The sequence below is a fragment of the Mustela nigripes genome, chromosome 12 (genome assembly GCF_022355385.1).
Source record: "Mustela nigripes isolate SB6536 chromosome 12, MUSNIG.SB6536, whole genome shotgun sequence".
Classification (NCBI taxonomy): domain Eukaryota; kingdom Metazoa; phylum Chordata; class Mammalia; order Carnivora; family Mustelidae; genus Mustela; species Mustela nigripes.
Window position 1 is genome coordinate 63705407 of NC_081568.1, and position 56915 is coordinate 63762321.

Consider the following 56915-nt stretch of genomic DNA (forward strand, 5'->3'; position numbering starts at 1 on the left):
CCTTGGGGCACCTGGGTGGCTCAGTGGGTTAAGCCGCTGCCTTCGGCTCGGGTCATGATCTCAGGGTCCTGGGATCGAGTCCCACATCGGGCTCTCTGCTTGGCGGGGAGCCTGCTTCCCTTCCTCTCTCTCTCTGCCTGCCTCTCTGTCTACTTGTGATCTCTCTCTGTCAAATAAATCAATAAAAATCTTTAAAAAAATAAAAAAAAAATAAAAATCCTATGAAAGGATGTGATTGGCCTGGTTTAGGTCACATGCTCCCCTATGATCCCATCACTGTGGCCAAGGAGAGGGCACAACTGCCTGCCAGACATGGACCCCACCTTGGACAGCAGCAGGTGCTGGGGTGTGTAGACAAAATAACAGGAAACCTCCATCATATCTATAAGGCAGAGTTGTTGCAAGAAAATACCTAAAGTTTCCTTTTTTCCTTTGGCATCCAATGTGTCTTCAGTTCCTTTTTTTTCCCCCCAAGCCATTCCCACCCTCACCCAGCCCTCCAGCTCCAAATCTGCCAAGCTGAAGAGCAGGTCCTAGGAAAACAAAACAAAACAAAACAAAAAACCCACAGGTGAGTTCTAAGCAGGCTCTGGCTCCCCTGTGCATATCTCTCTTGTTTGAAAAAAGTAAATCAAAGCAGAAGGCGCTTGAGTGAGCCACCATGTCCCTGAGACTTGGATTCATCAGTTATCAGGTAGAGTCAGTAACCACCCCTAACTCAGAAAGTCCTTGTGATATGAACTGAACTGACACATGTGAAATGGGCTCAGAACATACAGTAGCTACTTAGTAAGTGTCCATCTATAGTTTTAAAAGCCCAGTCAAAAGGCAATCTCACTAAAAATAATTGTCCAAGAACATGTAAAACCTCCCCAAGAGCCAAGAAAAGACCACATCACCCTCTTTCCAGGGAGCACCTGTCCCTTGGTATCACCCTCTAGTACCCTCACCTGCAATTCTGCACACCCAGGCTGAGTCCCCTCCACCCCAGTTTCTGAGAGTTCAGATCTGCACATTCCCCTCCCAAACCACCCTCCCCACCCTCCAGTCATCTATGCTGCCCAGCCCGGCAAGCTGTCTGTCTCTCTAACACCTCACCTTCCTTATTATTTTATTTCCCCACTTTCCTCACTCAGAGAAGGGTGGGAGCAGGAAGAATCACACAAGGCAGGAGACCCTGAGACCAGATGGACGCAGCCCCTGCCCCCTGGTGCCATGCCCCTACCCACAGCTCCCACTAGCTCACCTCTGGCCTTCCAGTGTCCCCTTTGCTCCCCATGCCCTCCCATCACTCCCACACTGAGCAGCCGGTGCTTTCCAGTCCCCACTACTTTCCCCTCCCCCTCTGCCCAAGAAGGCTCACAAAGCCAGGCCAATTTCTAGACCTGCAGGTCCACAGCTCTGGCAAAAAGCCCAATTCTCCTGCCTGGCAGGAGTCGTTAGCTAGAAGATACTCTGAAGTGGGTTGAGGGGCAGTGTAGTAGGAAGACCACTCACTGAGATTCCTGACCCTCTGCAAGTTTCAGGCTCACTAGCTCTGTGACCTTGAAATTATGCTCTCTGAGCCCACCTATTTAGCTTCTCCCAATACATACTTCTTTTTTTTTTTTTTAAAGATTTTATTTATTTATTTGACAGAGAGAGATCACAAGTAGGCAGAGAGGCAGGCAGAGAGAGAGGAGGAAGCAGGCTCCCCGCTGAGCAGAGAGCCCGATGTGGGACTCGATCCCAGGATCCTGAGATCATGACCTGAGCCGAAGGCAGCGGCTTAACCCACCGAGCCACCCAGGCGCCCTCCCAATACATACTTCTAAAAATACAATAACACCAACCCTTACTTCATGTGACTCTGTTTCCCCTCCTGGGAACTATGAGTGCAGCACAGTGAGTGGGGATGAGACTTAACCCTTCTTAGACTGTGTGATGTTGGACAAGTCCCTTTGCCTTTCTGTGGCTAGGTGCCTTCATCTGTCAAATGGAATGATCTGACACCCGCCTCACAGGCTTGCTCTGAGAAGCAAGACAATCACAGGAAAATAGGAACGTACTTTGTCAAGCTGTTGGTTGTCACAGAGGAAGGTTTCTTCGAAGATGGATTTTGAAAACAAAATAATGGAATAAAAAGGTAATGAACATTTCTGCTTCCAGCAAGTTGGAATAATGGAACAGATTTAACCTCCCATCTGACAGCAACAACAACAAAACAGTGAAAATATGAAACAACCATTTTCAAGACAGTGGATATAAAGCAACAAAGGATAATGACCCTTGTGGGAGCAAATGAATGAAGTGAGCCCTCCAGTTGCCTTACCTCACTGCCTGGAGGGCGAGTCTAGGCTGTGACTCAGGGAGCAGGGAGACACCGGTTGGCAGATAACTGCACTGAGGAGACAAAGCTGAGAGCTGGGAGACACTTGGGGTCCACAGGATGAAGCACAGATGCCAGAGAGGAGTGAGCCCATGAGGAAAACTCTGGAAGCCCCTGGAGCCTGTGGCAGAGCACTGAGCCATGCATGTGAGTGTGTGAGGAGACCTGCTGAGGCCGGAAAGCACTGGCTCTCTGACAGCGCTAGAGGGACAGCTGTGGGTCCTTGCACAGGCTGGGAACAGTGCCTGCTCCTACCATCCGGTCTGTAAAGCCTCAAGCTTCAGAGTCTGGGTAGAACACTCTCAGTCCTGCCTTCATAACGAGGAACGATTAGCCCTTCACTAACATGCACTCTGGTCCTGTGTAGTAATCTTGAAAGATACAAACAATAAACTGTTTTCAAGTAATTAAACTGCTTTCCAAAGTAAAGCTCGAGACTTTTGGTAAAAATATTAAAATAGCCAGCAACCAACAAAGTAAAATTCACAATGTTTGACATCCAATAAAAGATTTATAGGCATGGAAAGAAGCAGGAAAATATGACCCACAATGAGAAAAATCAATCAAAATCAATCTAGAACTGACACAATGTTAGAATAAGCAAATAAGGACATTTAAAAAATAACTATATTTTAATATATATTATATATATTACATTAGTACTTTATAATAGTCAGTATTATGTTAAAATATATATGATTTATACTTATGTATTTATATGTAATATAATAAACACAAAATATAACATAATGTATTTGATATAGTATATTTATTTTCTTAATATTCCATATTTTTACAAAGTTAACTAGGGACATGGAAAACATATTTTTTAAATATATTTTTAAAAGGCCCTAATTTTTAAAAATGGAAACTATAATATCTAATGAAAAATACACTGTATGAGATTAAGAGAAAATCAGTCATTACAGAAGCAAATATTAGTGAACTTAAGGATACAGAAATAGAAACTATCCAAAAATAAAACATACAAAGAAAAAATAATATTTTGAAAGATTTTGATTTTAAGTAATCTCTACACCCAACATGAGGCTTGAACTCACAACATCAAGATCTGGAGTCACATGCTTCTCTGATTGAGCCAGCCAGGTACCCCAAAAAACTAATTTTAAATAATGAAATAGTGTCAGTGAACTATGGAACAATTTTAAATTATGATATATACACACGTATATGCATATGTACATATTTATATGTGCAACTGGAATTCCTAAAGAAGACAGGGATGGACAGGAAACTATTTGAAGAAACAACAACCAAAATATTCTAAATTTGAAGAAAACACACAGATTCAAGAAGCTCAACAAACTCCCAAGAACAAGAAACATCAAGAAAACTATACCAGGACACATCATAATAAAACTGCTCAAAATCAGTAAGTGAGAAAATCTGAACACAGAGAAAAAAAGCACATAACCTATAGGAAACCAAAGATAAGAACAGACTTCTCATCAGAAACAATGCAATCAAGAAGACAGACAATGGACAACATATTTAAAGTACTAAAGGAAAAACTGTAAACCTAGGGATATATCACCGTGTTACTGGGTTGGACTACTCAATATTATTAACGGTCAATTCTCCCCAAATGGATGCATATAGTCAACACAGTCCAAATCAAAATATCAGGAAGATTTTATATAAATTGACAAACTAATTCCAAAATTCATACAGAATTGCAAAGGAGCTAGAATTCTCACACACACATGCACGTACACACACAACTCTGAAAAAGAAAGTTGAAGGGCTAAGACCACCTGATTTCAAAAATTATTGCATTATTCAAGACAGCATGGTATTGGCATCAAAGTAGCCACAAAGATGAGTAGAACAGAAAAGAGTCAAGAAATACACCCACACATACACGGGTTTTTGACAAAGGTGCAAAGGGAATACAATAAAGATAGCCTTCTTGACAAATGATCCTGGAACAACCGGATATTCATATGCAAAAAAAAATTGTCGATCCATACTTGTTATCATCTACAAAAATAACTCATAAATGGATTACACAGAGAAAAACAAATACTATATGATCTTCCTTGTATGTGCAATCTAAAAAAACAAAAACAAAAACAAAAAAACTGAGCCTGGGGGACTCAGTCAGTTGAGCATCTGCCTTCAGCTCAGGTCATGATCCCGAAGTCCTGGGATCGAGCCCCACATCAGGCTCCTTGCTCAGCGGGCAGTCTGTTTCTCCTTCTCCCTCTACCCCTCCCCCGAGTGTGCATGCTCTCTCTCTCCCTCATAATTAAAATCTAAAAAAAAATTTAAAATACACAGACACACAAGCTCATAGATACAGAGAAAAGATTGGTAGCGGCCAGAGACAGGGTAGGGTGGACTAAGAGGGCAAATGGAGTCAAAAGATACAAACTTCCAGTTATACGATACCTACGTCATTGGAATGTAACGTACAGCATGGTGACCAGAGTTAATAATTTTATATTGCATATGTGAAAGTTGCTAAGAGAGTAAATCTTAAAAGTTTTCAACACACACACAAAAATGTTGTTGTAACTATGGTGAGGGATGTTAACCAGACTTACTGTAGTGAACATGTCATAACACATACGGATATCAAGTCATTATGTTGCACACATGGGGCCAATGTAATCTTGTATGTCAGTTATATCTCAGTTTTTATTTTTATTTTTTTTTAAAGATTTTATTTATTTATTTGACAGAGAGATCACAAGTAGGAAGAGAGGCAGGCAGAGAGAGAAAGGAGGAAGCAGGCTCCCCGCTGAGCAGAGACCCCCCAACGCGGGACTCAATCCCAGAACCCTGAGATCATGAGCCGAAGGCAGCGGCTTAACCCACTGAGCCACCAGGCACCCTATATCTCAGTTTTTTTTTTTTAATATTTTATTTATTTATTTGACAGAGAGAGATCACAAGTAGGCAGAGAGGCAGGCAGAGTGAGAGGGAGGAAGCAGGCTCCCCGCCAAGCAGAGAGCCCGATGTGGGACTCGATCCCAGGACCCTGAGACCTTGACCTGAGCTGAAGGCAGAGGCTTAACCCACTGAGCCACCCAGGTGCCCCCCTATATCTCAGTTTTTAAAAAATGGGTCATAGATCTAAAGGTAAAACCCAAAACTACACAGCATCTAGAAGAAAACATAGGAAAAAGTCTTCATGGCCCTGGGTAGCACAGCATATCAAAGAGTTCTTAGATCTAACACCAGAAGCGTGACCATGAAGATCAAATACATAAATTGGACTCCATCAAAATTAAGCACTTCTGTTCTTTGAAAGACTCTTTTAAGAAAATAAAACAAGCTACACACCGGGAGAAAATACTTGTGAAGCATATGTCTGTTATCCAGAATAAATAAAGAACGCTCAAAACTCAGCAGTAAGAAAACAAACAACCCAATCTTTAAAAATATGAGCAAAACATTTGAACAGACCCTTAACGAAAGAAGATATACAGATGGCAAATAAGTACTTGAAGAGATGCTCTACATCATTAGTCATTACAGAAATGCTAATTATAATCACAGTGAGATATTATTACATGTCCATTAGAATGGCTTAAATTAAAAAGACTGACCACAGCAAGTGTTGGTGGAGAGGTGGAAGAACCAGAACTCTCATGCTGGTGAAATTAAACATAAACTGATCATATGATCCAGTCATTCCATTCTTAAGTATTTACCCAAGAGAAAAGGAAATAAATATCCATACAAAGAGTTATGCACATATATTCATAGCAGCTTTGCTTGTAATAGCCAAAAACTGGAAACAAAGCAAATGACCATCAATAAGTGAATGGATAAACAAAGTGTGCTACATCTATCCAACGGACTACTATTTAGCAACAAAAAGGAATGTTGTTTATACAAAGATCACCATGGCTCAATCTCAAAATACCTATGCTGTTTGAATGAAGCAAAACAAGAGCTACATAATGCTATTTACCTACAACTTTAGAAAATTCAAACTGTTGGGCACCTGGGTGGCTCAGTCAGTTCAATGTCTGACTTCAGCTCGGGTCATGATCCCAGGGTCCTGGGATAGAGTGCAGTATCAGGCTCCCTGGGAGTCTGCTCCTCACTCTTCTGCCCCTCCTCACTGCTGGTGTGCTCATTCTCTTTCTCTCTCTCTGTTTCTCTCTCTCAAATAAATAAAAATCTTTAAAAAAAAAAAAAAAGGGAAGGAAGGAAAGAAAGAGAAGAAAAGAGGGACGCCTGGGTGGCTCAGTCGATTAAGCATCTGCCTTCGGCTAAGGTCATGATCCCACGGTCCTGGGATCAAGCCCCAAATCAAGCTCCCTGCTCAGTGGGAAGCCTGCTCTCCCTTTCCCACTCCCCCTGCTTGTGTTCCCTCTCTCACTGTTTCTCTCTCTGTCAAATAAATAAAATCTTTAAAAAAGAAAAGAAAAGAAAAGGCAAACTAATCTGTAATGCCACAAAGTTGATCAGTGGTTATGTGGTAGAAAGTTGGAGAATAGAGATAAAGAGACATGAGGAACTGTTTGTAGGTGAGGAGTATGTTCACTACTTTAATTGTGGTGATGGGTTTCATGAGAGAATGCATATGCCAAAACTTAGCAAACTATACACTTCAAATATGTGTAGCTTATTGTATGGCAATATGTACATCAAAAAGCTGTAAGAAAAAAAAAGATAATGCATATATAAAGGATTACTGCTACATCCAGTACAATTCACTTCAGGTCTTTTTTAATTTTTATTTTTAAATAATTTTACACTTCCAGAAGAGTTGCAAAGATGGTACAGATCGTTTCCAAATATCATTCACCCAGCCCCCTGATGTTAACAACTTACATAAGCATGGTACAGTTATCAAAATGCACACAATTTCACCACTCTGTCTTCCTCTCTGGGGAGCCTGCTGCAGTCCAACAGACCAGTCCTCCCAGTTAGAAGGTCTAGGCCTTGGCCTCCAGCTTTATGCTGCTCTGTAGGCAATCAACACTCCACACATTCCGGACAGCTCACCATGTCCTCCCCCAGCCCCATCTCTCATTAGCTCCAGATCCTACAGCTAACTGTATCCACCATGTCTCCCCAGCTATCTCACAGATGCCTCAAAAGCAGCATGACTAAAAATGGATGCATAATTGTCCCTGCACCCCCTAAAAATCTTGTTCCTACGGTCTTGAACTTAGCAAAGGTATGGTCAAAACCCATCACACATCAGACATCTCAGAGTCTTCTTGGACTCCTCTCTCTCTTAAGGTCCACCAAAGTAAGAGACTAATCAAATTCTGCTAACTCTTTTCCTCCTGTCATACAAACCCCACCCCTTGGGCCCCATCTCAACTGCCACATTTTCACTCAGGCCCTGATGTCAATTCTCTTAGGGCTGTCAGAACAGGCCTTAAACATTCCTGTACTTCGAGTCTCTCCTCCTGACCCTATTGCCTAAGATGATCTTTCTAAACTGCCCAGTGCCCTAAGTTACTTCCTTCTTCCTAAAAACTACAGTGATTCCCAAATACCCACAGGGTAACACCGTGGCTTCAGGTAGGATATTCAAGGTCCTTTTGAAGCAGGCTTCAACATCCTGGCTCAGCCAGTTCACTCCTCGAAGAAGCCGTGATGTTAAATGGAAGTCCTCCCCAACCGAAGCCCACCAGGTATCCCTCACGCTTTTGCCCTGTTGTTCCCTCAGCCTAGAAGGTTTTTTCCTATCTTCCCCACTAGGAAACTCCTACCCAAGGTGCAGCTCTATTTTCACCCTCAGAATGAGCCTTCTCTGAAGTTACAGGAAGAACTGCAAGTCCCCTTTCGTATATAACCAGAACCCATCACACATACTTCAGAGGCAGCTTCCTGTGTCCTCCTCCACAATATGTGAAACCCCACAGAATTTTATTTATCTGATTTCTACTTATCTTGATCCCTAGCACCAGCACAGGACTGGGGACCATACAGACACACTGATGGCCACACAACTGGATAAAGAGATAAGCAGATGTATTATTCATGGATAGGTGGACAGAAAAGGAGACTGACAGAAAGATGAACAGATAACGTATGGCTGGACAGATGGACAGATGAGATCATAAGCACTTCAAGGGCAGAGATTGCTTCTTTTGTGTGTGTGTGTGTGTGTGTTAATTTAATTTTTTTTATAAACATATAATGTATTTTTATCCCCAGGGGTACAGGTCTGTGAATTGCCAGGTTTACACACTTCACAGCACTCACCATAGCACATACCCTCCCCACTGTCCATAACCCCACCCCGCTCTCCCGACCCCCTCCCCCCAGCAACCCTCAGTTTGTTTTGTGAGATTAAGAGTCACTTATGGTTTATCTCCCTCCCAATCCCATCTTGTTTCATTTATTCTTTTCTTACCCCCCAAACCCCCCATGTTGCACAGAGATTGCTTCTTACTCAACTCATCTGCAGTGCCTAGAATAGGGCCAGATGTTCAACTTATGTTGCTGAAGGACGGAGTGAATGATTGAAGCACTAGGTTATTGTGGTAAAGTTTTGGACTAAGAGTCAGAAGATCTGATATCTGTCTGTAGTCTCTAGTTGTCTATGTAAACACAAGCAACTTAACTAAACACCTTCAATCTACTCTTCTGTAAAATGGGTAGACTGGGTTAAATAATTTCCAGGGTCTTTTCCAAACACTCTGTGTTCCCTGACTTGAAGCTGCCCAAATCAAAACCAGGCTATGGGATAGGAGGAGGAGCTTCAGTTAAGCAAACGTGTTTATTTACAACTTGTCCTGATGCAGAGCCGTTCCAGATCCCTGCCAACAATGAAGGAGAAAAGTTAACACACTCCAGATTAGATTCTGTGCAAACTGTCTGGCTCAGAGCCTTGTGGGGGAAACGAAAGACAGGCTGAGTGTAGAGCCTGAGGGGTAATTAACAGGGAAACGTGAACCTCTCTGGGGAGGGGTGTACCCTCCCCGTTGAAAGGAAGGACTGAAGGGCCAGGCCTCACCACGCCTCCCAAGGCCCCCGCTGATGGCCAAATGCACTCTACACAGAAGGATGGTTGTTTGTTCCCACAGCATGTGGCCTGTCCTGCCCGAGTTCACACCTGGACTCCGAACTGTGCCCAGAGCACGGCCATCATTAGTTACAGACAGGCATGTGCCGGGCGCTGTCTACGTGTCCCCTCGTCACTTCTCCCAACAACCCAGGGGGCAAGAGCGATGGTCCTCACTTCGGGGAGAAGGACAACGTGGCCAGTGAGTGGCAGATGGAGAACCTGAACCCGGAGGCCGATGGCTGCCTGTCCGCAGACAGCCGCCCCAGAACTGGCTGGGCAGCCATGCAGAGACTGCAGACTTCGTGCAGCAGCCGATTGGAGTTAACACCTGCTGGAGCTCGACTGACCCTCTACGGGTGCTTTCACACCGATCCCAGCCTACAGTGTGATCCATTGCTCCCATTGGGGGACACTGAGACTCAGACCGACCAGTGAGTGAGCCAGTCACACAACTTGTAAAAGCTGAACCTGGGATTCCCTCTCTGGGAACCAGAGCCACAGACCAGGGCTCCTAACTGGTGAATTAATCTATTCCCATGTAGTAGCTGTAATGGACATCTGTGAATTTGCCTAAACATCCATTCTACCTGCCTCTGGTAACTACATGTAGATTTCCTTGGGGATTTACACCCACACCCCACCAGCTACCAACTCAGTCCATGTGATGTGGGCAGAACTATATGCCCTATACTTCCCAACGCCATTGGTCCCAATGAATGCATGGGACCAAAGACATCCAATGAGACTAAGTCCCATGACATGAGAGCAAACCATTGAGAAAGTGGCACACTCTTTCTGCTAGGGTTTCTGAACTGGTAAAAGGGAAGCCAGAAGCTGCCAAGAGCCACCTGAGATATCGCAAAGAGACAGCCTACCAGAGGGTAAAGACAACCAGAGAAAAACAGACAAGAGGATGGGGAGACACAATTTTCTAAGGACCTATTCTGAAACCTAGATCCAGCCACACCTTAATATATTCAAGGTACATAAGCCAATGAATCACCTTTCTACTTGAACCAGTTGGAGTCAAGTGTCTCTCACATGCACCTAAGAGGCCCTGAGTCAATACAGCCCTTCATCACACTGAACTATCACTTGGGTCCTTGGCTGTTGACCAGTTAGACCCAGGTCACTTGAGGGCAAAAGTTGTCAAGGCCACCACTGGGTCTCAGTGCCTGACTCCAAGCATGCCTGATGAGTATCTGTAGAATGAATAAAAACCCAGCTTGACTTAATGATCCTTTGTGAAGCTGGAAGCACTCGGGCCCAAGAAGACTGACTCCACTGGCCTGGCCCAATCTTCCATCCTCCTCTACCCACCCATCTTTTTAAAGTCAATTCAAAGGCTGTCTCCAATGAAACTGGCCCACAGCCCTTTCCAACTACGAAAGTGCTCTTACCTGCATCAGGTCTTCCATGGAATGTTTCTACCTTATGCAGTAATGAGTGCCCATGGCTGACCTCTCCACTCGACTGAGGAGTACTAAGTACAGAGTCTAAAATGGAATCATTTGGGGCACCTGGGTAGCTCAGTGGGTTAAGCCCCTGCCTTCAGCTCAGGTCATGATCCCAGGGTCCTGGGATCGAGCCCCACATCAGGCTCTCTGCTCGGTGGCGAGCCTGCTTTCCTCTCTCTCTCTCTGCCTGCCTCTCTGCTTACTTGTGATCGCTGTCAAAAAAAAATAAATAAAATCTTTTTTTAAAAAATGGAATTATTTATACATCAAGCTGGAACTTGGTACCCTCCAGAGCTCAGAAAATACTTCCCAAATCCAGGGGCTCATCTCATTCCATAAGCATACACCAACCTCTAGTACATGCCAAGCACTGAGAATAGAGGTGAGTACAGCATGAAGGTAAAAATAAAGTCAATAGTAAGAGCTAACATTTACTGAGTTATTTATTACCTTGTGCCAGGCACTAATCTAAGCATTTTGCATGTACTAATTCATTTAACCCTCAGAACACACTAGTGAGTTAGTTACTATTACTATCCCCCATTTTACAAGTGAGGAAAGTAAGGCTCAGATGTCAAAGAATTTGTCCAAGGTCACGAGACAGTAAGTGGCAGAGCCAGGATTTGAACCCAGGTTATTTGATTTCAAATCCCTACTTTTGCTATGCTGTGGGATCATGAGTATTTAGTAGGCTGTTTTGTCGTACGCCTGGCCTTTGCCTTCCTAATGCCTTTATACTTCACTTCTGGAAAGAGCTAAAAGTAGAACTGACCATAACCAATGCTGCTGACAGAAAGACTGGGATTCTGGAGTGAGACACACTGGTCTGAATTTTTAATAGTACCATTCGTTGGCCCAGTGTATCCTGGTGTAAAGTCTCTAAGGCTCATCTTCTTCAGGATTAATAATACTTCATGGGCAGTCTGAGGGTTAAAAGAGCAAATATGTGAATATCACTAAGCACAATCACTAAAAGCAGATTGCTGTCACTGGTATCTTTTATTATTCTTAGAGAATAAAGCAACTCATCAATATACAGGGCTTGGCACAAGGTATATCATCAAATACTACAAATGTGCTTCTAGTTTTGTTTTGTTTTTTTTTTTTCCCCTCCCTCACCACACTCTATGACCTTGAAAGAGCACCCACACTTCTCTGAAATGATTCAACCAGTGCTGTTCACCAGGCCCCTAGAAAGCCCTGCTTCCAGCCAGCCTTCAAAATGGATTAAGAATTTGGAATTCCCTTTATTTCTCCACCCACAGGATCAAAGGGTGCAGGCAAGGGCTGGAGAGCGGGGGAGGAATGCAAGATGGAAAAGCCAAGTTTTGAGCTGGCAGAAGAACAACTGTGGTTCATGCTAGGCTCTCCTGAGCTGCAGGGCCCAGGCCCCCATGTTCTGCTCTGCCCGTGCCCTTGAGAAATAAACACAGCTGCCAGAAAACAGGACGCTTCAGCTAGGACTAATCCTCAGCCACAAGACAAGCAGGAACTCAGAGGGGCCCTGCGATGAGAACCAAGTGTTTTCCAAAAACATCAGCAAATACACAGAGCAGGAGGGAGAGGAGAGCTCAATGCAAACACATGATTAGGCTTCAGAGCACCAATAAAGGCTGAACACACAGACCAGCGCCAACCTTCTGGACGCCCACCTCCCTCCCTGCGGCCTTGCCTCCACTGCCCTCTAGTGGCCAGACAGGGACACGCCCGCAAATTTAAACCCAGTTCCCAGGGCTGGAAGGATGTAAAGTGGGATCCCAGGGCTTGGAGCCTCTCAGAGAAACCAGATCCCCTCCTCTCCATCCCTCAGCCACTGGCCTCGTTCAGCCTCTCCCTCACCTCTCCCTAGCACCTCTGCGACACCCTGCTCGCTGGTTTTAATAAAAAATAATAAACAGCCTTGTGAATGCTGACTGCAGGCACTGTGCTGAGCCCTTACACACCATTATCTCACTGAATTCTTACAACACCCTTTGGAAGTGGGCAGTGTCCCACCTAGAGATGAGGAAACACACAGAGGCTCACACGAGTTTGAGGTCTTGGCCCAGGCCTTTTGCCTAACTACAAGGGGGAGATCCAGGCCTCAAACCCAGCAGCACCCTGGGCTGGAATCAGGGTAATCAAGTAACATACAGCTTCACCAGCAGTAGCAGCAGGCCCGGGGAATGTTAGAGCTTCAAGTTCTCAGGCTCCCAACCCCCCTGCAGGGAACTAAAACTCTGGAGGTGGGATCTAGCAACATTTGCTTTAACAGGCCCTGCCAGGATGGGGACACGTCTGCATTCCACCATGCTGCTTCAAGGTACTCTCCCTGAATCAAGTCGCCATGCCACCCCAGGAGGTCTCCCTAAAATACAACTCTCAGCTGCCTAAAGCCCTTAAAACCACACTGGCAGGCCTTGAGTCTCTCTTTAGTAGTTATGCCCCTTCACAGTTGACCCCAGTCTGCCTCTCTAGCTCCATTCTTGACACACTTTCCTTAAATACAGAGAAGGAGAGCAGGGTGGACAGCTAACTCTGATCAAGCACCCTCTGCTATGTGCAAGCTCTCCCCTAGCACTGAGCCTGCAGGACGATGCTCACTCCTCACCAGCATTAAAATCGAAGTGCCCAAAACTGGGAACCTAAAGCTCAGAGCAGTGTCAAGAATGCCTTTGTTCATGTAGCCAGCAAGTGACAAGGCCCAGATAAGAGCCTGGACTATCTGACACCATAGACCCAGCACTTCCAAGCCCGACGGAACCAAAATGGTTAGGAAGCTGGGCTGCAGCCCCATGCTGGAGGCTCTGATGTCTCAATGGGTAGAGACTTCCCGAACAGGTTCTGGACTTTATTTAATGGAGCTACCAGGCCAAGGTCCACCTCATTCTACCCAAAAAGCCCTTCATGAGCAAATCCCAGTCTTAACCACCTTCTCTGTGACTCTAGTAATAGGAAGACAGGAGCTTGGAGTGGCCAAAACCCTGATAAGACCCTCCCATGACCAGACCCAGAGCTGATGAGTTAGATCATGACAGACAAAGCACAATAGTCCAAAGGTTAGGTGAACCGTTTCTCCTCGGCACAAGGACTATTAAAGGAAAGCCTATCCCACCATGGTTCCCCACTGCTGCCCAGGCTCCTTGTCAGCCACACGAGGCCAGAATGGTCCACGCCTCCATGCCTTTGCCAATACAGCCCTGCTGCCTCAAACCCTGTCCAATGCTACCCACTCCTCTAGGACCAAACTTGTATACCTTTTACAGGAAGCCTTCCTCCTCCACACTTCCAGGCACTCCTGGGCCACTCCTGTGCCACCATCCACCTTTCTGTAGTCTGAAGAAACCACAGGGCCTAGGGTAGCAGGACCTAGGGCAGCAGTTCTCAACCACGCAGGCTATTAGAGTTCCCTGGGGAGTCTGGTTCGGGGTGTGGCCTGACCATCAAGGGCTTCTAGTGTATAGCCAGGGACCAGAAAAACTGACCTACTGGGCAGGACCTGAGCTTCTGAGTCTCACACAGAGGTTTTGATCCTGCTCCTCCACCAGAGAGCTGTACCATTTGAGCAAGAGAACCAACCCTCCCAAACCTGTTTCATCTGCTGTGAATTGGGGGTTATACCACCCACCCACCTCTCCAGGTCACTGTGAGGGTTCAATGAGGACTTAACCTTCTTAGGCCCCCATGACCCCCCTCCCTTCCCTCCTCTGCTCTCCCCACAGGCCCCACCCTTCACAAAGGCAAGTATTAACAGCCTGGTTGGCATTCTGCCCAAACCACTTTCCCATCAGTCATTTATTTAATAAAAATTTACTGAGCACCTGCTTGGTAGTACTTGGCACCATGCTACTGAGGATACAGCAATGAATGTGTCAGAAAAGGTCCCAAGACACTGACAGGTTAGCTGAGGAGACAGTCACAAAGCAAGCAAATGAGTGACTTCTGATGATAAGAAGTACTCTCAATTTAACAAGTGAGAAGAGATTGGGCAATGGGACAAAGCTACCTTAAAGAGGAGGTAAGTTAAGACCTAGACACAGAAGGGAACACAGACTGAAATGACTGGATCTGGGTAAAGTTCAAATGGAAGTTGCTGCAGTGCTTTCAGCAAGGGAGAGGCACGATCTGACTAACTCTTCTACAAAACCACTGTCACACTGAATTATCACCATCTCCACACCAGGCTGTGGGTTCCCAGGGGCAGAGATTGGCTGATCTTCATATCTGCACCTTCAGCACTCAGCCCAGGCCTGCCACAGGGTAGGCGCTAAGTGGCTGGCTGAATGAACCTCCTTGCCCCTCATGTGTTACTTCCCTTAGTTTAGCAAGCCAAACCTTTCGTCTAGTTTCTACCTATCAGCATCATGGCAGCTTTGCCACAAAGAACCAAAATGTTGATGATGGACAATCTTCGAAGACTCCCAAGGCTTTCTATCTGTGTGGTTGGCAAGCAACATCTAGATTGGACTGAATTTAAACAGCTGGAATTCTGGATCCATGTGCAGGGCTTCAAACAAATGTACTGACCAGGGGACCCCGGGTGAGTTCCCCAACCCTGAGCCTCAACTATCATCTGTAAAGTGGGTCCAAGGTAAGCTAGTCTGACTTTCCCCTTTCTCATACAATGCCCAACACTCACAGGAAGCTCAAACATGTAGTCAATCCAACAAAAGACTGCTTTCTATAAACAGGGTAAGAGGGCAGGAACTCTACCATGCGTTGAACAAAGCACTTCGCCACCATCATGGAGATGCAGTCCATCATAAATGTTCAATGTTCAATGTTCAAATGTTCAATAATAAGCACAGGCCTGATCATCTTCAACCTGACCTCCATGGTGCCTATCTCATTTAGGAGAGAAACTTTTCTCCAAGTTAACTTTAATCCCCATTCTGGGTATAGTTGAAGAGCAGGTACAAACGGGCTTGTGCCTAGCCCAGATCTCCTTTGGTCCTCAAGAACATCCTAAGATGTTCTGTCAGATTCCTTGCCCTACCTGCACCATTGCCTGACCTGTATCCTAACAGCCTCAAGAAGGTAAAAGGAAGCAAATCCATGGTGGCCCCAGTAGTCCCCAATGGCATTGCAGCCATGGCAAGTTACACCCAGTGTGCTATGACACTGCTGGTTGGACAGGCATGTTAGCATATTCTGCCTGCTCTGCCAAAGGGAGATCCTGGATGCCTTGAAGTTCATCACCTCGTGGATCCATGTAGCAACAATTTCAAACATGTAAACTCTAGTAAATTTGCAGCTATTGGCTTAATAGTTCTCAGTTTAATATTTCTAACTACCACCAGTCCTTAGCTCTACAAATGAGTATTTAAAAATAACTGATTAACAGGGTGCCTGGGTGGCTCAGTGGGTTAAAGCCTCTGCCTTCGGCTCAGGTCATGATCCCAGGGTCCTGGGATTGAGCCCCGCATCGGGCTCTCTGTTCAGCAGGGAGCCTGCTTCCTCCTCTCTCTCTGCCTGTTTCTCTGCCTACTTGTGATCTCTGCCTGTCAAATAAATAAATAAATAATCTTTTAAAAATAAATAAATAAAAATGACTGTTAAGGGGTGTCTGGGTGGCTCAGTTGGTTAAGCATCCAACTCTTAATCTCAGCTCAGGATTTGATCTCAGGGTTGTGAGTTCAAGATCCACACTGCACTCCACACTGGGTGTGGAGCCTGCTTAAAAAAGGTAACAATAAAAAATAACTGTTAAATGTTCATCTTCTCTAAACCCTACCCCATCCTACTCCCCACCTTTTAATGCACAGAATGTGATGCGCTTGGGAGACAGTGAAGCTTCATAAGGTAAGGAGGTTTATATTGCACACAGATTTGGCATTAACACCTACATAATAGTTACTTCTTCAACATCCATGATGCACCAGGCATTTGACATGTGGCAAGTCATTTAACCCTAACAAGGTTTTCATTACTATAGACATTATAATCAAACTGCAGCTCATGGAAGGGAAGTAACTGGGCCCAAGTCTCCCCGTTAGTGACAACAGAAAAAGGATTTGAACCCAGCTCTATCCAAGTCTGCCCTACTCAGCAGGCCGCACTACTAACCAGCACAGACAGAGATCACTGGAGCCCAAGACCCTCTCTCCTTTTCTCTTCAACCCCACCTCACATTCCACCTGACCACCTTCTCCACAGCCCAGAACTCAGCCGCCCCCTCCACTTTCCCCCAAGCTGCAGTACCTTCTCACATGTCCTCCCCGCCCCTTGGTCACACCCCTCCCCCCATTCAAGACTGGCACTAAGTCCTCCTCCTCTGCCTCCAATCCTTGCCCCGCCTTCTCCCCTCCTTTAGGGGAGCTTTACCCTCCTCCTCTTCTCACTTGTCCCGCTCAAGTGCACAGCTCTGAGGCGCTGCTTGTCCACATGCACACAGCTCCATCATGGCCCCAAACAGACCGCAACACAAAGCAGATGCCGTGTTTCTCCTCTGAACCCCCCGCCCCGCCCAAGTGGGACAGGGTGAGCCTCCTCTTCGCTCTCATCATTGCAGAGTCGATGATGGACGGGCCTCGCTCAGCTCTGGCGTTGAGAGCCAAGAAAGCCGACAGAGTGCCGACATGTCTCTGCAGCCAGCCTCTGTTCTCCTGAAAAGCAGCTCCTTCTTAAAAAGAAGGGATGTGCTAAGCATCTCCTGCACGCCAGGTACTGTGCTGGACCCTTTACAGACACAGCACGTCCTTTGAGTCTCCAAAGGACCCAAGGACAGGAGGCTGTATCACCCGCACTTTATGGGAGAGGAAAGTGGACTCAGGTCCGTCACTGCCGGAGCCAAGACTCAAAGCCCCATTCCGTTTGCCTAGGAAACCAGCCTTCTTTTCACTGTACGGCAGGGTCACAGGGAGCGGAGAAGGCAGCACTTACCCACACACAGGTGTTTCTGAGCGTGCAAGGCTCTTCAAGGTGTACAATCTCTACTCCCCTTCTGAAAGAGAGGACTTACCTTTTAACCCTGTTCATGGGCTTTTTCCCTTCCAAAGAAGGAAGCCGTTTCGTGGTCCCTTTTATGATTAAAACCCTTAGGGAGTAATATATATCTTTGAAACAGGAATAGGAGGAAGGGTTTATCTACCCCATTCCTGGTCAATCTAAAATAAAAGGCCACTGACACATCACACCCCAAGCAGCTCATAATACACACACACACACACACACACACACAGAGTCTTTGTTCTGGACCTCATAGAATTGGCCTCTTCCTGATTCCTTTTTTACATCTAATTGCCTCTCATCAAAACTCCCTGCACTAGCCTCCCAGCCCCCTGTATCAGGATGCTATCCCCACCACAGCTTAGGGCAGGGGGATAATCCTCAAGGTACACACATACACCTTACACAAGCTTTAACATTTTGCAGGTTTCATTCTTCCCTGTATCTCATGCCACAGAGAAACCAGAATCCTAGCACAAAACATACTAAAGCCTTCACTACCTGTTTCTTAGCCTGACTTGTAACTCAAGTCTACACAGCAATGGGTCATTGGTACAGCAAATCCCAAACCTTCTTTACCAACTACAGCCTAGCTCAGAGCAGAAGTCACCACCTTCTTTTGACTTGCTAGTGTCTGGACCAGTAACTGTATAACATGGCTAGACTGATTGAATCCATCAATTGCTGGGTGACTATGAATGGCTCCCTTCTTGCTCTGAATCAGACAACTCACTCAAGCCATAAGGGCATCAGGTCTGGGACAAATTATACATTTCTCCAAGATGGACCCAACTTCTAAGCCTCCCTAGGACTCTGAAATCAGGGCACAGAAATGTTGTCAGCAAGGCCCTGACAGTAAGCAAAAGCTGCCACAAGCTCGAGCTCTTTCCAATAAGGGTTTTTCTGTCACTAAAAGTGAAAGCCAGCTGAAAGCAACAAATCTCCTAGTGAAAAGTTGAGCGGATCATTACCTTACACAACCACAGAGGGAAAAAATCCACATGGATCAAAGAGGAGGGAACTGATCAAATACTAAGAGCTAGACTAAAACTTGGTGTCTGATTCCAATGCTAAGGAGGATATATAGAAAAAGAGAGCAGCAACTCCAGGGATGACAGATAACCATAAAAACAAAAACAGTGTGCCACGTTTACTCCCAGTGACATGAGCAACACTGAACTTCCGACATAACGAGGTGGCATGCTGGTTTGCAACTAAAAAGACCACCTTCAGGGAAGGATGCAGGCAGAGGCTATTCTGGAGGCTGAAGGAAACACTACTGAGCCTGAAGACTGGACTCAACCAATCACTAATTAACTTGGGCCAAAAGTCAACTTCTCAGAGTCAAGTTTTACTCCTTGGCAAAATGGGAATGGCAAGTGGAGACAGAATGGCCACTGCAAATAGAAGGCATATGGACCTCTAAGCACATCTAGATCTGAATACTGTCAGTTAATGAATAACACTGAGTTGAACTCCCTGAGTAGTAAAATGATGATAACATCCAACTGCAGAAGGCTATTGCAAAAACTGAGTGAAGTGCTCATTATAGTACCAAGCCTAAGGAAGGTCTAATTACTAAAAATTTCTATTAAGACTTTCTGAGTGTTTTTAATACTGCCTAACATGGTATTGAGCACTTTACATGCTTTATGTTGTCACACTTGATTTGTCTACTCTGCAAGATTTGTATAAACATGTTTCTAACATAAATACAACATAGGAAAACTCTTAAAAGGATGCACACAAAAATGCTAATAGTGACTATCTCCTGGGAGGAGAAATAAGGATTTTTTTTTTCTTTTCACTTACTTGCTTTTTCCAGAATTTTCAACAAACATCATTATTTCTGTATTTTTAATGTCAAAATACATTAAAATACAATGAAAATCAAGACATTGTTCACAGGTAATCTCCTACCTGAGCAACTTCTTTTGGAAGTAAGAGCTAACAAAGTTCTGCTTTCCCTGAGGAACTGGCATGTGCTCTGCTTTTCATTAAGAATTAACTGACTTCTGGGAACCCTGGATGGCTCAGTGGGTTAAGCCTCTGCCTTCTGCTCAGGTCATGATCTCAGGGTCCTGGGATCGAGCCCCACATCGGGCTCTCTGCTCGGTGGGGAGCCTGCTTCCCCCTCTCTCTCTGCCTACTTGTGATCTCTCTGTCAAATAAATAAATAAAATCTTAAAAAAAAAAAAAAAAGAATTAATTGACTTCTCCCTTCTTCACTTTGCCACCAGGGGGCACAGCCAAAATTTTAGTTCAATCAGGTCCTCATTCTTTGCATATTTGTTTTAATTTCCCCAATTTCAACTTTCTATTCTTATCTGTATGTCTTCTCCTGATTTTGGATTTGTTTATATTTTACAATGTTTACCATAAATTTATTGTCCTCAAATCTTTTGTAGATTAAGACAGGGTACACTCAAGCTGAAGAATTTAAGGCTTGCTATTGCACTTCATGCTGGGTCCCTGCATTTCACAGAATTCTTGGTTAGGACATTAAATGATAGAATGTCAACCTTTAATCCAACTTGAAATTTTTTTTAAATGCAAAACTGCAACATTTCCCAATATCTGCAACAATAATAACAAACATACCATAACTTTTAAAGTCGTAGAAGTCCCTTAATTAAAGTCAGCTTTATTAAATGCTCAAATCTCAAAATTATATACATTTCTTTTTACTGTAAAAAATCTCCAACCCCATCACAGCTTCTTCACTTACCCCACCCCCCAAGGTAGGTACTGTCCAAGCAGAAGCAAACCCAAAAAAGTCTACCACACACGCCAAGGCAGGGAAGACAGGAAGTACCCAGACAGGAAGATATTCTGGTGTTATCGTGCAGAAACCTCCTGTGGAGGGGAAAGAATGGGAAGAGTTCACATAACAAGAACGGAACTGGAACAGGCAGACTGACAAGACTTGTATAATTTATACCAATTTACAAACACTTCATGTGCCCATCAACTCCAAGAGAAGAGACCAAACTAATACACAAATGAAGGCCTCTGCCAGCGTCTCCTCTCCCTGAAGGCCTCCTATCAGGAGTCATTAGGAAGCCCAAACAGCTTCACAGTTCCTGCTTCCCGACTGCTGTCATATTTGCCATCTTTGTCATCACAGGCAAACGCCAGCAGAGGCCTTTTGGGGTGCCAAGCCACGGTGAAAGTCGGGGACTCACACTGCACTTCCCATAGCTTGTCTCCTATAAAAATCAATATAGAAAAACGAATCAATACGTTAATAAGAAACCACATTCATTATGTGCTTGCCTACATTAGCTCATTTAATCCACTTTTTTTAGGATATTTTATTTATTTGAGAGAGAGCGCGCAGGAGCGAGGGGTTGGGGGATGGGGATGCGAGGGAAGAGAATAAACATAAAGAGGGAGAGTGAAGCAGACTTTCTGCTGAGCAGGGAGCCCAACATGCAGCTCAATCCCAGGACCCTGACCATGACCTGAGCTGAAAGCAGACACTTAACTGACTGAGCCACACAGGCGCCCCTCATTTAATCCACCTACTAACCCTACAGGACAGGTACAATCATTGCCCCAATTTATATAGAACATTGAGGCAGAGAGAGAGCACAAGCCAGTAGGTGGCAGAGCAAGATCTGAATGCAGAGCATATGAGCTAAACCTATTCCATACTCCCTAGGAAAACAGTACCAGCAGTTAGTTATTTGTTGAGCACCCCTTAGGAATCAGATGCATTATACTTTAGAAATAAAGTATAATCACAATGCAGCAAGGCAAGTAATGATTTTAAACCCCATTTTATAAAGGAACAGGTGAACAGTTAAGTCATACTCATAGGAGTCAGCATATGAAGTGAGTCTGTTTCCAAAGCCACAGGTCCTTCTTCTAAATCCCAATGCTTTGCAAACAGATTTTTTTCCTCCAAAAATGTCACTCTTCTTACTTGAAATTAAACATGATTTTTCTGAAGCCATTATTCCTTTAGTCCCACTTTACTTTTATGTTAAGATTCATGTAAAGAATCTTAAGATTAATGTAATAAAACATTAACAATGCAGTGTTATTTTGAAGTTGCAGGATACATTAAATTATATACTTCAAACTGGTCAACTATACAGTAAATTATATTTTAATAAAGCTGTTTAAAATATATGTATAACATGCACACATATGTGTGTGGAGAGAGCGAGAGAAAGAGAGACCCTCTTTGTTAAGTAATCCTACTTCAGGGACAGTTAAACATTTCTCATGATGCTAGTATCTGGCAGTCTAGCTATATGTCTGAGCAAATTTCTATATTACACAAACATAAAGAATACTTTCACAGGCTGCTACCCTCCTTTTACTTCTCTTCTGGCCTTTATGCCATCATTTGTCCGTCACGTGGGATTGGTAAAAATAAAATTTATACAGTTCAAGAAACTCAGAACTGACATGAAGAGGCCTCCTAAAATGTTTCCTAAATAACAATGTGGCTTCATAAAATTCAACATCTTGACAGTTTTATTGGAAAGTTTAATCTCTGAATGATAAATAAGGTGCTATCTGGGGCTGACATGACTACTCCAGATCACTGAAGTTCTAAAAAGACTCGGTGCAATATGTATGGTGTGTCTAAAAAGCCAAAATTAAGTGGACTGTTAAAATACATGTTATCAGGGGCGCCTGGGTGGCTCAGTGGGTTAAAGCCTCTACCTTCAGCTCAGGTCATGATCCCAGGGTCCTGGGATCGAGCCCCACATCGGGCTCTCTGCTCAGTGGTGATCCTGCTTCCTCCTCTCTCTGCCTGCCTCTCTGCCTACTTGTGATCTCTGTCTGTCAAATAAATAAAATCTTTAAAAAAAAAATGTTATCAGAAATAAAATTAATTCTTACTTTTACATTTAACAGTTAAAAATATGTAAAACACAAAACCTTACTTAACATATGACTTCACCTATACATAGTATAGTGTATGTATACACATACAGATGAATCAATGTCTATATATAAAATATCTATACAGATATATAAATATCTACATATGAAAAAAAGATTGGAAGGAAATATACTAGTATGTTAGGAATTAGCTATCTCCAAATTATGGACCTATGTGTGATTAATTTCTCCTTTTAATGGCCAGCATTTTCCAAGTATTCTATACTGAGCATATATACTATTTTACAAACCAACATACAAAAACATGCTTACTGCATAAAATTCAAACAGCACTAGGGTACAGAGCAGCACTGGGAAACAGCACTATGATGGAAACATTCTACATCTGTGCTATCCAATACAGAAACCATCAGCCACATGTGGCTACTTAAGTCCTTAAAATGCACCTTGGGTAACTAAAAAAACGGTATTTTTCATTGTATCTACTTAATTTCAGTAATAATACTTAAGATTATAATTTTTTTTAAAGACTTTATTTATTTATTTGACAGAGAGAGATCACAAGTAGGCAGAGAGAGAGAGGAGGAAGTAGGCTCCCTGCTGAGCAGACAGCCCGATGCAGGACTCGATCCCAGGACCCTGAGATCATGACCTGAGCCAAAGGCAGCGGCCCAACCCACTGAGCCACCCAGGCGCCCCTTAAGATTATAATTTATTTATTTTTTTATTTTTTTTTTTTTTTAAGATTTTATTTATTTATTTGACAGAGAGAGATTACAAGTAGGCAGAGAGGCAGGCAGAGAGACAGGCAGAGGAGAGAGGAGGAAGCAGGCTCCCTGCTGAGCAGAGAGCCTGATGCGGGACTCGATCCCAGGACCCTGAGATCATGACCTGAGCTGAAGGCAGCGGCTTAACCCACTGAGCCACCCAGGCGCCCAAGATTATAATTTAAAGTAAAATTTATCTTCTCCCAATCTTCTAAGTCTGAAATAAATTCTTTCAAAAGTCTTTCTACTAATTTAGCCTTAGTTTCTTTACCTAAGTGGGAACACATCAAGTGCATTGATTGGCTACTTGCTCTGCTCATTCAGTAAAATGCCTTGCCAGTCTTGCATTTCAGCGCATATGGAACTATGTTTTTCTCCTGGCACAATGTAATATGGATGTATCACAACTTATTTAATCAGTCCTTCATAATGAAATTGAGATTATTTCCCTTTTATGTATGAAATAATGCTATAACTATAATTGTGCTTCCCTTTGATAGTCATCTGACTTTTAATTTTTAGCCTAGGTCATAGAAAAGATTAAAAAAATGTTAAAAGTATATGTCTGAACTACTTAGAAAAATTAATACAGCCATATTTGATATATTCCTGAAAGAGTATATGTGAACTAAATCATATTTTAGGGGTACCTGGGTGGCTCCGAGGGTTAAGCAGCCAGCTCTGGATTTCAGCTCAGGTCATGATCTTAGGATCCTGGGATCAAGCCCTGTGGTAGGCTCTGTGCTCAGCTGGATGTCTGCTTGAGGATTCTCTCTCCTCCTGTCCCTCTGCCCCTGCCCCCATCTGTGCTCTCTCTCTAAAGTAAATAAACAAATCTTAAAAAATAAAAAATAAGGGGTGTCTGGCTAGTTCAGTTGGTTAAGCATCTGCCTTCAGCTCAGGTCATGATCCTGGGGTGCTGGAATCAAGCCCCGCGTCAGGCTCCTTCCTCAGCAGTAAGTCTGCTTCTCCCACTCCCTCTGCTACTCTCCGCCCACCCTCACCCCAGCCCACTTGTGCTCTCTCTCGCTCACACTCTCTAATAAATAAATAAATAAAATCTTTTTTAAAAATAAAAATAAAATAAATCACATTTTATATGTATTAGGTGAGGCAGACAAACTTGTGCCAGGACAACATGGGAAAAACATGCACGTGCATGCGTTATTAAGAACAAACACTGGAATAACTTTTCTGTACATGGTTTGGTCCTTCACAAAATGTCAGTACCTTGGACTCAGGGAGCAATCCCACTTCACTGGTTTCCCCAAAAGGATGACCCAAAGTGAAGACCATAAGGAATATTTCTCACAGCTTTACTTATAATGGTGCGAAAATGAAAAGCCACCAAAGAGCAGAGCAACTGAAGCACTCACAGGCATAAATAAGTAAAGACCGGCAGTTTGAGAACATCCTGACATATTCAATGGGATTCAGGACTGCATTACAAGCAGCAGCAGAGCTGACATTACGAAGCTGTAACATGCTCAGGTAGAACAGGCACAGCCTAGAGCAGGAGAGGATCCACACATCACACAAACAAAGCAGACGCAAAGGAGCTGCATATCTGAATGGCTGGACAACACTTAGCACAATGTCATCAACAGTGGCATTTTTAAATGGTGGAATTTCAACTTTTTTACTTTGCTCTTTGAAGTCTTCTATATATATAGTTTAAATGCTTTTACTAAAGCATCATGTATTTCCAAAAACAATAAAGCTACAATACAAAACAAATCTGAGGGTAATAACAAGATGGCAGAGTAGGAGGATCCTGAGCTCACCTCCTCCACAGACACACTGAGGCAACAAGTGTATCTACTGCAATTAACTCTGAAAATGATCTGAAGACCAGCAGAAGAGATCTTCCACAGCTGACCATAGAGACATGGCCACACTGAAAGGGTAGAAGGGGTGGAGACATGGCCAGGAACCAAACCCCTGTACAAATAACCACCAACGGGAGAGCCATCACAAGCATGGAGGAGTGAAGGGATCAGATCCCACACGGGGCAATCGTGGCTGTAAGGACCTATGCTGGGAAGACAAGTTCCCATCATGTCTGGCTTTGAAAATCAGCAGGGCTTAACTCCAGGAGCTTTAGAATCAGTGCTGCTTAACTCCAGTTGAACTGAAAGGCAAAAGAGCCAGCAGCACACTACTAAGTATCTCAGCCAGAGATGGCACTGAAGCTGCAGCTTAAAAAGCGCCTAGAGTATACATGAAGGAGATTTAATAAGTAATTTTAGGGTGTGTGTGGGAATAGCAAACATGTGCAGATTTCTCCAGGAATAAAAAAGTGTTGATGGGTGCCATTTTTCTTGCCCACCGTGAGCCTTGATAGCTAGATGCTTGCAGAAGCCAATTCTAACACTCTCCTTGTTAGCAACACATGCACCACACCAGCATTCCCCTACCACCCACCCTACCCAGTCCACTGGCCTCCACAGGCACCCCTCCAAGGCAGCTCTTCCCCTGCCATATCCAGCAGGCAGGCCCACATGGGACCAGGACCCCACTAAAGTGACTCCTTACCCAGGGGACAGGGGAGATAACCCTATGCACCAGCTTGCCTATAGTTCCTACAGCTGGCACCCCAAAGAACAAGGCCTGCCCTTGCATGTACCTGCAGCTGTCATACAGGCTAATTACACACAGCAGACTGAGTGCCAGCCCCACCCACCACTAAGCCCATGGCAGCTGCAGCCAGGCCTCTCCACAGTATGGGAAGCAAACCCTGCCCAGTGCGCCTGCAGCAGGCAAAGCAGGTCAGCGCAGCCAACTGGGCTGAAAGCCAGCCCCCATCCCCCACCGTCAGCATGCCCATAGCAATCACAGCTCAACCACAGCAGGAGGGTGCACACAGCTCATAGAGGGGACAGCCCTGGTTCCGGTGACCAGGGCAGATAGCATACAGGGCACCACAGGACCTCTTCTATGTATAGTCACTACTTTCAAGGTCAGATGTAGCTGACCTACCTAACATGCAGAAACAAACACACAGTTAGACAAAATGAGGAGACTGAGGGATATGTCCCAAATGAACAAACAAGACAAAAATCACAGAGAAAGGACTAAACAAAATGGAGGTATGTGATATGACTGATGGGAAGTTCAAAGTAATGCTCCTAAAGATACTCAACTGGACTTGCAACAGTGGATGAACTCCTTGAGAACTTCAACAAAGAGACAGAAAATGTAATACAGTAACTGAAATGAAAAATAACACCAAAGGAAATCAACAGCAGATTGGGTGGTGCAGAAGAACGGATCAGAGATCTTGAGAACAGGGTAATAGAAAATAACTAAGATGAACAGCAAAAAGACAAAAGAATAATAAAAGTGAGAACAGGTGAAGGAACCTCTACAACACCATCAAGCATGATAACATTTGCTTCGTAGGAGTCCACGAAGGAGGAGAGAGGAAAGGGGGCAGGAAATGTATTTGAAAAGGTAACAATTGAAAGCTTCCTGAATCTGAGGAAGGAAACACACATCAGATCCAGGAAACAAAAGAAAGCTCCAAACAAGATGAACCCAAAAAGGTTCACACCAAGACACATAATAATTAAAATGGCAAAAATTAAAGATAAAGAGAGAATCTTCAAAGCAGCAAGAGAAAAGTTGTCACATATAAGAGAAAACCCATAAGACTATAGGCTGATCTCTGCAAAAACTCTGCAGGCCAGAAGGGAGTGGCCATGATACATTCAAAGAGCTGGAAGTCAAGAACCTACAACCAAGAATACTCTCTACCTGGCAAGGCTATTACTCAGAATTGAAGGAGATAAAGAGTTTCTCAAACAAAAGGAAGTTCATCACCACTAACCCAGCCTTACAAGAAATATTTAAGAGAATTCTTTAAGTGAAAAGAAAAGGCCATGATTAGAAGAAAATTATGAGGGACGCCTGGGTGGCTCAGTTGGTTAAGCAGCTGCCTTCGGCTCAGGTCATGATCCCAGCGTCCTGGGATCGAGTCCCACATCGGGCTCCTTGCTCAGCGGGGAGCCTGCTTCTCCCTCTGCCTCTGCCTGCCATTCTGTCTGCCTGTGCTCACTCTCCCCCCCCCCCTCTCCCTGATAAAAAAAAAAAAACTTTAAAAAAAAAAAAAAAAAAGAAGAAGAAAATTATGAAAGAAAAAATTTCACTAGTAAAAGCAAACATATGATTAAAGGTAGTGGACTAATCACTTATAAAGCCATTATGAAGGTTAAAACACAAAGCAGCAAAATCAATTACATCTACAAAAATTACTCAAGGGATACACAAAATTAAAAGATATATAATATGATATACACATAAAATGTTGAGGGGTACAAATTCAGTGCTTTTTGGAATGTGTCCAAGCTTAAGCAACTAACAATAAAGAGTGCTACACAAATAGGATGTTATTTATGACTCCATGGTAACCACAAATCAAAAACCTCTAAAAGGTATTTAAAAAATAAAGAGAAAGTAATCCAAACATAACATTAAAGAGAGTCATCAACCACAAGGAAAGAGAGAGCAAGAGAAGAAAGGAACAAAGAAGAACCATAAAACAACAGAAAACAATGAACAAAATGGCAATAAATACATACCTATGAATAATTACTCAAATGTAAATTGACTAAATGGTCCAATCAAGATACAGGGTGACTGGATAACTGAAAAAACAAGACTCAACTATATGCTGCCTACAAGACTCACTTCAGGGGTGCCTGGGTGGCTCAGTGGGTTAAAGCCTCTGCCTTCAGCTCAGGTCATGATCCCAGGGTCCTGGGATCTAGGCCCGCATCGGGCTTTCTGCTCAAAAGGGAGCCTGCTTCCTCCTCCCTCTCTCTCTGCTGCCGTTCTGCCTACTTGTGATCTCTGTCAAGTAAATAAATAAAATCTTTAAAAAAAAAAAAAAAAAAAAGACTCACTTCAAATCTAAAGACACATGTGGACTGAAAGTGACAGGGCGGTAAAAGATATTCCATGTAGACAGAAGTGAAAAAAAAGCTGGGATAGTGATATTTTTATCAGACAAAGGCAGCCCTCTCAGGTCCCCTTCCTCCTCAGGACCTTTGTACTATCACTTTGCTATTGCCCAATAAACTTTGCCTTGCTGCCCACCAAAAAAAAAAAAAAAAACAAAAAAAACTATCAGACAAGATACACTTTGCAACAAAGACTATAGCAAGAGACAAAAAGAGGAATTAAATAATGATAAAGGAATCAATCCAATGAAAGGATATAACAATTGTAAGTATCTATGTACCTAACATAGGAGATAGGAGCACCTAAAAACATAGAGTGAATATTAACAAACATAAAAGGAGCAACTGACAGTAATACAATAGTAGGGGACTTTAACACCATGCTCACATCAATGGACAGATCATCCTGACAAAATCAACAAAAAGCACATTAGACCAGATGGACTTTACAGATATATACAGAACATTCCATTCAAAAATAACAGAATATACATAATTTTCAAGCACACATGGAATATGCTCCAGTATGGATCATATACAGTAGGCCATAGAACAAGTTGCAATGAATTTAAGAGGGCTGAAATTTTATCAAGCCATCTTTTTTTTTTTTTTTTTTTTTTTTGATAGAAAGAGACAGCAAGAGACAAAATACAAGCAGGGGAAGTCGGAAAGGAAGAAGCAGGATTCCCGCTGAGCAGGGAGCCCAATGTGGGGCTAGATCCCAGGACCCTGGGACCCTGGGACCACGAACTGGGCCAACGGCAGATGCCCATAGACTGAACAACCCAGGCACCCCTATCAAGCATCTTTTCTGACCCACAATGGTATGAAACTAGGAATCAATTACAAGAAAAAAAAAAAATACTGGAAAAAAACACAAACATACAGAAGCTAAACAATATAAACAACCAAAGTGTCAATGAATAAATCAAAGAGGAAATTTTTTTAAAAATGAAGACAAATAGAAATGGAAACACAACAATCCAAAATCTCTGGGATCCAGCAAAAGCAGTTCTAACAGGAAAGTTTATGCCAATACAGGCCTACCTTACAAAACAAGAAAAATCCCAAATAAACAAATTAACCTTACATCTAAAGGAGCTACAAAAAGAACAAAGCCCCAAGTTAGTAGAAGGAAGGAAACAAAAAAGATTAGAGCAGAAATAAATTAAATAGACACTAAAAAAATTGGAAAAGATCCATGAAACTAAGAGCTGGTTCTCTGAAATCATAAACAAGTTTGATAAACCTTTACTAGACGCATCAAGAAGAGAGAGAACTCAAATAAATGAATTCAGAAATGAAAGAAGAAATAACTGACACCACAAAAATACAAAGGGTTATATGAGAATACTATGAAAAATTATATGCCAACAAATTGGACAACCCAAAGGACTGGATAAATTCCTATAAACATACAATATTCCAAAACTGAATCAAGAAGAAAGAGAAAATTTGAACAGACCAATTACTAGTAATGAAACTAAACTGGTAATCAAAAAACTCCAAAAAAAACAAAACTCCAGGACCAGATGAATTCACAGGTGCATTCTATTAAACACTTAAGGAACAGTTAATACCTATTCTTCTCAAACTATTCCAAAAAATCGGCGAGGAAGAAAAACTTCCAAATTCATTCTATGAGGCCAGCATTACCCTGATACCACAACCAGGTAAAGACACTACCAAAAAAAAAGCAAAAACAAAAACAAAAAGCAAAAAACTGCAGGCCAACATCTCTGATGAATATAGATGCAACAATCCTCAACAAAATATATTAGCAAACCACATTCAACAATACATTAAAAAGATCATACACCATGATCAAGTGGTATTTATTCCAGGATGGTTCAATATTTGCAAATAAATCAATATGATACATCACATCAATAAGAGGAAGGATAAAAACTATATGATCATTTCAATAGACACAGAAAAAACATTTGACAAAAATAAACACCCATTGTTGATAAAAGCTCTCAACAAAATGGATTTAGAGGAAACACACTTCAACATATAAAGACCATATATGAAAAACCCAGATAACAACACACTCAATGGTGAAAAACTGAAAGCTTTTCCCCTAAGATCAGGAACAAGACAAAGATGTCTACTCTCACCATTTTATTCAACACAGTCTTGGAAGTCCTGGCCACAGCAACCAGACAAGAGAAAAAAAGAAAAGGAACCCAAATTGGTAAGAAAGAAGTAAAACTGTTAGTATTTGCACATGACATGATACTATATATAGAAAACGGTAAGGACTCCACAAAAAGTATTAGAAAAAATGAATTCAATAAAGTTGCAGGCAACAAAATTAATATACAGAAATCCATTGCATTCTATACACTAATAATGATGTAGTAGGAAGAAAATTTAAAAAACAATCCCATTTACAATTGCACCTAAAAGAATAAATACCTGGGAATACATTTAACCACAGAGGGGAAAGACCTATACTCTAAAAACTATCAGACACTGAAGAAAGAAATTGAAGGTAACACAAATAGAAAAATAAACCATGTCCAGGACTGGAAGAATTAATATTGTTATAATGTCCGTATCACCCAAAGCATTCCACAGATTCAATGCAGTCCCTATCAAAATACCAGTATTTTTCACAAAACTAGAACAAATAATCCCAAAATTTGTATGGAACCACAAAAGACTCTGAGCAACCAAAGCAATCTTAAGAAAGAACAAAGCTAGAAGTATCACAATCCCAGACTTCAAGATATACTACAAAGCTATAGTATTCAAAACAATGTGGCACTGGCACAAAACCAGATATGCAAGATCAATGGAACAGGATAGAGAGCCCAGAAATAAACCCACACTTAATATGATCATTAATCTACAACAAAGGAGGCAAGAATATGCAATGGAAAAAACAGTCTCTTCAACAAATGGTGCTGAGAAAACAGGACAACTACATTCAAACAAATGAAATTGGACCACTTTCTTACACCATACACAAAAATAAGCTCAAAATGGACTAAAGACTTAAATGTGAGATATGAAACAATAAAAGTCCTAAAAGAAAACACAGGCAGCAATCTCTTGAACATCAGCTTTAGCAATGTATTTATGGATATGTCTCCTCAAGCAAAGAGAAACAAAAGCAAAAATCAGATACTGGGACTACACCAAAATAAAAAGCTTCTGCATAGCAAAGGAAACCATCAACAAAACAAAAAGGCAACCTATTGAATGGGAGAAGATACTTCCAAATAATAAATCCATTAAGAGGTTAATATCCAAAATATATAAGACAATTCTATGTTCAACACTAAAAAACAAACAAACAAACAAACAAAATAGGCTGATTAAAAAACGGGGTGCCTGGGTGGCTTAGTCAGTTGAGCATCCAACTCTTAAGATTTCGGCTCAGGTCATGATCACAGGGTCCTGAGATTGAGCCCCATGTCAGGATCCACACTCAGCAGGGAATCTGCTTGAGATTCTTTCCCTCTGCCCCTTCCCCCAGGCCCACTCATGTTCTCTCTCTCCCAAATGGGTGAATCTTTAAAAAAAAAAAAAAGTGTGGGGGGAGGGGGACAAAAAACCTAGACAGACATTTTTCCAAAGGAGACACACAGATGACCAACAAACATGAAAAGGTGCTCACATCAATGATCATCAGGGAAATGCACATACAATGAAATATCACCTCATACCTACCAAAATAGCTAGTATCAAACAGATAATAAAAAACAAACAGTGAGGATGTAAAGAAGAAGGAATCCTCATACACTGCTGGTGGGTATATAAATTGGTGCAGCTACTGCAGAAAACAGTATGGAGCTTTCTCGAGAAATTAAAAATAGAAATGTATGATCCAATAATTCCACTACTGGGTAATTACCCAAAGAAAACAAAATACTAATTCAAAAAGGTATGTAAACCCCTATGTTTATTGCAGCATTATTTACAATAGCCACAATATGGGAGCAACCTAAGTATCCATGGATAGATAAATGAATAAAGATCTGAGATATATATACACAATGGAATATTAATCAGTCATAAAAAAAGAATGAGATCTTGCCATTTATGAGAACATGGGGTGGACCTAAGGGTTATTAAGCTAAGTTAAATAAATCAGGAAAGACAAATACAATATGATTTCACTTGTACATGAAATCTAAAAAACAAAACAAGTAAATAAATAAACAGAAACAGATTCATAATTAAAGAAAACTGTTGGGTGCCAGAGGAGAGAAAGCTGGGGTAATGAGTGAAATATTAAGAGGTACAAACTTCCAATTATAAAATAAATACATCCTGAAGATATAAAGTATAGCAACAGGAATATAGTCAATAATATTATAATGATGTTATATGGTGACAGATGATGACTACCTTTATTGTGATCAATGACTAATGTGTATGTCTGTCAAATCACTGTCATACATGAAACTAATATAATATCATGTCCGTCATACTTTGATAATAAAAAATTATTAATTAAAAATAAGTAAAGCTAAGGAAATTCTTTCATAAAATGAATACTCTCCTCTCATTTTTCTATTTTCAAATTCTACTGGTTGTTTTTAAAGCAAATCACATGTATTTTATTAATTCCTAAGATTATTTTAAGTTCACATACAGGCAAAATACAGGAAAAAAGTATACCACAACACTAAAAGAGATTGTGTTTAGAGGTGGAACCAAAAGTATCACTTTTTTCTTCCTCCTATTTTCCACATTTTAAAAATTTCATAACAGAAGAATTGACAGTTAATGAAATGCAAAATATTTTCCTAAATGCCTTTTTTCAGACCTGCTCCTTTCTAAACTCTTTGCTCCCTTATGACCTGACTATAATAGTCCTAATAAACAAAGCTGTCTTAAGAGGAAAATTCATTTATGCTAATGCAAGTGAAGTAGTAATGTGAAGATAAACACACATGACAGGAAAAGTCTTAATGGCCAACAGATGACAGATAGAAGACTCACTATGGTAGTGAGGGTATCAGTTACCTGTCTCTACTTCAGCAATGTCAATAAAATGATCTTCCGAGGCTGACGCCAGCATTTTTCCATCGTGACTAAAACTAAGGGTCCTCACAGGCCAATCCAGCCTGTAACAGAGTGGAGACAGGACATGTTAGAATAACCCAGTAAGTGTAGGGCACAATTTCATCCAAAATAAAGTCAAATTAATTTATCCAACAAGGAAAGTGCCGGCAGAGCTGCTTACCTAGAAAAGCACCGAACACAAACCAACTCATCCACATCCCAGAGGCTGACCAAAGCATCTGCACTTCCTGTGGCAAAGTACTTCCCCATGGGGTCAAACTTGATACAGATGCAGTTGGAAGGATGGGCATTGATAGACTGCACAGGCTTCAGCTCTGGATAGCTAAGAAACAAGACAGACAGCAATTAAACTATGGGAAGAGGACTGTGGTACTAAGACGACAACGGGAGATACTAAAGAAGAAAATCAAAGACAACCAAGTATCAGACTGTAATTCAAACAAACTTTCCTGGACTTAAAAAAAAAAAAAAAAAAATTATGGGGCACCTGGGTGGCTCAGGGCGTTAAGCCTCTGCCTTCGGCTCAGGTCATGGTCTCAGGGTCCTGGGATCGGGCCCCACAATAGGCTCTCTGCTTGGCAGAGAGCCTGCTTCCCCCTCTCTCTCTGCCTGCCTCTCTGCCTACTTGTGATCTCTCTGTCAAATAAATAAATAAAATCTTTAAAAAAAAATAGATTATCATCAGACCTTTCTGACTGTAAGACTTTATGCCAAAAGAAAATGGGATAATATATTTAAGATATACAAGCAAGAAAATAGGAATCAAGGATTTTTATATCTAGCAAAACTATCAATTAAAAATGGTAAACACAATTAAATATCTGTAAGTTTTATAGGTATATAAGTTGTAAGCATGAACTTAAAGAATATTGTCCCGTGAACCTTTCCTGAGGAATCTAAAGAATGAACTTTGACAATCAAAATGACTAGAGACTTATCAGCATGGGACTGGTGATGAGCATTACATATACAGCTTCTTGTAGAAATTATAGATGTAAAAGAAAAGCATAGTACCTAGTAGCTAGTATACTCTGATAATATAATATTTTTTTAATTTTTTATTTTTTATAAACATATATTTTTATCCCCAGGGGTACAGGTCTGTGAATCGCCAGGTTTACACACTTCACAGCACTCACCAAAGCACATACCCTCCCCAATGTCCATAATCCCACCCCCTTCTCCCAAACCCCCTCCCCCCAGCAACCCTTAGTTTGTTTTGTGAGATTAAGAGTCACTTATGGTTTGTCTCCCTCCCAATCCCATCTTGTTTCATTTATTCTTCTCCTACCCACTTAAGCCCCCATGTTGCATCACCACTTCCTCATATCAGGGTCTGATAATATAATATTAACTGTTTTTTTTTAATCGAAGAAAAATTAGGAAAACAATGCAAAAAGCAAAATTTACTATTTTAAGTAATCACAGTGGTGGTGGTAGTGGGAATACTGTTATTCTGAGATACCTCTATGTGTAATATGGAGAAAGGTAATAAGTAACCATGGGATATTCTAATTCTATAATCCCAGTGTCCTTGAGAATCAGAATACTCAAATATTCAGTTTGGAAGGAAAGAGTTATTTATAATATAGAAAATGTTTTGTAGGATTCTTTTTTTTTTTTAATTTTATTTATTTATTTGACAGAGAGAGAGACCACAAGTAGGCAGAGAGGCAGATTGGGGGCGGGGGTGGGGGAAGCAGGCTCCCTGCTGAGCAGAGAGCCCGACACGGGGCTCGATCCCAAGACCCTGAGACCATGACCTGAGCCGAAGGCAGAGGCTTTAGCCCACTGAGCCATCCAGGTGCCCGCAGTAGGATTCCACTAGTCCTGAATTTTAGTTCAATGTTATCAACATAAACTCACTATTCACATATTTTAATCTTTAAAAATAAACACTTACATGTCCTTGCTCTGTCCACAGGAAAGGTCTAGAAATAATGACCAAACCAGCAATATGGACATCTGTAGTTCCAGTACCTTTTCTCAGAAAAAGAATCCAAGGATTCTTAGAGAATTTTCTGATTAAAGGTCTGAGCCAGGAAACATACAAGATGAACCTGGCATATCCTGTCTTATCAGAGAGCAACAAACTGAAGACTACCTGCATTGTTAACAAAAAAAAAAAAAAAAGACTCAGGAACAACTTGAAGAGGCTCCCATTGAAGAAGGGATACTTTGAGTTTCCATACAGATAATTACTCCAATGGACTGAAACACATCTCCCATGCTTAAGTACAAGAGTTTACAGTAAGCCTTTTTTTTTTTAAATTTTATTTATTTATTTATTTGAGACAGAGAGAGATCACAAGCAGGCAGAGAAAGAGGGGGAAGCAGGCTCCCTGCCCGGCAGAGAGCCCGATGTGGGGCTCGATCCCAGGACCCTGAGATCAAGACCTGAACCGAAGGCAAAGGCTTAACCCACTGAGCCACCCAGGCGCCCCTACAGTAAGTCTTTTTTTTTTTTTAAGATTTTATTTATTTATTTGAGAGAGAGACAGTGAGAAAGAGCATGAGCGAGGGGAAGGTCAGAGGGAGAAGCAGACTCCCCATGGCGCTGGGAGCCTGATGCAGAACTCGATCCCGGGACTCTGGGATCATGACCTGAGCCAAAGGCAGTCGTCCAATCAACTGAGCCACCCAGGCGTCCCTAGTAAGTCTTAAAAATAAAACCTAGCTAATCGTCTTTGGAGGTGATGGAGAACTAATTCATTATCTGATGACAAAGGGAAAGAACCATTTATCCTGCCTTTCCTAAGTGAACTATATTATTAAATAACAAAACAGTAAATGAGAGGAAGTATGTTATATTCCAACAAATAAATAAGCATACAGAATCAGCAAAATCCAGACTAGGAGAATCTCTGCAGGTTAACAGTCTATATTATAAGTAGAAGAGGATGAAGAGCAACTTCATAGTTTAACACATTTAAAAGACATCAAATTTTTTTAAATAGACAAATCTAGAATGTCTAGGAATGCATACTTGGTAGCTAAAACTATGAAGAAATACTATAAAAATCAAAATAGTGTTTCCTTTTGAGGACTAGAACAAAGGACATGGAGGGACTTCTGGGATGCAGCAAATATTTCTTGACCTGGGTGGGGTTACACAGATAATAGTTCATTAAGCTGTGTGTTGTTTTAAAGACAGTTTTTTGTTTTGTTTTGTTTATTTATTTATTTATTTATTTGAGAGAGAGAGAGAGAGAGAGAGAGGCAGTGAGAGAGAGAATGAGAGGGGAGAAGGTCAGAGGGAAAAGCGGACTCCCCACGGAGCTGGGAGCCTGATGTGGGACTTGATCCCAGGGCTCTGGCATCATGACCTGAGTCGAAGGCAGTTGCTCAACCACCCGAGCCACCCAGGTGTCCCAAGCTGTATGTTGTTTTAAGTGGTTTTCTGTGTATGTGTTTTATTTCCTAACTGAAAGGCTTAAAAAAAAAATAATAAGCTATAGAACACCAACTTGAATAAAATTCAAGTTGCTAAGCACAGGTTTCCAGCCTTTTATATAATCTGGTCCCAGATTATATTTCAACTTTATCTTCCCATTTTCAGGCTATCTCTTCAGATACCTTATCTGATACCATTCTCAGCAACTGTGATCTACCAACTACTGTCCATACAGGCCATGTTCATTCACACCTTTGCCCATTGTATGGTTCCCTTCTGCTGATTCTTAAAATTCTACTCAGTTTTCAAGGTCAAGATCAGAAGCTGCCTCTTTCAATCCCCAACTCCCATAGTCAATTTAAGTTTCTATCCCTGGGATTCCAAAGCAAACTCCATGCCTCTCGAAAAGTACCTATTTCACATTGCCTTGCATTGCCCACCCAGACAGCAGAAAGAACAGAGTCAACAGACCTGAATTTCAATTCCAACACTTCATTCATTTACAGAATAAATATTTATGGAGATCCTAACTCTGTGTAGCAAGTATTAAGGTAGGAACAAGGGATTCAACAGGAAACAAGTTACACATGGTCCCTACCTTCATGTCATTTATAGTCTAATGGCAGATATAGATTAATTAAACATTTATTATAGGGGTGCCTGGGTGGCTCAGTCAGTTAAGCATCTGCCTTCGGCTCAGGTCATGATCCTGGGTCCTAGGATCAAGCCCCGCACTTGGCTCCCTGTTTAGTGGAGAGCCTGCTTTTCCCTCTCCCTCTGCTGCTCCCCCTGCTTGTATACTCTGTCAACTAAACAAATAAAATCTTTAAAACAAACAAACATTTAATTATAATACAGAATGAGAAATGCTGCCAACAGGAAGTACATAAAATAAGCTTTTAAGCTGGGGAGGTAGGAAAGTACTGAAGATGGCTGCCCTGGAGAGAAATTTTAAAATATTTAAAGATATTTTTAAATATCTTTAAAAAATTTAAAATATTAAATATTAATTAAAATATTAAATATTTAAAATACTAAATTTTAAAATTTTTAATCTATTAATTAATTAATTAATTTTAAAGAAATTTTAAGAAATTTAAGCAGAGACTTTATGGGTATAAATTAACCATAATTCAAGGTGTACCTAGTTCTAGTGCTCACCTGTTGACTAATAATTTAAACTCTCTTGAATCCCAGATCCTCATCTGTCAAATAAGACTCAAATAACAACCCCAGAGAATTTCTGAGGACTCAGTAAATATAAGGTGCCTGGCTCAAAGGTGCTCAACAGAGGTTAGGATTTTTTATTACCATTTGTCTTTTAAGCTCCTTCAGGCCAGGCTTGCATCTAATTCATTCTGTATCCATGCAGCACCCAGCACAAAGACATGACAGTCCCTAAGCTAGAACCCTCTCACCTGAGGATATTGATACAACCATTGCCATTTGTCAGGAAGAACATGTTGTTGTCATTATTCCAGGAGATTTCATTGACTTCAAACTTGAACTGCTCCTCCGCTTTGGAACGGTGTGTCTTGGCATCAATAAAGGTCACCACATCATCCTTGTTGCCTACAGCAATGGTCTGCCCATCAGGACTCCAGCAGATATTAATGTTCTCCCCTGGAAACCCAGATATAATCAGCAAGATACTGTTTGCCTATAATCCTGCAGTTAACTTTTTTTTAATACTACGAAGACCAGAGCTATCTCCAAACCTCATTCACCAAGGTCCCAGTCAACAGAAGGGAATGACTACTTACTCACCAATTATGAGTCCAACACTTTCGTCTACAAATTGCCCCTTATGCACTCTCATAACTCTCTAAGGAATACTTTATTATCCCCATATTACATATGAAGATATGAAAGATATGAGAGATGAGCCAAAGTGTCAAAGCCATGAAGTAACACACCCAAGTTCGAAACCAGATTTGACTCCAAAGCCCCCTAGTCTTATACCACCATTTCCCAAACTCCAGTCATTCACATGCCACTTTTCCAATTTTTGTCCTATCCATGTTGGCTATATCTTTAAGTATATATATAAATATATATAGCTATATATAAAAATAACAGCTATATTTCTTTATTCAAGACTTTTCTTAAAATTGACTCAAAAATTTTCAGTTAAATAAATTCAGTTTCCATTTATCAATAAATTCTATGGGCTAGATCTTTTTTTCTGGTAGGCATTAAAATACATACACAGCCAGTTTTTAATGTTCATCCACGTGCTATCTAACTCATTTAAGAATCACCAGTTGTCTACTTGGAGAAAGCACTACAAGATTCCACCTCCAGGGACAAGTCTTGTCAACAAAGTCCAGTGGCCCACAGTGAACATGTCAATTAAAAATCTCACCAACTTTATCAATTCTATGATGCATATATTTTCACATTTTATTTTCTACAACATATCTTAAAATGCATTAGGAGGCATCTCGAAATTTTTGGTATATGATGCTTATCTAGAAACTTTATTTTCCTTCCTAACAACGCATAAAATATTGGTGCATGTTATAATCAATGACACGTTAGTCAGTAAAACATAGTAAGTGATCTCAAGGTTTATAGGACAATACCTGGTGAAGAACAGATTCTACAAATGTACTATACAACTTCAGGTCGTCTTCTCCCAGACCACCAAGACTATTCATTCCCAAGATCAGTCATTCTGGCCTATCAGCAGTTTCCTAAATTCTCCATCTATCTACACATGAAGCTCCCTCCTAGAGCTGCACCCCACCCCTCACCCATGCACTGTACCCTGACCACTAAATCCCTATTACCTATTCTAAGAATTTGCTCAAATTCCGCTCAAATGTCCTCACAGGCAAGAGTCAGACTTAAGCATTTCCATTCTAGGTATCCATCTTGTAGACTCTTCAGTGTAAGATGAACCATATCATATCACGTTAGGTTTTTTCGTTAACACATATGTCTCTCTCCCTGCACTAAACCTAGTACAGGTCCTGGGAGCTGGAAATTGTCTTATTCAGCCCAGGATGTCCCACACCTAACACGAGGCCACACACAAAGAAGATACTTGGGAAATGCTTGTTGAATGACTATAAGCTGCTCATCTTCCTACTGCCCTCTCTCTCAAGAGTCACCTTTAGTGTTCACAGTGGCAATGCATTTTGTAGTCCTCACATCCCAGATGCGAATGGTTTTGTCCCCAGATGCTGTGACAAAGAGGTCAGGATTACTCGGATGCCAACAAAGCTGGTCCACACTATCCCCATGTCCCCGATAATTGTTTTCTTTAACCTGAAAGAACAGAATCCAAATGCTACTTCACACATAAGTACCTGCCTCCACATGTGACTTCTAAACCTTATTCAAACCAAGGTACCTTGTGGCAAAGAAAAAGCCAGAAAATTTAAAAGAATTTTTAAATCTTTAAACCCCTTCCCCAAAACTCTTCCCAATAACCTCCTCCCTTCCTCTCCAATCACTCTGAATTGTTCTGAGATTTGGATTCCACAGCAATGCTCTAACTCTTTTGCCCTCCCTGGCCTTCCTCCTTCTTTCTGGTTCTCCACATTTACTCCACCAAGGTTCCCAATCTTCTTGCTCACTCTCACAGGAAGCCTCCTTACCACCATAGGGACCCCACCATCACCACAGCCTCTAGCCACTCCTCACCACCACACAACTCCTTCCTACCACTCCCATACACCCCCACCTCACTCGAATCCCATCTACCCTCCTCACCACCAGTCCTCATCCTCTCCTCGCCTCCACTCCCAGCTCATCTTTACACCTCCTTACTGCTATACTCCCTCACATCCCCACCTCCCTCTTACCATCACCATCTTCCTCTCTACCACATTCCTTCCAGATCCCTAATCATTACCCTTGTCACTCCCGCACTCCTCCAGCGTGCTCTACACAACCCTCTTTTCCCCACACCCCTCCCTTCTCCTCGCCTCCATCCCGCATTCTCTCCAACACCTGGCTCTCCACACCTGGCTTTACCACAGACCCTCTCTCTGGCCTGGGCCGGTCCCTGACAGCTTACCAACCGGTCCTTCTCCAGCAGGAATACGCTGGCCGTCTTGTCGAAAGACCCCGAGGCCAAGCGACGCCCATCGCAGCTCCAGGCCACCGAGTGCACCTTGGCGCTATGTGCAGGGAACTCGCGAGTCTTGCTGTGGCCGCGGAACAGCTCCTGCATTCCCAGCACGTAGCGTGTTGGGCCGCTGGTCACTGAACACCATGGAGCCATTGAACCAGGACCGCTCTGACCAAGCGCCGAGGGCCCCATAGCCGCCGCAGCTACCGCCATGGCTAGCTCCCAGGAGGCCGCGTTCCTACCGCCACCTTAGCGCAGTCAGTCGGGCCGCCGCCGCCGCACGCATGCGCCTGGACGAGAGGCTCTTCCTGCACAGCCGCAATGAGGGCCATCCGAGCAGGGACTACAAATCCCGGCATGCAGCGCGCGCGCTTCCTTTTCAAACAGGATTGATTACTATTAAGCGTCCTTCAGTTAGTGATTATGGAGGTTTAAGGGCCTATTTGTATCGTGCTTAATTTTAAAAAGGAAAGCCAACAATATCCTCCCAAACCTCAAATCCCCATTAACAAAAGACCTTTTATTCAAGGGTTGATCCCCACCGCTCAGTCTCCTACCTTAGAACAGAAGGTCCTCGACTCTCCGGCTGGAGAAGGACCGGCTGGTGAACTAGAGGTTTGCGGGGGTCTAGAGTGGGGAGGAGAGGGATTGAGAAGGAGTCTTTTTTTTTTTTTTTTAAGATTTTATTTATTTATCCGAGAGAGGGAGAGAGCGAGCACAGGCAGACAGAATGGCAGACAGAGGCAGAGGGAGAAGCAGGCTCCCTGCTGAGCAAGGAGCCCGATGTGGGACTCGATCCCAGGACGCTGGGATCATGACCTGAGCCGAAGGCAGCTGCTCAACCAACTGAGCCACCCAGGTGTCCCGGGAAGGAGTCTTGACATAGCTTTAAATAAACAAATTCTACGGTCTTGAAAGGTATTATTGATGAGGGACAGAAGCAGAAAAAAAATGTTCACCTTTAGGGGCCCCTGGGTGGCTCAGTGGGTTAAGCTGCTGCCTTCGGCTCAGGTCATGATCCCAGGGTCCTGGGATCGAGCCCCACATCGGGCTCTCTGCTCAGCAGGGAGCCTGCTTCCTCCTCTCTCTCTGCCTGACTCTCTGCCTGCTTGTGATCTCTCTCTGTCAAATAAATAAATAAAATCTTAAAAAAAAAAAAAATGTTCACCTTTAGTCCGGAAGCCTGATGTATAGCCTGCATAGTTCCAGTATGGATGGAATGCATAGTGGCTGCTACATTCCCTCCATTCTCTCTCTCTCTTTTTAAAGGTTTTTACTTATTTGACAGAGAGATAGAGCATAAATAGGCAGGGCAGCAGGCAGGTGGAGAGGGAGAAGCAGGTTCTTCGCTGAGCAGGGAGCCTCAGGTGCAGCTCAATCTCAGGACCCTGGGATTGTGACCTGACCAGAAGGCAGACGCTTAATTGACTGAGCCACTCAGGCACCCCTGGTTACATTCCTAAAAGGTCTCATGACTGCCTGTGTATCTCGCCAATAGTTAATATCAAGCTGAATGATAAGCACCAGAGAAATCTTTCGAAAATAGTTTCATGAGTAGAAATTTTTTCTTTTTTAAATATTTTATTTATGACAGAGAGATCACAAGTAGGCAGAGAGGCAGGCAGAGAGAGAGAAAGGAGGAGGAGGCAGGCTCCCCGCTGAGCAGAGAGCCCGATGTGGGGCTGGATCCCAGGACCCTGAGATCATGACCTGAGCCGAAGGCAGAGGCTCAACCCACTGAGCCACCCACGTGCCCCCATGAGTAGAAATTTAAAGAAAACATTTCTGATCTAATACTGCCTGCATATCCTGACCCCCTTGAGCAGTAAGCATGCAACCACCAGCTTCATACAGCAAAAGAGCAAATCTTTCTGCTCACAGGACCTACCACCCATGCCACTTAAGTAAATTTACTAACTTGCACCGCAAAACACCTCAGGAATTCTTTCTTTACCATCATGTTCTGTGATCCCACAACACTACATGCACATGATTAGATATGCAAAAACGTAAAAGATACAGAACAAAAAGTAAATGTCCATTTGTGTCTCACACACACACACACACACATACACACACACACAGATTATTCCCAACCTTCTCACTCCTACCTTAAACCACAAGTCCTGTGGTTTCTTGGTGAAGAAACCACCGATGAGCTGCCTGCACCAACCAAGGCCCTGGAGAAGGACTGTGGGCTGGGGAAGGGTTTTGGTGGTAAGCAGATAGCTAGAGAAACAAATTTTGGGGGGATGGTCTGGGTGACTCAGTCAATTAAGCATCCAGATCTTGATCTCAGCTCAGGTCTTGATCTTAGGGTCTTGAGTTCAAGCCCCTCACTGGGCTCCACACTGGGTGTGAAGCCGACTTTAAAAAAAAAAAATTAAAGGTAATATGAGCACTTGGGTTACAAATGTTAACAATACAAAAGGAAGGGGTAGCTGGGTGGCTCAGTCAGTTAATCAACTGCGTTCAGCTCAGGTCATGATCCCAGGGTCCTGGGATCTCTGCTCAGCAGAGAGCCAGCTTCTGCCTCTCCCTCCGCCTGTCTTTCTCTCTCTCTCTGTCAAATAAATAAATAAAATCTTAAAAAAAAAAAAAAAGTTTCTGAGCTGAAAGCAGCCAGAGTCTTACCAAAAAAAAAAAAAAAAAAAAAGAATAGAGTGAAAGTAAGTTTACCTCCTGTGCCCCAAAATTTACCTTCTGAAAAATATTAACTTTTTTGTGTGGTCTTCCAGAGATAGTTTAAGTGTAAATCAGCACCTCTGGGGAGGTGTATATCCTTACAGTTCTGTGTATATCCTTCTTACACCACCAGAAAAAAATGGTAGCCTTCCTTATGTAACTTGTTTTCTAAGGTAAACACACATGACTAATTTATCAGTATATGCAAATGTTTCACTCTTCTTGATGAATGTAGTCTTTTATGATATGCATGTATAATAATTTATTCAACTGATCCCCTTAATGGATATTGAATGAATGAGGATATTTAGTGTCCATGAATTTGCTTTTAGAACAATACTGCAGTAAATATGCCTATACAAACTTCATTGTGCACATACGCACTTTTTATTCAAACAGATATTGCCCAAATATCTATGAAAGCATTCTAACAATCTCCATTCCATCAGCAACATAGGAGAATGTCTTAATATCCTAAATACTAAATGAGGCCACATGTAAAGCATATGTGCTTTAGTAAATGAGGCCTTCTATTTCCCCATTTCCCTTCTCTACCCCACTGCAACCACGAATTGTTATAGACTTCAAAGCTTTTTAGACTCCACGGAATATCAATGAAGCTCACTAAAATCTTAGGGTAGGAGACTATTTGGTGTCTAGTTGTCCCTCCTTAAACTTTTATTTTCAAGTATTGTCTTCATATGCTAGCATTTTTTCCCCCTACAAACACAAAGGATTTCCATCTCTGGGTTCCAGATAAGGAAACTAAAGAACAAAGAGGCAAAATGTCCTGCTCCAGATCACATGGTTGCTATTGGACAGAGCAAATATTTGGTCAGCTGTTAATGACCAAATCTACACTCTGATTCTCAGTACCTGAAATCCCCATGTTATAAACATAATTCTTAGTATTTCTATATAAATTTTGTATTTTTTTTAAAGATTTTATTCACCCATTTGACAGACAGAAATCACAAGCAGGCAAAGAGGCAGGCAGAGAGAGAAGAGGAAGCAGGCTCCCTGCGGAGCAGAGAGCTCGATCCCAGGACCCTGAGACCATGACGTGAGTCGAGGGCAGAGGCTCAACCCACCAAGCTACCCAGGCGCCCCGAATTTTGTACCTTTGTACATTATGTGTGTTCTCTATTTCACTTTCCCTTGTGTTCTTTTTCTGTGTTCTGTAAACACAAATGTTGGAACCTCATTTGTGATAAGTATAACCTGCTGCTCTTCTCTGAGACAGGAGCTAATACAACTGTTTTGAAGTTAGAATAGCATATGTGTGGGGGCTCTTTGATTGAAGCCAGAGAATCTCAAAGGAGAGATAAAATTCAAGGGAACAGGGGCATGGGCCATTTTTTTAAACTTGTATTCAGAAAAAAAATCAAATTTACAGAAAAGATGCAAAGATAATAAGAATGCTGCTAGTCCTACAGCCCGGATTCACCTAATTTTAGCATTTTGTTCCACTCGCTCTCTATAGAGAGAGCATATACATATACATATCTTTGGCCTAAATGTTTGGAAGTAAATGGCATATGTTATTATAGTCTACCCTGAAATTTTCCAGTGAATATTACCTAAGAACAAGGATATTCTGTTTCCTATCGCCAATATGGTTATCAACCTTGGTAACTTGAACAGCAACATACCTTAATCTACTGTCTGTATCTCAATGATTTGGCCAGTAATATCCTTTACAGCATTTCTCCAGTTCAGGATTTAGTCTAGGATCTGATATTGTATTAAGTTAACCTGTCTTCTTAGTCTCTTTGAATCTATAAAAATCCCCCAGGATTTCTGTACTTATGATATTCACATTTTTTTGAAGAATATAGCTGATGGACTATCATTATAGTCCCTTTGCCACCAAAAATTCTCTTTCAGGAACTGATCTTTGCTCAAACTCCAAAGAATATTTTTACATATGTCTTTAGATTTTTGTAGTCACTCAGGGCAGAATCAGGACATAAACAATAAAACTAGAGATGACAGGATATTTAGAGGAACTATTCAGAGGGTGAGGGAGACATACTACAGTGCAGGAAGAGTAGAAAAGAAAGAGGGGGGCTGGAAGTAGAAGTCCTTTGATAGTAGGGGACCTTGGAAAGCTGTTGTCACAAAAGGAAGGATCCTGTCATTCTAAGCAAAGCCTCAGCATGTAGGTATGTATCAGTCAGGGTTCAACCACAGAAGCAAACTAGTGGAAGATACATATTAAGAGACTTATTGCAGGAACTGGCTAACAAGACCATGGGTAAAAAACAAACAGAAAAATAGCAGAAGTAATCTCTCCTTATAAGTAATTACTTTTTTTTTTTTTTTTTTTTTTTTTTTTTTTAAAGTAGGCTCCACACTGGGAGTTCAACACCAGTCTTGAACTCACAATTCTGAGTTCAAGACCTAAGAGAGCTGAGATCAAGAGTCAGGGCACTTAACCAACTGAGCCACCCAGGTGTTCCTTCCTCCTTATAAGTAATTACTTTAAGTGAAAGTAGATTAACCTCTCCAATCAAAAGGCAGAGATTGGCAGAATGGATAAAAATATATGAATCGGGGTACCTGGGTGGCTCAGTGGGTAAAGCCTCTGCCTTTGGCTTGGGTCAAGATCCCAGGACCTGAGATTGAGCCCTGAATTGGGCTCTCTGCTCAGCAGGAACCCTGCTTCCTCCTCTCTCTCTCTGCCTGCCTCTCTGTCTACTTGTGATCTCTGTCAAATAAATAAAATCTTTAAAAATATATATATATGAATCAACTATATGCTGTCTATAAGAACTTATTTTAGATATAAAAACATAAATATATTGAAAGGATGGAGAAAGATATTCCATGAAAATAACCACCAAAAGGAAGGAAGTTGGCTTTATTAATATCAAACAAAATGGACTTTAAATAAAAAAAAGTTTATGTATTAATAAAAGTTTCAATATAGCTAAAAGACATATCATAAACATTTATGCACCTAATGAGAGACCACCAAAAACATGCAGCCAAAACTGAAATCAATTTTATTAATATCTGTGAAAAATAAAGATATAAATCGAGTAAGAGATCCCTAGACCTAAGCTCCAGAACACACTGACTCGTTTTATCTGTTCTTCCTTTACTAAAACCTTTAGTAAAACTTTACTAAACCATTTGCAAAGATAACTGAGATGGGAATTCTTCCAAAATATTAAAACATCATCCTTCTAGGGGAACAGCACAGACCAGCAGAGGTTAGAGTGGCAACTAGGGCTTCTATTCAAAGCTCACAGTAAATCTAGGGGCTCCACGGGAACATCCTCTGGTTTCTGAGGTCCTGGATTAGGTAAATAAGAAGTTTGGAATTTGTCCATTTCTTCCAGATTGTCCAGTTTGTTAGCATATAATTTTTCATAGTATTCTCTTATAATGGTTTGTCAACAAATGGTGTTGGGAAAACAGGACAGCCACATGCGGAAGAATGAAACTGGACCACTTTCTTACACTATACACAAAAATAAATTCAAAATGGATGAAAGACCTAAATGTGAGACAGGAATTCATCAAAATCCTGGAGAAGAACACAGGCAGCGACCCCTTTGACCTTGGCCATAGCAACTTCTTACCAGACAAGTTACTGGAAGCAAGGGAAAAGAAAGCAAAAATGAACCAGAGGAATTTCATCAAGATAAAAAGGTTCTGCCCAGCAAAGGAAAAAATCAACAAAACTAAAAGGCAGCCTATAAAATGGATGAAGATAAACGCAAATGACGTATCTGAAAAAGGATCAGTATCCAAAATCTATAAAGACTTTATCAAACTCAACACCTAAAAAACAAATAACCCAGTTAACAAATGGGTGAAAATATAAACAGATACTTTTCTAAAGAAGACATCCAGATGGCTAACAGACACATGAAAAGCAGCTCAACATCACTCATCATCAAGAAAATACAAATCAAAATCACAATGAGATACAACCTCACACCTGTCAGAATGACGAAAAAGAACAACACAAGAAATGACAGGTGTTGGTAAAGATGCAGAGAAAGGACAACCCTCTTTGCACTGCTGGTGGGAATGCAAACTGGAGCAGAATTCTCTCCGGAGAACAATATGGAGGTTCCTCCAAAAACTAAAAATAGAGCTACCCTACAACCCAGCAATTGCACCACCAGATATTTACCCAAAGTTTACAAAAATAGATTCCAAGAGGTACATGCACCCCAATGTTGATAGTAACATTACCAACAATAACCAAACTATGGAGAGAGCCCAAATGTCCATCGACTGATGAATGGATAAAGAAGATGTGGTATATGGGGTGCCTGGGTGGTTCAGAGGGTTAAGTCTCTACCTTCAGCTCAGGTCATGGTCCTGGGATCAAGCCCCACATTGGGCTCTCTGCTCAGCAGGGGGCCTGCTTCCCCCTCTCTCTCTGCCTGCCTCTCTGCCTGCTTGTGCTCTCTTTCTCTGTGTCAGATAAATAAAATCTTTTTTAAAAAGAAGATGTGGTGTATATACACACAATGGAAAACTATTCAGTGACCAAAAAAAAAAAAAAAAAGAAAAAAGAAATCTTGCCGTTTGCACTGACATGAATGGAGCAAGAATGTAGTTGCTAAATGAGATAAGTCAATCAGAAAAACAAATACCATATGATCTCACTCTGTGGAATTTAAGAAACAAAACAGAGGGTGCCTATGTAGCTCAGTGGGTTAAAGCCTCTGCCTTCAGCTCAGGTCATGATCCAGGGTCCTGGGATGGAGCCCCGCATCTGGCTCTCTGCTCAGGAAGGAGCCTGCTTCCCCCTCTCTCTCTGCCTGCCTCTCTGCCTACTTGTGATTTCTGTCTGTCAAATAAATAAATAAAACCTTATAAAAAAAAAAGAAAATAGATGAACATATGGTGGGGGGAAAGAGAAAGAAAACAAACCATAAGAGACTCTTAACAACAAAGAACAGAGAGTTGATGGAGAGATGTGGGTGGGAGATGGACTGGATGGGGGATGAGTATTAAGGAGGCCACTTGTTGTGATGAGCACTGGGTGTTGTGTTTAAGTGATGAACCACTGAATTCTCCTGAAATTATTGTACAGTATATTAACTAACTCAAATTTTTAAAAAATTTCAAAGACAAAACAAGAAATTTGGAATACTCACAGCAGGACAGAGTCCTCAAAAACTTATTTTTCAGTTCCCTTCCCATACAGAATCTTGGTCTCTCAGCCAAGTCTAAAATGCAAAGCAATGATGATCTTCTAACAGCCTCCGAGGAGATGCCAAAAACTTGGCTCTAGCCTCCAGGACCAGAATCCTACCTAACAGCAAACTGCACCTCTACATCTAAGAATCTGTACCCTTCTTAAAGAGACGATAACTGACTGAAATGTCATTGAGAATCACATATTGAAAGCAGTTTTTTCACTTGAATATTTCAAAGAAGGATCAATAGAAAATATTTTTACACATTTAAAAAATGAATAACAGGGAAAGAACACAGAGATCCATGAACTCAATGCAGAAGACTACTGACATATTGCTCATGAATAATAAACAGCCCTCTTGTCTACAGAGAGGATAGTGTGATTCCCAGCTGCTCATTCTCTTAGTGTAAACACGGAGTAAAGAAAAGGGTGGCCTCATATGACCTCACACTCTTTGTGATGTCAATCTCTATAAGAACACGCAAGAGTGGGGACTTCCCACACCAGTGGAAAGAGCCACCCTGCTCTGGACAGCTGATTTGCAGAGACCTTTGAAGTAAGACACCCCAGATCCTGCAACAGAAGGGGCAGGCTCTTCACAAAAGTTAAGTTCAAAGAAGGAGGCATTTGCTTCAGTGGCTTCAGTTCAAGACAAAAGGTGAATGCCAACAAAGTCCTCTGAAAAAAAAACCACATTGATGTTAGTCTTTGTACAGAGCTCAGGCCCTTTTCAAACCAGAACTGGTTTTATGGGTAATGAGGATACTGTCAAGGGCCTGATTCCAGAAGCGAGACTGTGGCTTAGGCATGTGTCTCATGGGCAGAAGGAGAGTCAGAACAGGAACCCCAGGCCCAGGCAGAGAACATAGCTGGACATTCCTATGATTACGGAACCTCCTACCTTGATCAAAGCAATTAAGTGTCGCAGCCTCTGAAGTTTTGAAATCTCTAAGCAGAAGCGAGCCAGTCATAGAAAAAGACAGAAAATCTGAGAAAATTATGGAATTTAAAGAGCAGCAACTCCTTCCATGTTCCGGGGAGTCAAAGGTGCCGGGTTCCACATGCTGCGCCAGTCACTGCACTAGGCTCCGTCTCAGGGAGTGTGCGTCTGCTACACTTAATCTTAGCCAAAAGGCCAAAAAGTGATTGAATGCATGTCTGCTTAGCCAAAAAGTCCCCCTCCAACCCCTCCTAGGGAGAAAATCTCCCTCAGAAATCGTTCACTCCCTGTAGTGCAATTGTCAAGGAAGCTGCTGGGGACTGATTCATCTCTCTGTCCCAAATGAAGAGGGTTCACAGGTTCCCTCCTACCCACCTCAACCCCAGAGAGAGCACAAACAGCTCATTGTGAGAGCATGAGAGGGAACATGCATATAATGACCTTGGCTACTGAGGCCTGAGCACTATGGATCTCTGGGGTGGGGTGGTAAAGCAGTTTTCCTTATTCTTCGACCCTACTCCCACAAATGATGACAAAGGGGAGGAAGGGAAGGTCTTATCAAGGCTTGGAAGGGAAGAAAAATGTGCTGTATACAAGCTTGCAAGTCTCTTGTGTAGTCTTCAAGTCTTCAGCGGGCTCTCCCAGACTGCAATGGAATTGGATTCAAAGCTGGAGGCACGAGTACTCACCCCAGTCTTGAGTCACTTCTCCCCACTTCCCAAACTCAAAACAGCGATTTTTTGCATTTTTGAAAAATTATTGAATGTCACACAGAGCCGAGGGGGTACATGTTTAGAGTGTTGTTAGAGTAAGATCTGAGATGGTGAGAACAAGACACAGTGAAAGGGTACTTGCTACTTAAGGATCTTTAATGTCTGCAGTGTTAATACATTTTAGAGCAAATGTTCAACTCATAAGGAGACCTCTTTGTTTTATACATACTTTCTGTAAAATATTCCACGTAAGGACAACAGGATGACCTAGATGCCAATGGTGGCCAGTATGAGGGAGAACTGTAGCACAGTGAGTGGGAAACAAGGAAAATGACTGAAGGGAAATCAGAATGAACCAGAAGTGGGAAGAATGAGAATATTCATCATTTCTATCATACCCACCCCACCAGACACAAACACACTCATGCACAACCAGATCAATCCCACCTCTCTGTGGCAACTGACAGCCCTGGAGTCATCCCCACAAGAAATGTGTTTCGGGTTTATCTTTGGGCACAAAGTCAGTGTCTCCATGAATGTTGTCATATCTACGCTCTGAGGAAGGTGATCTTGGGGGGGCCTCAAGCTGTGTTCCATGACAATATCTAGGAATCTTGTATTAGCTTTCTGCCCTAACAAATTACCACAAACTTTGTGGTTTAAAACAACAAAATTATTCCTCACCCTTCTATTCAGATCAAGATGTCAGCAATACTAAAAATAGAAAACCCTAAAGATTCCACCAAAAAATTACTAGACCTGATAAATGAATTCAGTAATCAAGATGCAGCAGGCTTTGTGTGTGAGTGCGTAAAACCTGACAGACTGATTCTAAAGTTCATGTGAAATGGAAAAATCCTAGAATGGTTAAAACAACTTTGAAAAAAAAAAACAAAATTGGAAAGCTCATATTAACTGATTTCAAGACTTATTACAAAGTTTTGGTAACCCAAACAGTGCGGTGTTGGCATAAAAACAGCAAATAGATCAATGAAGCTGAATATATATGTGTATATACAGTCACACAAACAATGGATTTTTAAAATATAGACTTCATGGGGCGCCTGGGTGGCTCAGTGGGTTAAAGCCTCTGCCTTCAGCTCAGGTCATGATCCCAGGGTCCTGGGATAGAGCCCGGCATTGGGCTCTCTGCTCAGCAGGGAACCTGCTTCCCTTCCTCTCTCTGCCTGCCTTTCTGCCTACTTGTGATCTCTGTCTTTCAAATAAATAAATAAAATCTTTTTTAAAAATAAAATAAAATATAGACTCATTTATAAGAATGGTTTTAAATTTACAGAAAAATTGAGAAGATAGCACAACGTTCCTATATGCCTCTCAACAATTTCCTCCATTACCAACATCCTATATTAATATGTTATAATTAATGAACCAACATCGACACACCATCATTAACTAAAGTCCATCACTTATTCAAATTCTCTTAGTTTTAACCAGTATCTTTTTCTGTTCTAGGATTCTACCCAGATTACATCTCGTTGTTATGTCTCTCTAGGCTCCTCTTAGCTATGACAGTTTCTCAGATTTCCCTAAATTTTTGATGACCTTGACAGGTTTGGGGATTACTGGACAAGTATTTTGTAGAATGTCCCTCAACTGGGATTTGTCTGATGTTTTCATTAGGCTAGAGTACGTACTTTGAGGAGGAATACTTTAAACATAAAGTGCTTATGTTCTATCAATGTTATATACTGGCAACATGATGTATCTGATGATTAACCCTCCACACCTGGCTGAAATAGGGTCTGTCACTTTTCTCCACTATAAAAGTACTCTTCCCCTCCCCAATTCCCTATACTATACTCTTCAGAAGGAAGTCACTACACACAGCCCACAGCTGGGGAATGGAAAGTTATACTCCACTTACTTAAGTGTGGAATATCTACATAAATTACCTGAAATTCTCTTGCAAGACAGATTTTTCTCTTCTCCCTCATTACTTATCCAATAATTTTATCAGTATAAACTCATGGATATTTATTTTATACATTAGGTTATAATCCAATACTACTTTATTTATATATTGCTCATATTGTTCAAATTGGCTGTTGGGATCTCCTTCAGTTGGCTGCTGTGTTTTTTTGACAGAATCCCATCAATATAGGATTTTCTTTTTTCAGCACTTCCTTCATTTCTGGGGCTTCAAAATGCTCTGGGTCCATTTTATATTATTTCCTGCCCTAGCCTTAAAATCATCCACTTCTCCAAGGATCCCTGGATCTTTTTATCAACAAATGGTATTTAAAAAAAAACAAGATTTGGGCATTAGGTGTGCATTCATTGCTAATGGAGTGAATATTTGATTTTAAAAAAGATGCAAAAACTGCCCATTCAGTAGAGAAAGCAGCCTTTTCAACAAATGATGCTTAAACAATTTTCTGTATGTGAAGGAGGGAGGGAAGGAAGGAAGGAGCAGAGGGTGGGAGGAAGGAAAGAAAGAGAAAGAGAAGAAAAAAGGAAGGAAGGAATAAAGGAAGGGAGGGGGAGGGAAGGAAGGGAAGGAAAGAGGAAAGAAAAAGGAAGGGAGGAAGGGAGGGAGGGATTGGGTCTATACCTTGTTCCAGGCACAAATTTATTCAAAAGAAAGATCCATAACAGAACAGATTACTGAGTTTGACATCAAAATTCATGCACTGTTCTTTGGAAAACACTATTTAAAGAATGATGAGACAAGCCACATACGGAGGAAAAAATATTTACCTGATAAAGCGTTTATTTGAGTAAAAAAAAAAAAAAAACTTTAATCCAGAATTCATATTTAACTCTAAGAACTCAATTTCTTTTTTTTTAAGATTTTATTTATTTATTTGTCAGACAAAGATCACAAGTAGGCAGAGAGGCAGGCAGAGAGGGAGAGAGGAGGAAGCAGGCTCGCCATCAAGCAGAGAGCCTGATGTAGGGCTCGATCCCAGGACCCTGAGATCATGACCTGAGCTGAAGGCAGAGGCTTTAAACCACTGAGCCACCCAGGTGGCCCAGAACTCAATATCTTAAATGAACAAAAGATTTGCACACACCTTCCCAGAAGGATATATGGATAACAAATGAGCACACAGAAGATGCTTGCCAACATTTGTCATAGGGGAATAACAAATTAAAACTAGACCTATTAGAATGGATAAAATTAAAAAGACTGATAATGCAAAAAATCTGAAAGACTATGGAGAAACTGGTAGAAATATAAGAGGGTAAAAACTCATTGGAAGACATTTTAGCAGTTTCCTAAAACGTTAAGCGAATACAGACCATATGATCCAGCCATTCTACTCCAAAGGTGTTCAATAAAAAGACAAGTATGTGTTCATACAAAGACTTCAGTACAAATGCTTCTTATCTCAGTCCTGAGTACCAGTCAAAAATCTGGAGCCATATAGACACTCGAGAAATTCTAGATAGATAAAGATATCTATCTATATATCGATAGATATAGATCTAGATCTAGATCTAGATCTAGATAGATAGATAAATTCTAGATAGATAAAGAGACCAGAGGATGGACCAGAAGAGAAGTAGACTGGGGGTGCCTGGGTGGCACAATCAGTTGAGTGTCTGGCTCTTGGTTTCAGCTCAGGTCATGATCTCAGGGTTGTAGAATCAAGCCCTCCATCAGCCTGTACTCTTGGAGGGGAGTCTGCTTGACGATTCTCTCTCTCTCTCTGCCTTTGCCCCTCCCCGACTCACATGTGCTCACACTCTCTCTCGGTCTCTAAAATAAATCTTTTAAAAGAGAGAGAGAGAGTAGTAGTCTGGATGGATACAGGAACAGATGATGGGCAGGAAAATAGAAAGATGAATCAATTTGTAGATAAACAATGGTGAGATAAATGGAGAAATGAATGGACAGAACAAATGTACAAAAGAATGAAGATCAATGGATGGACATGAAGATGGACAGGAAAGGTAGAAACATGGGCAGATGGATGGATGATGAAGAGACATATGCATTAGATGGATGGATGGCCCAATGGACAAAGGGTTCATAAGCACTCCAAGGGAAGACTGTACCTTATTTATCTGTTTTTCCAGTGCACACAAAAGGACAACACATAAGTAGTTAGATAACCAGTACAAATTTTATGAATGAATGAATGAGGTACTGGGTTGTTATGGAAAGAGTTTTGGACTAATATCTGATTTCTATCTCTGTCTGTAGCCTCTAATTGTCTATGTAAACACAAGGAACTTAACTAAACATCTTCAATCTACTCTTCTGTAAAATGGGTAGACTGGGTTAAATAATTTCCAGGGTCTTTTCCAAACACTCTATGTTCCCTGACTTGAAGCTGCCCAAATCAAAACCAGGCTATGGGATAGGAGGAGGAGCTTCAGTTAAGCAAACGTGTTTATTTACAACTTGTCCTGATGCAGAGCTGTTCCAGATCCCTGCCAACAATGAGGGAGAAAAGTTAACACACTCCAGACTAGATTCTGTGCAAACTGTCTGGCTCAGAGCCTTGTGGGGGAAACGAAAGACAGGCTGAGTGTAGAGCCTGAGGGGTAATTAACAGGGAAATGCGAACCTCTCTGGGGAGGGGTATACCCTCCCCCAGTTGAAGGAAGGACTGAAGGGCCAGGCCTCACCACGCCTCCCAAGGCCCCTGCTGATGGCCAAATGCACTCTGTGCAGAAAGATGGTTGTTGTTCCCACAGCACATGGCCTGTCCTGCCGGAGTTCATACCTGGACTCCAAACGTGCTCTGGAGAACTAACTGTGCTCAGAGCACGGCCATCATTAGTTACAGACAGGCATGTGCCGGGCACTGTCTACGTGTCCCCTCGTCACTTCTCCCAACAACCCAGGGGGCAAGAGCGATGGTCCTCACTTCGGGGAGGAGGACAACGTGGCCAGTGAGTGGCAGATGGAGAACCTGAACCCGGAGGCCAATGGTTGCCTGTCCACGGACAGCCGCCCCCGAACTGGCTGGGCAGCCATGCAGAGACTGCAGACTTCGTGCAGCAGCCGATTGGAGTTGACACCAGCTGGAGCTTGCCTGACCCTCTGCGGGGTGCTTTCACACCGATCCCAGCCTACAGTGTGATCCATTGCTCCCATTGTGGAGGTGGGGACACTGAGACTCAGACCAACCAGTGAGTGAGCCAGCCACAGTCACACAACTTGTAAAGGCTGAACTTGGGATTCCTTCTCTGGGAACCAGAGCCACAGGCCAGGGCTCCTAACTGGTGAATTAATCTATTCCCATGTGGTAGCTGGAATGGACATCTGTGAATTTGACTAAACATCCATTCTACCTGCATCTGGGTTATTTCTGAGGAATCACATCCAGCATACTACACCACCTGTCACTTCAGTCCATGTGATTTGGGTGGTAGTGACATGGCCTGGGGCATGGGGGAGGAATGCAAGATGGAACAGGCCAAGTTTTGAGCTGGCAGAAGAACAACTGTGGCCCATGCTAGGCTCTCCTGAGCTGCAGGGCCCAGGCCCCCATGTTCTGCTCTGCCCCTGCCCTTGAGAAATAAACACAGCTGCCAGAAAACAGGATGCTTCAGCTAGGGCTAATCCTCAGCCACAGGACAAGCAGGAACTCGGAGGGGCCCTGCAATGAGAACCAAGTTTTTTCCAAAAACATCAGCAAATACACAGAGCAGGAGGGAGGGGAGAGCACAATGCAAACACAGAGCAGGAATAAAGGCTGAACACAAACCAGCGCCAACCTTCTGGACGCCCACCTCCTTCCCTGCGGCCTTGCCTCCACTGCCCTCTAGTGGCCAGACAGGGACACGCCCGCGAGTTTAAACCCAGTTCCCAGGACTGGAAGGAGGTTAGCTGGGCTCCAGTAAGGGAGGATCACCGGGCTTGGAGCCTCCCTCTCAAAGAAACCAGATCCCCTCCTCTCCATTCCTCAGCCCCTCCATCCCTCAGCCACTGGCTTCGTTCAGCCTCTCCCTCACCTCTCCCTAGCACCTCAGTGGCAACCTGCTCGCTTGTTTTAATAAAAATAGTAAACAGCCTCCTGAATGCTCTCACTGCCTTTGGAAGTGGGCAGTGTCTCACCTAGAGAGGAGGAAACACCCAGAGGCTCACATGAGTTAGGAAACTTATCAAATCCCACATGGCTACCTACAGGTGGAAAAGAGAATCAGGGACCACTGATGGGTTGAATTTTTTGAGGAGAAGGGAGAACCTATCTCCTTGCCTTTTCCAGCTTACTGAGGCTGCCTGTACTCCTTGGCAAGTGGCCTCTTCCTGTGTCTTCTGTGTCACTTCAACCCCCACCTCACATTCCACCTGACCACCTTCTCCACAGCCCAGAACTCAGCCGCCCCCTCCGCTTTCCCCCAAGCTCCAGCACCTTCTCACATGTCCCCCCCCTCAACTTGGTCACACCCCTCCCCCCATTCAAGACTGGCACTAAGTCCTCCTCCTCTGCCTCCAATCCTTGCCCCGCCTTCTCCCCTCCTTTAGGGGAGCTTTACCCTCCTCCTCCTCTCACTTGCCCTGCTCAGTGCACAGCTCTGAGGCGCTGCTTGTCCACATGCACACAGCTCCATCATGGCCCC

General features: G+C 42.3%; 1 protein-coding gene across 1 annotated transcript; it reads right to left on the reverse strand.

Moving 5' to 3' along the window:
* Window positions 1-20382: 20382 nt before the first annotated feature.
* THOC3 (THO complex subunit 3) lies at window positions 20383-41165 on the reverse strand. The gene is made up of 6 exons (XM_059416568.1): window positions 40814-41165; window positions 39903-40059; window positions 38205-38409; window positions 33553-33714; window positions 33333-33433; window positions 20383-20967 (listed from the first exon to the last, which is right to left on the reverse strand). The coding sequence occupies exons 1-6, from the start codon at window positions 41078-41080 to the stop codon at window positions 20804-20806; spliced, it is 1056 nt and encodes a 351-aa protein (XP_059272551.1). The 5' UTR covers window positions 41081-41165; the 3' UTR covers window positions 20383-20803.
* Between the last annotated feature and the right edge of the window lie 15750 nt (window positions 41166-56915).

Excerpts from the sequence above, each read along its gene's own strand:
- THOC3 (XM_059416568.1), bottom strand. The coding sequence starts at position 41,080 with ATGGCGGTAGCTGCGGCGGCTATGGGGCCCTCGGCGCTTGGTCAGAGC. Across the intron at positions 33,434-33,552 it reads TGTGTTCGGTGCTTTTCTAG|GCTGGATTGGCCTGTGAGGA; the intron begins GTAAGCAGCTCT and ends ACTCTGTTACAG. Across the intron at positions 20,968-33,332 it reads CATTGCTGAAGTAGAGACAG|GAGACAAGCTATGGGAAGTG; the intron begins GTAACTGATACC and ends TGATTTTTATAG.